The following is a 72,089-nucleotide window of genomic DNA, read 5'->3' as shown; positions in this document are numbered from 1 at the left end:
TTTCTTTTTTTTTTTTTGTTTGCATTTTTATAAAAAAAATCGTTTATATAGAAATTCCATAAAAACGAAGGAAACACATGCAAAAACTTTTATTTTTACAATTTTGCAAACCTTTTCAGAAGAAAAAAAAATGTTTGAACAAAAAAATCTCTTAGCTACCAACAACATCTTGACGTGAAGTGAACGAGATCCAAACACAAAAAAAAACTGTCAACTGTGCGGGGCAAGATAAAAAAGTAATTTACGTGTCAGTTGTTCAATTAAGATCGTTAGAAAAAGAAAATTTTCTCTTGCATTTTTTACTTTTCTTTGAAAAAAAAACGTCTTGCTTGCGTGGTAAAATGATAGAGATTTTTTTTAAAACGATCTGTTTGTATAAAATAAAGACGGAATAAAATTGAGTCATTATCACACAATTTACTGCAATTTTCTCTCTCTTTTGTGATGCGACGTTGATGGTTGCCCGACAGCCATCTCTCAAAAAAGAAAAATCTTGAATGTGGATTTAACGATGACACAGATTTGCCGTGACCAGCGCTGTAAATACTCATATTTTCATCCAATCCATTCTAATTGTAATTCATATGATGACGTTGTACATTTATAAAATGGACCGAAGAACAACGCAACATCAACATTTAGGCCAGCAAAAGCACCACATTTCATGCTTTGGTTAATATGGTTTTAGATGCTGACTGTGATTTTCTTACACATTTGTCTATTTATGGTCTTGATGGCGGTTTATATCTCATCTCCGTCGCATCGCCAAGTAGTTTCGGGTCGCAAACCGTGAAAAATACCAAAAATAAATTTTCATACAACAAAAATTTCGCCTGCGAGCCACTCTGTTGCAGACGGTCCGAGACCATGAGGGAATGAATGGATGACCATCATGCTAAGAATTCATAATGATGATAAACTGCTCGTTCATTTATTTATTGTTCATATGCGAACACATATCGCGTCATTGTCTCTGTCGACGCAGAAAAGCAGTGCAAAAACGGACCTTAAGTGACGCTAATACTAAACTATAACAACCGACATGAAATATGTAAACAATAATAACTCCATGGAAGAGTCGACATAAAGTTTTGCAAAGGGATTTAAGAATGAAGCTCGAGAGATTGAGTTATGAAATTTAAAATTAAAAATTTATTTAAATTTTTTTCTAAAATTTTTATTTTCATGAAAAAATTTCAATTTAATTTTTCATAAAATTACAAAAATTTCTTAAAAATTACGTTTTCAAAATTTTTAAAATTTAAAAAAAAAAAAAAATTTTTTTATTTTCTTTTAATATTTTAAGGTTTTTATTTAAATAATTTTTAAATTTTAAAATAATTTTTTTTTTTTCAAAGAAAAAATATCATTTTAATTATTTGAAGAAAAAATTAAATAATTTTTTTAAATATTTTTTAAAATTTTTAATAAAATAATTAAATAAAAATTTTTTTTTAATTCTGAAATTGTTAAATTTAATTAAAATATTTAAAAAAAATGTTTAATATTTAAATTTTAAACGATTAATATACAAAAATATGAAGAAAATAAAGAAAAATTTCAAAAGAAATTAAATATTTTTACTTAATTTTATTAATTATTTTATGTTTTTATTTATTTAATTATTATTTATTAAATTCTTTCTCTTCATTTTTTTAATGATAAAGAATTAAAAATTTTTGACAAGAAATAATCTGAAGGTTTGCAAGTTATTTTTTTATTAATAAAAATTAATAAAAAAATGACTTAGCAAATTTTAGAATATTAAAATAAATTAAATTATATTCCAATTATTTTTTTTTAAATAATTTTTTTGATCATCAATTTAATTTAAAAAAAAATTGTTTTAAAAAAATTATTTATTTTTTATTTCTTTTAAAATTTTTATTTTTTAAACAAATTTTTTATTTTTCGACTTAAAATTATTGAATAAAAAAAATTATCCAGAAATTAGAATCTCTCATAACTTTTGCTCATATGAGTGTCCAAAAAAGTGAACAAGAACGATAAGCCACAGAAAATTAACATGATGATAAAGTATTTTCAGAAAGGCTTTTGTTCTCGAAAAATTACCACAATTTTTTTTTCTACTCAAAAAAAAATTTTTTTCTGATAATTTTTTTTCGCAACACATGATAAGCATTGCGACGTAATTTTATTCATGATAATTACTAATTAAATCGCAATCTGACAAAACAAAGCTCGTCTGGACTGTCAACAAATCATAAAAGTTTTGATAAATCTAAATCCATTAGAAGAATAATTTATCACAATTATCTGCGCTTTTAGTACATTTTTCTCTTTTTTTTCGCTTTTCTTTTCGTTTTTTTTTTCTATTTGATGAGATCTTTTATCTCTTTGTTATTTATTCCATTTTTTTTTGCTCTCAAGTTTTTTTTTGTGCATTTAAGTTCTTCTTCTCATCCTTCCTTTTTATGAAATCATCATGACGGAGGAGCAGCAAATCCATTGTCAAACTATTAAACATGAGAGACGCATCAAAACAAAAGCAAAAAGATAATGTTCGTTTCATTCAAATTCATGAATAGTTTTTTTTCGTTCGTCTCTTTCGTGAGGAGCGATAACCCAAACGAACACACATCAAATATTTTTCTTTCTTTTCGCTCTTTTTGAAAAGAAGGATAAAAAGATTTATCGGATGATAAGATGCCATGCCACAAACAAACACACAACTCAACTCGAAACACGACGAAGAAAAAAAAACGAACGACATGGACTTTATTTATTTATCGGTACATATAAAAAATGTGGCTTATCCACAGGCCCGAACAATAAATTTCTTTTCAGCAATTATTTAACATTATTTTACAAAAATCCCTGATCTTGACAATAGAGGCACAGCAGTTGCACGAATGCTTTGTCGATTAGTCGATATTATCGAAAATCATTCTTCTTTTACAACGATTTGCTTGCTGGAAGGGAGAAAAGTTGATCTCCAACTGAGAGAGCAATAAATATTTCTTCTCTTTTGAGGGTTGATTTTTGTCAAATTCATCGATTTGTCTCTGTTTAAAATTTTACAATGCATGATTTGTTTGTATTTTTTTTAAAGGAAAATGGGTCATTTTGAAATAAAATTAATTTTCTTGTGAAATCGAAAAATTAAAAAAAAAATATTTAATAAAAAATTTTTAAAATAAAATTTAAAAAAAAAAATTAAAAAAATAAAATAAAAAAAAAGATATTAAAGTTCAAAGAAAGTATAAATGTAAAAAAAAAATTTCAAATAATTTTTTTAAAAATTTTGATTATTTAGAAAAAAATTTAATTTCAAAATTAATTAAATTAAATAATTTTTTTATTTATCGTTAATTTATTATTTAATTTAATTTAATTTATTTTTTTTAATAAAATTATAATTAAAGAAATAAATAAAACAAATAAAAATAAATTAAATTAAATTTAAAAATGTTTCAAATAATTAAAATTAATTATTTCTAAAATTTTAAATAAAATATTATAAAAAAAATAAATAATTCATTTTATTATTAATTTTATTAAAAAAAATTGGAATTAAAAATTACAAAAATAAAATTTAATTTAAAAAAATTAAAATAAATAAAATTAAATTAAAAAAAAAAAAATTAAGTTTATAATTAAAAAATTATTTAAAAAAAATTAATTTTTTTAAATGATTAATAAAAATTATTTAAAATTTATTAAAATTATTTAAAATATTTTTAGGTAATATTTTTTTATTAATAATTAATTTTTCCTACCCCTATTTTATAACTAAAAATCTAAAATACCGGGCGTTTCCACTCGAATAACGTCAAAAAGCGTAAATGACATGAAAACTTTTATTTTTTGTCAGATCAAAGCGTTTGCGAGAAAGAAGATAAAAGCATGTGCTCTGCATAAATAAAAAATTAATGAGTGTATAAACCGAAAAATGAATGTGATTATCCAAGCTTTGCATATTTCATGCACTTGATTAAAGTAAAAGCTATTCCGTTTCTAAATCCTTCGCACGGCATGAAATATTTAAACTAGTCGTACAAATATTATCATAGATGCGGGTTAATTAAAGAATATTCAAGAGAGAAAAGTCGAGTGTTGATGATGATGATGATGAGAGCGACATGCCTTAACACGAGACGATAACGACGAAAAAAAATTATATAAAAATGTCTCAAATTGCCAATAAAAAGCTGTATTCGGGGACACGAATAATTTTACTCAGGTTAATAATTTTCATTATTATTATTAGAATCTGAAGGCGAAGAAGATTTGAATAAAAGCAAAGAAGAGAGGAAATCCAATAAAAAAAAGTAGAGAAAAAAAAACGTGACACAAATATTCGTCTTAATTTTATTACGGATGCGATTATTATTATTATTTTATGTACAAAATAATTGAATTAAGACGAACAGCGGGTAACAAGAGGCGACATGACATAACGGCACGTCTCAATTTATGTCAATCAATCCTCTATTTTATGACACCTGAGCGAATTATTGTCGTTTACCTATAACGTTGCGTGAGAAAACCGATACTTTCTCTTAGAGTTCTATTCAGTTCGTGATTTGAGGTGAATTTTAAGAGGATTAAATCTGCAATTATTGGATTATGTTGATAAGGCTGATGTTGAATATGTGATGTTTTTTGATCAACTAACACATAAAATTATCATTAATTTTATGAAATATAGGTCAATTTGAAAAAAATAAATAAAACTTTTTCAAAATTTATTATTTTCAATTTAAAATTATTTTCAAAATTTAATTGTAAAAAATTTTATAAAATTTTTAATTTAATTTTGGAATTTAATTTTTTAATTTAATTTTTTATTTTAATTTATTTTTTTTAATAGTTTTTATTTTGTTTTTTTAATTTAATTTATTTTTAAATTTGTTATAATTATTTTAAGGTTAATTAATTTTTATATTTGAATTTTATTTTATTATTATTTTTTTTATTATTTTTCAACAATTTTAATTTTTGTTTTTTTTTTAATTTAATATATTTTCTAATTTTGTTTAATTTTTTTATTTTATTTTTTTTTTTTTTTTAATTTTTTTTTTACAAAAATTAAAGCCTTAACTCATATAAAAATAAAATAAATAAATAAATTAAATTTAAAAAAAAATTGGTTAAATTTGAAACCTAATTAAAATAAAAAATATTTTTAATATAAAAAAAATTATTTAAAAAAATATTAATTTAATTCGTTTGAAAATTACAATTAAAAAATTATTTATTAAATTATAAAAAATATAAAAAAAAAATAATTAGGTAAATAAAATAAAATTTTGATTTATTTTGTCATTTTTTTTTTAATTTATAAAATGTCAAAGAAATACTTAAAATATTTTTTTTTAATCCAAGAATAAATTTCTGTAAAAAAAAAATTTCTATTTTGGTCATCAAATCATGTAAAATTACAAACTTATTAACTCATCATTGAAAATTTTCGACTTCCGAGAGCAAATTCATGTAAAACACGACTAAACCCCTTCTCTCAAAACAACTTTCATCAGCATCAACCGAAAAATGATCACCCCATGACATACCATGATGAGGAACTGACTTCATTTACCTCTAAATTCTAAACTAAATTATAATTCACACACAAACTCGCATGATTGAATTATCCTTTCCTCTGTCCTATCCTCTGTGCCAACGAGCGCTTGTGCACATATTTGTCTACAATATCTCGGAAAAACAACATTGAATCATTAATAATAATAATGATGAGCGCAATTCCATTAAATTATACATCATGAGAACTCCCGGCGGACCAAGTCGAGTTATACGGGCGCACGAAAATCATAATAATAATAACGCCGTAACGTAGACACAAAATCTGCCTGCAAAGCGTATCCTTCTCGGCATCCTTTTTGCCAGAGTGTTCAAAAGTGCATGAAATAAATGCGGATGCACAATATGATTCAAATGTAGGTTTTTGTTGCTTCCTTTTAGCAATATAATAATAATATAATGGAGAGTGCAGTGTGTGTTGCTGCTCAGTTTTTGTTTTTTGTTTTTTTTTTGAGTAAAATCCACAACAGACACGAAATAATAGGAGGAATTTTATTTCCCAATAAACATTGAACGAATTGTGGCGGCGTCATTGCATCATTTCATCATCAAGTCGAGGAATGTTCAACTAGTTCGCCGCATTTTTCATCAAATGAACATCAAAAAGGCCTCCTCTGAATAATCTTTGATTGGATTTTTGCTGTTATGGCGCTTCTAATTAAATGACTTTTATAAGTTAGTTCGCTGCATATTTTATAGATTAAGTTTGATGAACCTAAAAAATTGAAAATGAGTGAGTTTAGTCCTTTAAAAAATTAATTTAAAATTAAAAAAAAATTAAATTAAAATTTTCTTACATTTTTTTAGTTTAAAATTTTAACAAAAAAAAAATTATAACTTTTTTATAATTTTTGAAACGTACGAATTTTCAATTAAAGTAAAAATTTTATTATTTAATTTTAATTTAATTTAATTTAAAAAAAATTGACTCAAAATTTAAAAAAATCAAAAACATTGAGGTTTTGATTTTTTGTGGTTAATTTTTGTTTAAGTCAAGATAAGAATAATTTTTTAAAATAAATTATGTTAAAAAAATTTTAAGGTCAAATTAAAGATTGATGAAATAGAATACAAAAATTAAATAAATACATGAAGTAAAATAAAAATAAAAATTAAAAAAAAAATCAAAACCAAAAGTTAATTTAAAATTCATTAAAATAAATAAAAAAAATTTAAATATTAAGATATTAATTAAATTAAAAATTAAAATATTAATTAAGTTTAATTAATAAATAAATATTTAATTTTTTTATGTCATAATTTTTATAATTTATATTAAATTTTTTTTATTAAAATAATTTTTTAGTATTTTTTTTAAATAATTAATTTTGATATTTTATTAATTAAAAATTTTTTAAGTAATTTGCATTCAATTTCTTTAAGTCAACTCAAAAGAAATAAATTGCATTAAAAATCAAAATAATTTTTTTAACGCAAGTTAATATTTTTTCTTTTTAAAAATATATTCGAAAGATCAAAAATATTTTAAATAATTTTTTAAAAAATATTTTTAATTTTTAAGTTTAATAAATTAAGTTAATTCATTTTTTACAAAACCTACATTATTATTTTTATTGAAAGTGGCAAAAATTATTTTATTAGATCAAAATTAGTCAAAATAAACAAATTTCTATCAAATTTTATTAAAAAAATAATTTTGAAAAAAAATTCAACTTAAAATCTTATCTTCATACCCAAAAAAATTACCAAATTAATTTGAAACCTAATCTCAAAATCTCCCATTTTCAGTTCATCGCGCAATGAACACCGTGCGTCTTGTTTGCTTGTTGTTTTATGCAAAACAATACCGCTCGCTACTCCCGTGTACAGCGAATTTAATTGAAATTTTATTCAGTTGCTTGTTTTTTGCTCCGTTGTTGTTTTTTCCTCTCTCATATAAAAGCAGGAAATATCCGTTCAGTCAGTTCTTCTGATTACAATTGAAAGGATTGAGGGAACGGAAAGGCTAAGGGTCAACTAAACCAACTAAAATTCTTGACTGCGAATCACATTAAAATTAATGAAAAAAGTTTCAAACGAATTTTTGTTGTGTGCATTTTTGTGAATTCCTTAAAAAAAGAAAAAAAGAGAAGAAGAAATTTTTTTTTCTTTATCAAAACTTTTAAGCAAGTTTTTTTTATTTACAAGATGCAACAAAAATTTCCGTCTTTTTAAAGCCATAAACAAGTTTCAAAATTAAAATTGAATTTTATGCCTCTTGCAATAAAGTTTGAGTCCCACAAACCGAGCAGCAATATTTACATACGGAACTTACCTTCCTACACACGAAAACCGCCCTTTTTGCAACATCATCATCAATAACAACAACAACGAAGCAACAAAACTAACCAATTCAATCTATAATTTAATGAAATTTGTGAGATCTTTTATGCTTTATAGTGGCATGGGAAACTTTTTTCATTCTCTCTCTCCGGCAACATTGTGTGGTTGCATATGAATTTTGTGGCACAAAAGATAAATGAAATGAACATAAATGCATTCAAAGCACGATTTTTGTATAACTTATCGATGCATAACGTAACTTTTTCTCCATAGCAGCAGCAGCGGCAGTTTGTTGGTAGGCGCACATCCCATTTATACACAAAGTTCATCATCATCATCATCAGACACGTGCTTTTTATTTTTCTGATCTCCGTGGCATGTTTCGATGTGACGATGGTGTGATAGTAAAATAGATAATTTCATAACTAGAATATATCCTTGTCGTCGTCTGCGTCTCTCGCAACGTCATCGGATGCAAAAAAAAAAGCCGAGCTTCGTAGATAATGTTACGTGACTATTGCAATTTCATCACATTTTGCATGTTTATTCCATTTAGAGACACTTGAAGCTCTGTTACTCGGGTATTCGGGCACCAATTTGTGCATTTATTATTTTTTTTTTTCGTTTTTCGTGTCGAATCCGTGAGAAGAAATGATGAAATAAACACTTTTGGAAAAGATAATAGGAAAATAAAGTTGCTTATTCATGACGAAATTGATCGAAATAAACTGAGTTTGATGCCTTTTAATTTTTAAATATTTATTTTTCATGATGGATTTTATTTTCTTTAAAATATTTTTTTTTAAAATATTTTTTTTTGGGGTCGACAAACAACTCAAAAAAAAATAAAACGAATGAAACGCAAATAACTGAAATTAATACATTTGTCCATCTCGAAAGATAAAATTATTTTTTTTTTAATAAAATATAGTTTTTCCATAAAGTAAATATTTGCTTTTTCTTTGGTATCTCTCGTTTTGCGGTGCCTACTTCGTTTTTATTGAAGTGAATATGTTCAAAAGCCAAAAATAAACATTTTAAAAAAGATTTTTGGTGCAACTGAGTTCAAGTACGAGAAGAAGTTACGGGAAGATATGAAGGAAATGAGCAAATATATCATTTTTTGAGACGTTGAGTGAATGACTGATGATGAGTCAAAGTAAATATTTTTAAGTTTTTATTTAAAAAAAAAAATAGGTACTTGAAAATTTTTGCTTTTATTTATTTGATTTTTTACAATTTACCAAGGCGCCATTAAAAAAAGTCGCCATCTTGGAAATTATAATTTCAAAAAAATAATTAAATTAATTAAAATTTTATTAGCTTTACTTTGAAATTGATTTGTAAATCATATTTAAACATTTTTTTTTAAAAATAATGAAGATTTTTTTATAAAATGCATGATAATCGATCTTTTGTAAAGAAGATCTAAAGCGCCATCTTGTTTGACTGATCTGAACTGATCATCAGATCTTTGTTTACAGAATAATTTATTTATTTTGAATTAATGTTTTTCTTGATTTTTTGCAAAATTAAAATTAGACAAATGATTATTTTTTTAAAATTTTAATATTAAATTTTAAGAAATAAACTTAAATTAAAAAATTTTCATTATATATATAAAAATAAAGATGGCGATCATATGTATAATAAGCGCCATATTTATTTTTAAAACTGATTTTTTTTAGTTTAGAAAATTACTTTAATTTGAATTTAAAATTTATTATTATATTAATTATTTAAATTAAATAATTATTAAATTAAAATTTTAAATTTATTATTATTTAAAAATTTTTCAATTATAAAAAAATAAAAAAAAATTAAAAATTTTTTTTAAAAAAAAAAAAAAAAATTAAAAAAAAAATTAAAATTAAAAAAATAAAAATTTTAAAAATTTATAATTATTTAAGCAAATAATTAAATATGAAAAATGATAATTAAATAATTAATTATTTTAAATAAATTTAATTTTTTTAAATAATTAATAATTTTTGTTCCGAAAAAAAATCTCAAATAAATTTAAAATTAAAATTCCATTGGAATGAAATTTACCAATCCCATAACAAAAATATTAAACAAAATCCAGCTTATCTCGAAACCATCGAGTTTTATTGTTAATTATTAGTGCATTTCATAATAATTTAACATTATAATCAATAAACATATAAATGTATAAAATAAATTCCGTTGATTAAATTTATTTTTGTGTACTTTGCAATTCAATTTCTACCTCGATACATCCACGCAACTTTAATTCAATATTTATTTTTAATACATATTCAGAGTGCATTTCAATTTTTTTTTTTTTTTTTTTTTTTTTTGTATAGTTTTCGTATAATAATAATAAAAGTGCAATCAATATTTATTTTTTTATGATACAATAGAAATTATTATTATACAGCATATCCTCGAATAACGAAAAAATATGCTTCAGGGATAGCAATGACTTTTTGTGAAACCTAATTTTTTAACTGAAATAAAAAAAACTGCAATGTGACACATTTTATCGACAGATTTTTTTTTGTTTCAAATGTGTCTAACTAATGCATTTTTTTATATCATTTTTTTTTTTTTATTTTAAATAAAATAAAATTTTATCAAACATTTTAATATTTAAAAAAAAAATTAATGACTCAAAAAAAAATCTCTCCCTAAAATTTTTCATTAGTTTCGTCAAAATTCACTCCAATTTATTTTTAATCAATCAACGTTTTTCGCATGCAAAGTAATAAATATCCATTTTCATGTTGCTTGTCTCACGTCTCATGTTGTTGCGGTTGTTGATCCACAGCGCTTCACAGGAAGTAAATTCATGCCAGTAAAGACATGAATTATTGACATTAACACGTGTTAAATTAATTGAAAATGTTCGTTTTTGTGACATTTACGAAAATTTTCTAAAATTAAATTTTGTAAATTATTGTGAATTAATGAAAAGAAGGATTTTCAATAAAAAAAATGAATTTCAAGGAAAAAATGGGATAAAAAATTTTCCTGAGCATTCAGAAAATTATTTAAAGCCGGATAAGCAATCAAATTTTTTTTCTTTCTAAATCTATACTCTTTGACATACAGATCGATTTAAAAAAGGATCGGACTGGATTACAATTTATTTTTTTTTTACCTTTTTTTCGTTTTTAGGAATAAATAAAAAAAAGTACTTTTCTGCTTATTTATACAATTCTAAAAAAAAAATTTTTTTTTTCATTTATTTACAGAATAAACTCGACGTGAAATTGTGCAAACGTAACCTTTTTCCATTCAAAAAGATAAATTGATGTATGTCATCGATGATGTGCCAACGAAGAAGGAGTACCTGCTGACGACGTGAAGTATAGTGGATGAAAAAGAAAAAAAATTTGCAATTTGTAGCTAGCTACGTTTGAGTGTCATGTCACATACAATAAAAATAATAACACACTCTTATTTGAATGCAAACATGAAATTGAATTAAATTTAATGGAAATAAATATAAATGTGTGTGGCTTTCATCCACGGAGATACGTGAAAAAATAAAAAAAATATGTTCGAATAGAAAATAATATAAAATATCCATTTATTTGTGTTCAAATGTGATGTAAAGAAAATTTGTATATTTAATAAATAATGAAAAAAACGGGATTCCGAAAGTGACACAGGTGCAATTTTCATGAATTGAACACAAAAAAACGAGAAATATTGACATGAATAAACATTTTATTATTAAAAAACTTACTTAAACCAGTGAATAAAATGCTGATAAAAAAATACGACATGACTGCGACAGACAAGCCTCTCACAGTTTTATCATATTTTTCATAAAATTTGTATTCATAAAACAAAATATCGCAAAACAAAAAATAAAATCATTTTTTTCTGCAATATTTGTTACATTTTGCTCTATGATGCGATTGTCATTGCCTCGTTTTGTGTAAATATTACAATACTTAGTAATAATAAATGAATGACACAAAAAAATTGTGCGTGCTAAAATTGTCATAAAAATTCATCATTTACGAAAAAAAAAAAATCGAATAAATTTTTGTCACATGTCTAAGGATTATAAATACGCGCCAATAAATAACGAATAAAAAATGGCTGAAAAGGACAGCGCTAAATATCACTATGAGCCATACACGCAAATCTCGAAATCGTCGTCGGCAAACACAGCGAACACAATGAGCATGCCGGGTCCCAGTGTGAAACGGATGTCCATCGAGCAGGATGAACTGGATGCCGTTTCGAGTCCCTGTTGTGCCTGCACATCGACCACATCCTCGCAAAATAGTCCCTTTTGGGTTGGGCTACTCACGAATTTGGGCATTTGTGCGTTGCTTTTTGCATACACGCTATTAGGTGAGTAAAAATATAAAAAACCAGACGTCTCCATTTTTTCCTACCGTATTTCGTAGAAAAAATGCGGTATTAAACTCGACTTGTTTTAAATAAAATTTATTTGGTTTCATTTTTTGAATGGAGTGCCTCCCACGGAAAATTATTGTTAATTAACATAATTCAAAAAAATAATTCAATTGAAATTTATTGAATGAAATTGAATAACAAGCAGCTATGATGATTCTCGTTCATTCATTGTGAAGCGCTTTTTATGTCTCGATTTTTATTTTAATTAACTTTGAATTATCAGACACGTGGAAATTCCCTGAAAAGCAGCGTGAAAAGAACCTGTGTCAATCAAATTTGTGTTGTTACATGTTGCTAAGGGACATTGTATTTACATGTCAATGTTGATGTAGTCACGAAAAAATTGAATATTTTTGCTAATTAAGGAAATTTGATCATTGTTGCACGCGCCAAAAATAAATTTAAAATTTTTAATAAGCTTTAAATTTTAATTTTTACAAGTTTTTGTGGTAAAAAGTTGATAGAATTAACAAAATATTAAAAATTAAAAAATATTTAAAAAATTATTTGAAAAATTATTAAAAATTTAAATAAATATTAATTAAATTTTAAATTATTTTATTAAAAAAATGAACGTTAATTTTAAATTTTTTGTGAAAATTTGTTTTTTTAATCTTTCTCAACAATTAATTTTTGGTAACTTAATTTTTTATGCAATTTTTAATTAAATAAATTTTTATTAAATATTTTATATAATTTTATCAAAATCTTTCAAATTATAAATTTTTTATTAAAAATTAATTTAATATTTAAATTTAAATATTTTTTTTAATTTTAATTTGAATAATTTTTAATTTTTTTTAATTATTTTATTAAAAGTTTTATAAAATAAATCTAGATTTAAAATTATAAATTATTTTAAAACATTAAAAAATATTTTAAAAGATTAAATTATTTAAATCTTTTACTTTTTTATTTTATATTTTTTTTTAAATTTTTAATGACACAAAAATTCTCAAGCAATTTAACAAAGTAACAAAAAGGGACTTAAAATAACAAAAATATAAATTTCATGAAAATTAAATAATTTTTAATTTAATTTGATTTAATTTTACAAATTTTATTATTAGTTTATTTATTATTTATTTTTTTATTTTTTATTTTTTTTTTTTTTTGATAAATAAAATTAATATTCTAGGTTGAATAAACTTTGAATTCAAAAATAATAAAAAAAAAATCCGCATTAATCATTGAAAGCTTTTAAAAATTTAATGAAATTTTCTTCTCGGAAATTTCTTTTCATGATAAATTCAAACAAAAGATGTTCAAAAATTAATCAACATTCTTTTATTTCAAACTAATTCCCATATTTTGTGCAATAATAAAAATAGAGTAATGGCTAATAATCCTCCCAAACGAAACTCGCAAACGTAAAAAAGGCTTAAAAGAAAAAAAAAATCCTGATTAAAATTTTTTTTTCTCTGTTTATACTCTCGTTTTTTTACACTCCGCACACTTCCAACTGTCTATCTCTCGACAGAAATACATTCAGGAAAATGTAATTTAATATTTATGAATTAATTATATGGTTGAAATGATGATTAAAATTCCCTGACCTACACTTTAAAACGAAAACAAAAAAAAAACTTTGCAACATTAAATTTTCATGAAATTTTTCGTAATTTTTTTCAGGTTCATTCATATTTCTCGCCATCGAGGGCGGCGCATCCCAAATGCATCAACGTACCCTGGCATCCACAAATCGACAAATAAAGCTACATAACACACGAACGGCAGCAACGACGCACGACAACAACAATTTAACGGCAATATCGCGCAACTTGCTGCAAGAGACGCACGAAGCGCGACAACGAACTGTAGAGAATATCTGGGACATTACCGTCTCACTAAATATTTTATATCGAGAAAATTGGACAAGGTAAGTGATTTTTATTTTCACTCATCATTGCTTCGTCGCGTTGAACCTACGAACAAAAAAAAATTGAGATAAAAATGTCAACCTTTCCTTTTGAATTTTTCGTTGCTCGTGACATGAAAGGCGAACGAGACGTAAAGGAAGAGAATTTTTCTATTTCATGCCATAAGTAAGGATTACTGAAGTATGTGTGAGACTTTCTTCGTCTTCGTCTTCTTCTCTCGTGAAAAGAAAGGCGACTCATTCCTTAAATTTTTATCAAATAAAAAAATGTATAATAATGTCATGGCATGCCAGAGCAAAGCAATATCAAACGAAAAGAGATACAAACTATAAGTCACTATATAATGGAATTCCCGAGTAAATGTTTCAAAATCCTTTTTGGCTTAGTCGACATCAAAAGCATTAAACTTGTGTACTTTTTTTCCTTTACGGCGCACAGTGGTCTAAAAATTAAAAAAAAATTATCAAAATTTATTTTAATTTAATTAAATTTTTAATTAATTTATTATTTTAGAATTATTATTATTTAAGCAAAAAATTAAAATTTAAAAAACATAAAAAAAAAATTTATTTTAATTTAAATTAAATTTTTATTTAAAAAATAAAAAAAATAATTTTTTTTTTTTTTTTTATTTAAAAATTTATTAAAAAAAAATATTTTTAAAATTATTTCAATCAAAACAAACAATTTTTTAAAGATTTTTAAAAAAAATATAAAAATAAAATAAAATTAATTTAATTAAATAAATATTTTATTTATTTTCGTTTAAATTAAAATTCAAAAAAAAATAAAATAAAATATTATTTTTTTACTATTTTATTTTTTTATTTTTTAAATAAAAAAATTATTTGCAGACTCAAAAAATAAATTTCATCCCACTGTGCATCGTTGTCTTCTTCTGCGATGATGACGACAAGTCTAAATACAAGTGCAGGTAGTAAAAAAAAGGAGTAAAATAAAAAAGAAATCGAACTTTCTTCCGTGCTTCACATTTTTATACTGAATGCTATCAGATTCCGCATCAACATCTAAGCTAACTAGTGAACCACGTCGCACTCTGTCTCCGTTGTTCGCAAAATGTAAGAAAAAGGGAAAAAGAAGAAGAGCTATAATAGATTTATATAAAAGAATACAAGATTTAATAATGAAGTTCCTTTTTCACCCGTTTATATTTTTTTTTATTTTTTTTTTTCGTATATTGGAAAAGTTTTTCATTCTTCGGTTTCTCGAAAAAAAAAACATTGACATGGATTGAAAAATTGGAAAAAGAGAAGAACAAAAAGGATAACAGAGAGACATTTTTTGCGTCAAACTGCGATATGAGATGGATGTTGGTTGGAAAAAAGTGCATTTTCAAACGAGAAAAAGGGAGAAAAGTTAATTAAAAAATGTGCTTTTGGATCATGTGGGCACTCCAATCAATGGCTTTATGGATGATTTGATTCGAATTTCATAAGAGAAAAGTCGAATGGTTTGTTTTTGGTTTTGTACTGCGTTAGAAATGTAAAACGATGCGGTATTTAGGTCGTTTGACGAATAAAGATTTGAACGTTTTTTGTGAAAAATTTGTCATTTGTAAAATTTTCAACGAAAAAAAATTTCATGGATCGCCTTAAAATTAATAAAAATATGAAAATACATGATAATAAAAAATTATAGAATTGAAGTACAAAAAATTTTTTTTATTAATTTTAAATTAATTTTAATTTAAAAAATTTTTTTTTTCGATTTTAATTTTTTATATTTCATTTTTTTTAATTTTTGAAATTTTTTTTTCAATTTTAATTTTTTTATTATGAATTTCTTAACAAATTTAATTTAAAAAAAATATTTTAAGTTAAAAAAATTAGTCGATATCAATTTTGCATTGATTTTTTTTTAAATTTTTTAAAATAAAAAAATAATTAAAAAAAATAAATTTAAAAAAACTAAATTTAAAAAAAATAAATAAAAAAAAAATATATTAAGTTAAAATAAAAACATGATAAAATAAAATTAAAATTTAAAAAAAAAATTGAATTAAAATAAAAATAAATTTTAAAAAATTATTTTTTTTTAAATTTAAAAAAATGAAAATTGAAAAAAAAAATTTAAACTAAAAAAATGAAATATAAAAAAAATTAAAATGGAAAAAAAATTTAAAAAATTAGAATTAATAAAAAAATTTTTAATACTTCAATTCAATAATTTTGAAAAAAATTAAAGCATACTAAATTCGTCTCGAAGCCTCTCGAAACACAAAATATTTCACAATTTCTACTTTTTCAAGCGTTTTCAAGCGAAAATTGCAATTCTATCACTTTTTAAGCTCCTTTGCACGAAATAAACGTAAATTTGCATCGGATTTGTGACTTAAAATCACTTCGCTATTGTTCCCGTTCGAGCGTGCTGCAACAAAATCTTTTCTCCTCTTTCACTTTTGATAATCTTGTCGATCGGAAAAACAAGCCTTACGGAGGTAGGCATGAGAAAAGTCAAATAAAAAAGTAAACTTTTTTGTTGTCATTGTTATTACACTACAACAATACACAAATAAAAAAGTTTTACGGCAAATCCAATCAAATAGTACAAATAACTGAAGCGGTACATTTTCTGTTGCAGAGGAACGCTGTGTGTGTCAAAATTGGATTGTTAAACTTTGTTGTCTTCATTTTTTTTTTTTTTTTTTTTTTTTTTTTGAATTCAGAAGCTTAAAAGAACGTAAAAATGAAAAGAAATTGGATAAAAAGTTAAACTTTTTTTTCGTTGGGCTTGATTTGTGTCTCAAAATGTGTCATAAAATCCACAAAAATCAATTTCTAACGAAAAAAAAATTTTTTTTATTTCTTCCACAGACTGGCAGCAATTGAATTAGCGAAATTCCAAGATCAAATTATGAAACAAATCATCAGTGAGTTGCCGCCCAATGCGATACAACAATCGCCGCCAGCTACAGGTGCCATCACAATACCACAATCAATACAAGACTACGAATGGACATTTGCGCGAGCATTTCTCTATTCGTTGACGGTGCTAACGACAATAGGTAAGTCGAGTTTTCTTTAAAAATTTAAACAACAAAAAAAAATATTAAAATAGTTCTTAACAAAACAAGCAACAAAACAAAAACTTTTCTATCGTCTTCCATCATTATGAGAAACTTTAAACACTTTTTTTTTTTTTTGCTCAAAAGCAATTACTTGAGAAAGTAATTAAAAACTTTGAGGAAAATTTCAATTTGACTTGAGTGGCTTTTCTTTCGTCAACTTTTCAATCTCGTCTATTCTATCGCTCGCCGAAAAAAAGTCACACCTTTTCACGAGACACAAAAAAACACTCGTCGTACTACATAATTAATGAGCAAGTTCTTTAAAGCTGCTCTCTCTCTCTCTCGTGAAGTTGAAATTTGTGAAACAACAACATCTTATTTTAAAATTGTAGCAAAGGATAATAATAACATGAAATAACTACCATTATTACTCGTGTTGCTGCTTGGCTTGCTGCCTACTTCATGTTTGTTCAGTTACCTGAATCTTTTTTTTCGTTATATTTTAAATTTTCTTTTTTTGTCCATTAACATAACTTTAATAACCTGGCTACAAACTCTCATTAGCCGGGTCCCGCATGCAAGGTATAAAAATAAAAACGGAAGTTTTTTCACGAAATAGCTAATATTTGTTCCGACAGTTGTTGCATAAACAATTCAGGGGTGTTAGCTGAAGTAAAAGTTCATTTTTGAGCCTTTTTTGAAGTCCATACGAACTTTGAAATGCAATAACTTTAATTTTGCTTTACGAATTTCTTTAGATTTTTTTGTAATTAGTTAAAAGTAGCTTTGAGAAGGTTTCTGTGAAGTAAAATAAAGAAAAAAATATCATATAAATTTTAAAAAAATTAATAAAAATGAAAATTAAGGCTTAAAATTAATATTTTTGAATGTTGAATTAATTGCATACCTCCAGGAGTTGATTTTTTTTTCAAGAAAAAATTTTCTTTGGTAAAACAAAGTTTACGGGTCCTCTAATTTACTTAAAAAATAAAAAAATTATTACACAAATTTGAAAAAAAATTAAAAAAAATGAAAATCAAGGTTTAAAATTGATATTTTTGAAAGTTACAAACTTTGAAATGCTATAACTCAAATTCTGCTTTACGAATTTCTTTAGATTTTTTTGTAATGTGTTAAAAGTAGCTTTGAGAAGGTTTCTGTGAAGTAAAATTAAGAAAAATTCATATAAATTTGAAAAAAATTCATAAAAATGAAAATTAAGGTTTAAAATTAATATTTCTGAAAGTTAAATCAATTGCATACCTTCAGGAGTTGATTTTTTATTTTAGAAAATTTTTCTTTGGTAGAACGAAGTTTACGGGTCTTCTAATTTTCATTGAAAATTCAAACTTATTACACAAATTTGAAAAAAAAAATCATAAAAATGAAAAATAAGACTTAAAAATGATATTTTTGAAAGTTGAATTGATTGCATACCTTCAGGATTTGATTTTTTTTATTAAGAAAAAACTTTCTTTGGTAGAACGAAGTTTACGGGTCTTCTAATTTTCCTTTAAAAATTGAAATTTTTGTGCCCTTATGATGCGACATCCCTGAAAAAACCCAGACTCACAGGTTGCTACATTATTAAAAGTCTAAAAATAAAAAAGCATTGTTTATTAATAGAGCAAGATTGCACACAGACACCTCCTTTAAAATGCCTTCATGCAAGGAAAATTGCATTGTTATTACTGCCTATTTAAATAAATCATCCCAAAGTAAAAAAAAAAGTACCCGTTGCAACCACTTTTTATGATGTTATTAGGCACCGTTCATTATTATGCTGCTCACTGTTCATTTCGCCCGCAAAACAAAAGAAAAAAAAGTTTTAAAGTAGACAAAATCTGGGTCACGAAGGTTTTAAAAATATGTCTCTCATGTAACTTTTGGTCCCTTTGGCATTATTGCTGCGCGCCGTCACCAAAAACAATTAATCTCCTCTTTTTCTTATACCATTGCTCTATGAATACATGAGCTGTTCAGGCACACAAAAAGGTCCTTACACCCGAAACAGACACAACAGATAAATCAAAATATGGTTATCATTTAGACAACATTTATCACATTCGTTGGAGAAAAAAGAGCTTCTTACCGTGTCACGTGAACCGATGTTCTGTGAAACTCGTAATGAACCGGAATTGTTGGAGAAAAATCCAGAGCAGGCGATTTTTTTGCTCTCTCTTCTTATAATATTCTAATGTACAGTTGAATACTTGTTTGATTGTGAGATAGTGTGTTGACAATGATAAATGTACCAAAATTCAAAGTTTATTGTTATTAAGTATATATTGCTCGATCTCCCTTCTCTCTCTTTCGCTCTTTATGTTTATCTCGTTATGAAAATGGTTTAAAGAGATGAGAGAAGGAGATGCAAAATGTTGGGAAAGCTCGCCGCCGCCTTTGTGGTTGTTGTGTACAATAATATTTAATTTATCATGAGAGATGTTCAACAATGACATCTGGTTGATCCTTTTTCGTCTTCCATTTTCTACTTTTTCTTAAATTTTATGTAATGACTTCCTTTCTTGTGTCCTTGAAAATTTTCTTAAAAATTATTTTTAAAAGTTTTGATCGAAGTCAATTAAGATTTTTTTGTTCATTAAAGATTTTATTTTTGACAGCTTCAAAATTTTAAAATAAAAAATAAATAAAGTATATAAAAAATAAATTTTAAGAAAAAATTAAATCTGAAAAAAAATTTAATTTTTTCAATTAAATTGAACTCAAAACTGCTAAAAAATTGAAAAATAGTTTTGTTTTAAAAACTAAATCAAGAGCAAAAAAACTGTGTCAAAAACTGTGTCAAAGCTATTTTTGTCAAATCTTGCTCCAAATGGATAGAAATTTGTTTTAAAAACTAAATCAAGAGCAAAAAAACTGTGTCAAAGCCATTTTTGTCAAATCTTGCTCCAAATGGATAAAAATTTGTCAGAGGGCTCTAATTTATCATTTTTAATCATTTTTTAACTCAAAACTGCCAAAAAATTGAAACTGAAAAAAAAATTTTTCTTTGACATAGTTTTGTTTTAAAAACTAAATCAAGAGCAAAAAAACTGTGTCAAAAACTGTGTCAAAGCTATTTTTGTCAAATCTTGCTCCAAATGGATAAAAAATTTGTCAGAGGGCTCTAATTTATCATTTTTAATCATTTTATAACTCAAAACTGCCAAAAAATTGAAACTGAAAAAAAAATTTTTTATTTGACATAGTTTTGTTTTAAAAACTAAATCAAGAGCAAAAAAACTGTGTCAAAAACTGTGTCAAAGCTATTTTTGTCAAATCTTGCTCCAAATGGATAGAAATTTGTCAGAGGGCTCTAATTTATCATTTTTAATCATTTTTTAACTCAAAACTGCCAAAAAATTGAAACTGAAAAAAAATTTTTTCTTTGACATAGTTTTGTTTTAAAAACTAAATCAAGAGCAAAAAAACTGTGTCAAAAACTGTGTCAAAGCAATTTTTGTCAAATTTTGTTCCAAATGGATTGAAATTTGTCAGAGGGCTCTAATTTATCATTTTTAATCATTTTTTAACTCAAAACTGCCAAAAAATTGAAACTGAAAAAAAATTTTTTCTTTGACATAGTTTTGTTTTAAAAACTAAATCAAGAGCAAAAAAACTGTGTCAAAAACTGTGTCAAAGCTATTTTTGTCAAATCTTGCTCCAAATGGATAGAAATTTGTCAGAGGGCTCTAATTTATCATTTTTAATCATTTTTTAACTCAAAACTGCCAAAAAATTGAAACTGAAAAAAAATTTTTTCTTTGACATAGTTTTGTTTTAAAAACTAAATCAAGAGCAAAAAAACTGTGTCAAAAACTGTGTCAAAGCTATTTTTGTCAAATCTTGCTCCAAATGGATAGAAATTTGTCAGAGGGCTCTAATTTATCATTTTTAATCATTTTTTAACTCAAAACTGCCAAAAAATTGAAACTGAAAAAAAATTTTTTCTTTGACATAGTTTTGTTTTAAAAACTAAATCAAGAGCAAAAAAACTGTGTCAAAAACTGTGTCAAAGCTATTTTTGTCAAATCTTGCTCCAAATGGATAGAAATTTGTCAGAGGGCTCTAATTTATCATTTTTAATCATTTTTTAACTCAAAACTGCCAAAAAATTGAAACTGAAAAAAAATTTTTTCTTTGACATAGTTTTGTTTTAAAAACTAAATCAAGAGCAAAAAAACTGTGTCAAAAACTGTGTCAAAGCTATTTTTGTCAAATCTTGCTCCAAATGGATAGAAATTTGTCAGAGGGCTCTAATTTATCATTTTTAATCATTTTTTAACTCAAAACTGCCAAAAAATTGAAACTGAAAAAAAAATTTTTTCTTTGACATAGTTTTGTTTTAAAAACTAAATCAAGAGCAAAAAAACTGTGTCAAAAACTGTGTCAAAGCTATTTTTGTCAAATCTTGCTCCAAATGGATAAAAAATTATCAATAAATTATAAAAATAATTAACATAGAATTTTCTCTATAATATTTAAAATTAATGAAATTAACTGAGACAAATTAAATTGAAAAAAAAAAGTTTTTTAAATTATTATTCCAATACAGGATATTCTTAAGTTACTAAAAATGTTATTTAAAATAAAAAAAAAATTATATAAAAAAAATTAAAATATAAAATTAAATATAATAAAATTAAATATATATAAAATAATAAAAAATTAAAATTAATTTTTAAAAAAATCGATTTTAAAAAATTTTAATTAGTAATTTTTAAGTTAATTTTAAGTAATTTTTAATTTTTCAAAATATTAAAAAATTAATTTAAAAAAAAATATTTTTCAAAATATAATTCAAATATAATAATAATTCAAACATACCAATAGATTTTTTAATCGAAATATTTTAAATTAAGCATAATATTAATTCTTAAATAAATTTTTTTCAGCTTTGTTTTATTAGCAAATTTTAAAAAATAAAAAAAAAACATAAAAATTCAGGATATTTAAATTAAATTTTTAACTTGAAATTGAATTTTTATAAAAAAAAATTTTTACAATTTAATTTCTATGAAAATAAGTATCTTTTAACGTTCATCAAAAAAAGAACTTAATAACTCCGAAAACATTAATCTAAAAAGATTATCTGCTGAAAGCTGACTATTTTTTTTTCAACAAATTTAATCCTTTAAGTACATTTCATCTCCTTACTCTCCTGTCTCCATTTACTTTATTTATTTAAATATTTGATGAGGTCTATTGATTGTTCCTTTATTATAACTCAATTGACGACAAACTGCTGGAAGAAAATAAAAAAAAGTGACAAAACAAAGCTTCTTTTTATATTTAATACATAATTAAGTTTGCACTTTGTCTCTCTCTCTATCTCTCGACGATATACATTTCGTCTCGTGCCACACAAAAAATTCATGGAGTGTGTTAATTAATCAATCAGAATAACATCAAAATGCTTTTACCCAAAAGTTTTCCTGGATAAACACAGAGACTTGTATCTTTCTTACTTTTGCACGAAGGATAAGGAATTTTCCGAAAAAGTTTTTTTTTTCGTACGTGCACAATGATGAATATTTGACGAAAACCAAAGTATTACTGAATGTGTCGCCCGAAAATGTGACCTCTCGTGTTGAAACTCGTGAGAGAGAGAGAAAATTCAGAAGCTTTACTTTTCGGATTATTTGTTTCATAACAAAACTTGTAAATTATTTAGGGCACTCTTTCTGCGTGATATTTATAGTGATGGCACGTCTCTTTCAATTGGTCGAACTTTCTTTTTGGGTTCGTTTTTCCATGTCAAATTATTGCGTCAATTGAGCTTTTGTGAGATTTATTCGTGTCCAATTGCGTGACACATGAGCTGCGTGCGTATTTGCCTCACTTAAGTCCATCCATAATACGAAAACATCAATTTTATGGCGATATTTGGATGGGAAGCTGCCGCTGGAAAGGGAAAAGGGTTTTCATTTTATGACTAAATGAAACAATTTATCTTCCAGAATCACTTTAGTGGTTATAAAAACAAAAGTTGACTCGACTGGTCTTCTTCTTCTTCTTCTTATGGTAATATCACATGTGTTAGCTAAAAGAGAAAAAAAAACAATATGAAGTTTTTTTATAAACCTATTTCATGACTTCTTGTTCAGTCGTTCACTTAAGAGTGGAAGATAAGATATTGACACACATTTGAGTGTGTTTGTGCAATTTGGCAGGGATGGATATCGATTTTTTGGGTTTTTTAAGGCTTTGGGCCCCTGGAGATGCGGGAATTGTTAAAAAAACGAAAAATATTTTAATTTTTCATTTTATTTTGATTTTTTTTAAAAACTGAAACATTTTAAAAAATTAAAAAAAATAAAACTAAATAAAAGAAAAATAAAATAAAAATAAAATAAAAAATTAAATTGAATAAAATTTAATTTTTGAAATGAAGAAAAATTATAAAAAATAATTGTAAAAAAAAATTTTTTAAATTTTTAACCATTTTAAATATTCTTTTCTCAATTTTTTATTTTTTTTATTTTAAATAAAAAACTATCAGTTTTTAAAAATATTAATCAAATTAATTTTTAAAAAATTAATTATTTCATTTAATTTAACATTTCCCGCACCTTCCCTTGAAAAAACCTAAAAATTAATAAAATTTTACTCAGATTTGAAAAAAAAATTTTTTTTTGTGTTAAAAGGTCCTCGAAACTTCAGTCTATTGAGCTTTTGGATGGTTCCGGGCACTGCATGTACCTAAAAAAAGATGAAAAAAAAATGTAGACAAAAGAAAAAGGAGGAGGATGAACGTGATATATACAAATGAAAACAGTCTGATGGGTATACAAACAATGGATAAGTATCAAAACAGAAGAGAAAACAAAAGAAAAAGAGTTCGAAGTGTGTTTGTCCTTGCCATCAAACAGATTATTTTATACGTTCAGCACGCAAACATGCCGAATCTATGTCATTGGCAATTGACAAAAATGAATGCCAAGGGAATTCCAACTCGTGACTCGAACTTAGAATATTCTTTCTAGAAGCACGAGCGCTGTAACACTTATTAGGTGTTTGATTCACGTCCTCCGGGTATCAATCAGAGACGCAATATTTTCACCAAAACAAAATTTTTCTTACCAACAACTCCGTCTCTTTAAATAGATTTCCGGTCAGGCGAACGACGACGACGACGACGTTGAAAAATGAGATTCAATTTGCCGTGAGGGCGAGTCACAGTCAAGTATCAATTTCTCCGTTCCTCCCGTTATTTGTCGCTCCGTGTCGTTTTGCGGCGAAAAGGCAAAATAATAAAGATGATGATTATTGTTGTTAACTTCCCACACTCGACAGCAACCACACTCCGATGCCGAGAGAGCAAATCTACCGCTGTGCCCCATTTGTACATTTTCATCACAGTATGAATCTTTTATTTTTATTTTCTTGGCAGCAAAAACGACGACGACGACGGTATCGACAATGACATTGCTCGCTGCTGAGATATTCATTGATGTCGGGATTTCTTTTGATGTGTTTTTGTCAGGCGCTCATTCCTTTAACTTTTATCCTTTATGGGATTGTTTTATGGATGTCTTGCACGCAGATATTCAAGGAAATTGTGAACAAAAAAAGATAAACGTAATTTTAAAGATTTTCCTGTAAATAAAAAAAATCAGAACAAAATTTAGTGAAAAAATTTAAAGATTTGAAAAGGAAAAATATTAAATAAAATTTTTAATAAATAATTAAATTAAATAAATATTAAAAAATATTAAAAAATTATAAAAAAATTATGAAAATTTTTGAAAAATATAAGTCAGTGTCAATAATTTTAAATCTACTTTTAAATTTTTAAAGTCAAAAATTTTTTAAATTAAATTTTTTTGGAAAAAATTAAAATTTTTTTTTATAATTTTAAATATTTCAATTTATCATTCAATATTTAAAAAAAAAATCAATAATTATGTTTTTTTTTTATTTTTTTTTACTTTTGAGCATATTTTTAAAATATTTTATTTCAATAAATATTAGATAAGAGATAAATAAAAAAAATATTTAAATATTTTAGAAAAAAATTAAAATTTATTTTAAACATATTTTTATCAGATTTTTAAAAAATTTGAATCAATTTCAAAAAAAAATTTTGAAAATTTTATTTATTTTTAAATTTTATTTAAATAAAATATTTTAAAATTGTGCTAAAAAGTAAAAAAATAAATGACAAACAATAAATAAAAAAATTAAATTTAAAATTAAATTAATTTTTTTTTTAAATTATTGAATGATAAATTTTAAATATTTAAAGTTATGCAAAAAATATTATAAAAATTTTTAAAGTTCAAAAATTGAAAAATTAAATTTGAGCTTTAAAATTATTTAAATTATTTTAAAATATTTTTCATGAAATTTTTAAACTTAAATTCAAAATTTTAAAAAATAATCAAAATTTGATGAAAATAATTTTTACATTTTTTTATTATATTTAAAAAATTTTAGAACTTATTTTTAAATTAAATATTTTTTTTTTCAAATTTTTAATTAAAAAAAAAAAAAAAAAAATTTTTTTTTAAAATTTAAATAAAATTAAAATAATTTCAAAACTAAAAAAATGGTAAAAAAAAAAATACTTACAAGCTATTTCTCGATAAAACCTGAACTACCCCAAACCACACATGTATCTCGTCAGTTGTAAATCTTTATTCTCCCACATAAATTGTTATCGATTGAGACAATCAAAATCTTATCTGGGAACCGATGTGGATTGTGCGGGAACAAAGATGGATTTATTTTCATGATGCGACACATGTGAGCATTACATGAAAATAAATAAAATTTATTACAAGTGACCTGGTTCTCTAATCAAAAAAAAAAAAAAAATGCTGCTCGAGACAAAAACGATCGAAAAGTGAATTTATATGCAAAGCCCGAGTAAATTATTATTCCATAGATTCCGAGTAGTAAATAAATATCTATCCGGTTAAATATTTACGTGACCCTATTCTTCTTCTTTCTCTCTCTTGCTTTCTCTCTGTGTCGATCGAATCTGCCGAATATTCATTAGGAACGATACTAAATTAAGCCTCGATTTTTCTTTCTTTCGTTTTCTTTGCTTCGCTTGCTGCCAGCGATACATTATTCAAGTTGCTTCGTTTTGCATTCCGTTCCATTTACAACATGAATCAAATTATTTTATGATTTAGTATTGTCTGGTGTACAATAAAGTACATTAGTATTGCATGAAAAAGCTGCCAATGAAATGATAGAGCCCGAGACTTTTGTACGAAAAAAATTTTTTTTTCCTGAATAAAAATACGGGATCACGTAAATTTTCAATATGATACAATAAAAAAATAATATCCTGCAGCATTTAAATTGGAATATAAGGCTTTGATTAATTATTAGTTGTATCAATGTTTATATTTTTTGCATTTTTCTCCAAATTGAATACAAAAAAAAAATTTTTTGAATGCAAATCACGACTTCAGATTTTTTTTTTTTGCGAAAAACGAAGAAAAGCAAATTTTGATGATTTTTACGAGATATGAAAAATTTAAGTTTCCATCAGACATTCAAGCGCCATTCCCCCAATTATTCCCTTCTGACACGACACTTTCGCTGAAAAAAAAAATAACAACGATGGAGAGAGCACAAAAAAAGATGAACAGCAAATAATTGAAGTGAAAAATTGCCAGTCACGCAATATAACGCCTTTTATTTGGCCCATGGTAGAATAAAATGAAAGAATAATGTGGCCATTCCAATTTTTAGCTTCATTTTCGTGCGTACATGATGAATAATTTTGCCCTTAAACCATTTTTATGCAAATTACAACGAGATATCTCGTTCCGCTCGTTCTCTCTTTTTTTTATTTGATCTTGAAAAACATTCAAATTAAAATGTTTTCTTTCATGCAAAATCGTAAAAAAAAATTCAATAGATGTCCTCTTGTTGCTCATGCTATTTTTACTTACTTACCTATCTTTAGGAGGAAAATATAAACCACAAAGTCGGTACTTTATGATGTTTCACAGGTCATTGCAGGTTGTTGTTGTTGTTGAAGAGATGAAAAAAGAAGGCTTTTTAAGATTTTCCAATTGAACGGTATTATTGGGAAAAATGCTTTCTCAAGCAAAATGTGGGTATTCGCATTAGGTTTATACAGCAAAAAATATTAAAAGTTGTTATCATAAAAAAAATCATTGACTTTGTCGTATTTAAATAATTTTAATTTGATTTAAAAAATTTTAACCACGTGGTTTATTTAGTCACGTGACTTGTTTAATAACTTGTTACATCTTAAATTTATCTAAAAGTTCGAAATTTTTTAAAAATGCCTTTGAACCATAGGGAAGGAAATTATTTTCTAAAAAAAAATAAAAATTTTAAAAATTAAATAATAAAAGAAAACCACGTGATCATCTTAACCACGTGACTTTTCTAACTATATGATAATTTTTATTTTTTTCAGCTAATTTAAAGACTTTTTAATATTTGCTGAAATTAAATTCAGTTTATATAAAAATAAATAAGAAAATTAGTAAAATTAATAAATTTAACTAAACCACGTGGTTAATTTAACCACGTGACTTATTAAAAAGTAATAAATTTATATATTTTGTTAATTTTTAATCAATTTTCGAGTCAATTTATTGACATTAAGGTTTTAATTAAAAAAAAAAAAACAAAATTAAATTGAAATAAAAGATCTAATCAAACCACGTGGTTAACTGAACCACGTGACTTATTTTAAAGTAATAAATTTATATATTTTGTTAATTTTTAATCAATTTTCGAGTAACTTCATGAGCATTTACTTTGAAAACAAAAATATAAATAAATGGAAAGAAAAAATTCAATCAAACCACGTGGTTAGCTAAACCACGTGACTTATTTTAAATTGAAATAAATTAATATTTTTTATTTGTTTTTTTAGAAAAATTTTAAATAATTTATTTTTTAATTAAAAAAAAAAATTTTTTTTGAATTAAAAAATCTAAATTAACCACGTGACTCAGACTGACTCTCATTATCGTATAAAACCAAATTTTTCGTCGAAACACGATTAAAATCATGAAAGAGGAAGACGAAGCGGATACCAAATGCAATGGATGGGGAACGATATCATTTGTTCTACATGAATAATGTTTTCAACAAAAATTTATACATCCTGGCTTTCCTTGCTCCATTGACTTTTTTACCATAACTAAGACAACTACTTCAGTAAATATCTCTCTTGCTGTTGTCTCTTCTCGGAAGAGATCGAGGGAATTGTATAACCAACAATTGGGTCACTTTTGCTAATGAAATGTTCTTTATAAGAGCTCTTGTGCCCCTTTTTAGCTTTTATAACATAAAATTTTATTTTACATAAATTCAGGTGAATCGACCTGTGAATGGAGCTCGTAAAGCTCTTTCGGTAATGGAATAGATAACGGCAAAAAGTTTCGCACAAAGCTCAAAATCCATCTCAATTTCGGCGTCTAATCAAAACAAAACAAGGAAACACACACAGAAGGCAATAACGATTTGTGTGACTTGTCTTTGATCAACCAAAAAGCAAATTTCTTTTATCATCATCTCGCAAGCACAACAACATCCTCGTTATTCGTTTTTTTATATTACTTTTGTTTTTTTGTTACTCTCTCTCTCTCTCGGTGCCATTCAAAGTTTATTCATCAACTCGACTCTAAAATGTCTTTTATAAACAGAATTTCTGTCAAAATGAATCTTACGTGTTTTGTTTTTCGGATGATGATACTCTAGACTTCTTTTGTTTGCGATGCGGATCTTTATGAGCAATCACATTACCATCATTTTCGTATTTTGTTTTAAGAGTTTACTAAGTATTTTACTGCCACATAAATTTTTCCTCTTGATGTCGATGGTAGATGGCGATGACTTTGTGTGCGTTCGTTCGTCTATACTTTTCTGTGAGTAAACAATTAATTTGCATATAAATCGGAAGATGTATAAAATTCATTGTAAAGTCGGAACGTAGAAGGATTTAGTCGGTTACGATCTTGTTATTATAGGAAGCTTAACAAACCATGATCTTTCGTGAAATATTTTTCCTGTATTTATGTCTTTAAAAGGTGTTTGGAATTTTAAATGATGAGTTTTTTTTCGGGGATGGGGAATTAACGGGAAATTGACTTTTGACGTAAAAGAGTTTTTTTTTTGAATCGCAATTAATATCAAATTATTTCCAAAATAAGACCTTATTCTTGTGAATATTTTATTTTTTTCATCAAGAAAAATTATTTAATTTTTTAAAAATTAAATTAAATTAAAAATTAATTTAAAAAAATAAACTTTTAAAAAAATATATATATAAATTAAGAAAAATGTATTTTTGTTATATTCAAAAGCTTTAATGATAAAAATTTAAAAAAAAAATAAATAGAAAATATTCCAATATTTTTTTTTAAATAAATAATTCAAAAGCTTTCAAATAAAATAATTAAATTTCAGGTAAAAAAATATTTTTTATTTTAAAATTTTTATTTTTTATTAGTTAACACTTTTTTATTTTCTTATTAAAAAAATTAAAAACTATATTTTTCAATGTTCAAAAGCCTAAATAGATGTAAAGTAAACTTTTTTTTCAATAAAAAACGTAAAAAAATAATTAAAATTTTTTTCCGAATAAAATAATTCAAATACAAAATTAAATTTCAGATTTTTTTTGAACTTTAAAATTTTATTTATTTATTTATTTTTTTTTATTTTTTTTTTAAAGATTTAGAATTTTTTATATTATATTAAAACTAAATTTAAATAAAAAAAAAATCAAAAAATTAGAACTAACTAAAAAATAACAATTTTAAAATAAAATCAGATTAATTTTGTTTATTACAAAATTTCAAATTTTTTGGAAGAAAATTTTTTAATTTTTTATACTAGAATAAAAATTTAAGAAAAATATAAAATTTTAAAGTAAAAAAATTATCCTGAAATTTTCCAAAAAAAAAATGAATTAAAATCAGAAAAAAAAAATTAATAAAAAAAAAATTTTAATTTAAAATTAATTTAATTATTTTCTTTAAATTCTAATTATTTTTTTTTTAATTTAAAAAAAAAAATTTTAATTAAATTAAAATAAATCGAAAATAAATTAAATATCAAAAAATTTAGAAAAAAATAATTTTTTATGAAAAACTTTTAAATTTAATTTTATATTCAACAATTTTCCTTCACTTGTTGATTTCAAACAATTTTCTCATTAAAATATTTTTTATAGGTATGTCTCAAATTTCATGAATTGGTCAAAAAATTTTCTATCAATCAACAAATTCTTCGAAAATCAAATAAATTTAAATATTTTCAATCGATTTTCCTCAAATATCATTTTCTTGCCGCCCGAAAAAACAAACATTGTGACTCTTTGTCATGTTTTCGAGCAACAAGATAGACAAGAATATATGTTATGTTGTTATTTTATGATTTCATTTCCTCCTATCTCGACTTGAACGAATAAATTTCTTGTTTTGCTGCAACAGTCAAAGAATTCTGAGAACATGACTGATTACAACTGCCAGAAAATGACATTTATCCATTTTTTGTGTAATTTTCCTCAGAATCACTTGATAGAACTTCCGTTGCCCTATTTTCGTGAAAAGTTAATTTATATTCAAGTTCATTTCAGTAATTTCCTCGTCTTTGATCAATTTCTTGCATTCAAAATGAAATTCAATTATTATTTATTATTCATGCGACTTCAATGTGTCTTCAAAAGCACACAAGAAAAAAAAATTGTATGATAAATCATGAGTTTTGATCTCGCGCGCAAAACATAAACAGTATCATAATTTTTACGGTTTGACAGATAGACACAATTTGTATTCCTGCCACATGTGAGGCATGCCAAAGAGAAAAAACGGAAGGAAACCTTCAAACATCAAACATGCCGCATAGCGTTTCTCAAGTTATGTGTGAAATGTAAAGAGGCACAACGCACATGTCATAAAAATATTTTAACTTTTTATCATTATACATATGCCGCCACATCATTTTCTACGTGCGTGCAAATGAAAAATCTTATTTCCATCTTTTTTTTTCATCGGGTGATTCCCTTAAAAAGCCTTCGTCTTACACGCATCACGTCAGATTCAAGATATTCCGTGAAAAGGAGACGTGAATGGTTTTTTTTTTGTTTGTGTTTCGAAACAAAATTTTATGGTTGAAGAATTTTATGTGCGCCAATTCACACACACGCCCGATTTTTTTTTTTTTTTTTTTTTTGACAGAAAATCCATAAAAATTATGAATTTTCTGTGTGGCGATGATGAATTTTCAATCAAAAAAATATATGTCATCCGTTGATTACTCTCTCAAGTCGCAAACGAGGAGAGCAAAACTCAATTTGCTGAAATTTTAATTTATTTCCTGTTGAGCCGCATTGAAAAGTAATCATCGACCCAATTCTGCAAGTAAATAAACAACAACAAGCTCATTTTTTTTTCTTCTTCGTTTCTGCATTCATTCATTCTAACCTGAGGAGGATGATGACGATGAGGTTCATTCGAAAGAGGAAAATTTTTAACATCATCGTTGCATATCAATATTTATTCCCTGCCGAGCAAGAGAGTTCGAGACCAATATTTGTTCAATCGTTTTATTTGCTTCACTTATTCTTAATTAACTCATGCTACCGTGACTAAAACAATCCTCCAGCAATAAATTTTCAGTCGATGCTCTCTTTTAAACGTAACCCGGATTTCTTTGAAAACCCGGAGAAACGAGCATTGGTTTGTTTGTTTATTTTGGAAAGTATAAAATTCCTACCCGTTGATTGGGAAAGGGATTAAAATGAACCATTTTTACTCAAATTTAACATCTTAAGGGTTTAAATTTACTTCTGAAGAGAAAAAATTAACTTTGAAGGTTATTAAAACCTTTTTGGGGGTTAATTTAGTCTCTTCAGGTGTTAATTTAGACCCTTGAGATGTTATTTTAATCCATGAAAATTTTTTTTTTTATTTCCTCTGAGAATTTTTTATTACTTTACATTTTAAATTTTAACACTTTGAGGGTTAATTTGTTCATATAGAAAGTTAAATTAGTCTCATTGGGTGCTAAATTAGCACCTAAAATTTTTTTTTTTTTGTAGTTCAAGAATGTTTTTAATGCTTTCGGAGATCGATTGAAGACATTCAAAAAAATTTTAAAAATTTTGAGGTTAAATATAGTTCCTTTTAGGAGTTAAATTATTCCCTTGAGGTGCTAATTTAATCCCTTTATATATTTTTTGTACTCCTCAAAAGTCAAATTAAAGTTAATTTTGCATCTTCAGAAATAATATAAAGTCAAATTTGTCTTGTTAGAAAAAAAAATCAAATTTGGGAGCTATTTTAGCATCTTCAGGTGTTAATTTAGCCCTTTAAGATATTTCTTTGAAATATTTTAATGCCTTAAGATTTTTTTAAATGCCTTTAAATATCAATTTTTTAAAATTTATTTTACATACGTTGAAGTATAATAAAATCTCTGCAGAAGGTAAATTAGTCTCTTAAGGTGTTAATTTAGTCTCTAAAAATATTAAATTCTCTCTTTCAAAATAAATTTTGCTTCATTAGATGTTGGTTTTGTATCTTCAAGAAATTAAATTTTAATCATTTTAAAAATGTTTAAGCAATGGAAGCTTTTTTAGTCATTTTGGATGTTAATTTAACACCTTTAGGTATTAATTTAATTTCCTTAAACTTAAATTCCATTTTCATAATAGGTACTAAATTTTTTATTACTTCAGAAATTTTTTTTGTCTTTTCAAAAAATTTTTTTCTTGCTTTGTCATTATTAAAGGGTTTTTAGACCCTTCAGGTGTTAATTTAGCACCTCTTAAGTAAAAATTATTCGAATTTTCAATTCACAGTGCAATAAATGAGGAATTTCACTTCTCGATCTTACCCAACACTCACGTATTTCGTCGAAATTTCCGTTATCTCGTTATCCGCATCATCATCCTTTCATCATCACGAGAAAGACGAACGAAAAAAAATCTGATATTCATATAAAAATATAATAATAATGAAATCTCCTTTCATAAACTGCTGCCACTCCTCTCGCAAACATAATTTTAATAAACATATCATATTCTAGTTATCCAAGCAATTTCAAGAAAATGCAAAATCCAGCAGTGACACGTACTTACTATATGATATTTTCACCTCTCTCTCTCCATCTCTACGGTCTCGTAACAAGAAACTTTGTGATCACGTTTATGCCAGCCAGAGCGGTATCATTTGCATCTTGCAACGAAAAATGCAAACAAAAAATTCGGGCACTCTATGTAAATTATATCTGGCATTCCGTTGCAAAAGCTGAGAGAGACAGAAGTCGTCGTTTTGAAATACGTTGCAGATATTAGCATTTCAGCAAAATTATTTACCTCATGTACATTCGTGCACAAGTTTATTTCTAAAAATTTAATTTTTACTCCTTTTTCGACGTCGTTTTAGTTGTGTGTCGTTCATGCATGTCTAACGAAGACGAAATGTTGAATGGAATTGCACGAAATGCACATACGACTTGCTCATATTTAAAAATATGAAAAAAGGAGGAATGAAACTCATCCGACGGAATTTTTTCCACATCAGTGCCACAAAATATAACTTTTTATGTAGTTGAATATCTAATTATATTTTAATTGAGTTGCCGTTTCTCTTTGCCTTTCTCCCTGTAAATAAATTGTACCTTTCTTTTTTTTAATTTTTTGCAGAATTAAAAGAGAAAATAGTAACTTTTGTACACTGTAAAAATAATTTTGTAATTTTTTAAAAATAATTTAAAAATTTAAGAAAAATATTTTTTTTATAAAATAAAATTATAATTTAATTAAATATAGTTAAATTAAAAAATCATTTAATTTTTTTAAATTGATTTAATTAAATTTATTAAAATTCCTTTAATTTAATTTTATTTTTCGAATTTAATATTTTTAGTTTATTTAAAAAAAATTCGTCGTTTAAAAATAAGAAAAAAATATTTTTCATTAAAATTATTCAAAAAATATAATTTAAAAATTAAATCAGAATTAATAGTTTTTATAAAATAAACATTTTTACATTTATTTTAAAATAAAATAATAATTTATTTGAATAAAATTAAGAAAATTTTTTTAATTATTATTTTATTTTTAATCTAAATATACCAATTTTAATAAAAAAAATAAAAAAAAAGTAAAATAAATATTTTTTCTTTATAAAATTTAATTATAATTAATAAAAATTATCTTTTAAATAAAATAAATTATTTATTTATGTTAATATTAAAATTTTTTAAATTTTTAATAAACTATTTTTTTTAATTTTCTTTTGGAAAAAAAATCATAAAATATTAAATTAGGTATTAAACAAAATTTAGAATAAAAAAAAAAATTAAGTAACCAAAATTATTTTTTTCTATTTTTGGAAATTAAATTTAATTTTTCTTCAATTTAATTAAAATTTTAAAAATAATACAAATTAAAATTATAAAAAATAAAAAAAAATTTTTTTTTAATTATTAAAAAAAAATTGTTAACAGTGTATTAAAAAGTATAAAAGTCATTCGTTCAAAATAAATCCATTCATAAAATAAAAATTCAACATAAATAAAAGATTTGTTACTCGAGGCAAAATTTTCCATAAATGTGCACTCAAGCAAGGTTGATTGGATCAAATCGAAAGTTTATTTAAATTTTCTGTGTCAAACTCCCAACCAACCAACCAATCAGCAAAAAGGCAAGAAAAATTAAGTGATACTTTTGTTTCGAAAGATTAAATATTTCCACACTGCTATTTATAATGAAAAGTTGAAGGTTGTTAAATTTCCGGAAATTATCCCTTCAAACAAAAAGGGACACGAAAAATGAAGATCGGTGTCCTTGATACTTGAAAAGAGAAAAAAAAGGAAATTTTCCCAACACTTTTGGTCCAATGCGTAATTTTTTTTTCGTCCCAATTTTTCATTCAAGCAGATTTATCGTACTTTGCAATCTTTTTTTTTCGGGGAAATGAAAATCAATTTCGCAAAATGCCACAAAATATTGATTTCAATTATCATCACACAACTTGCACGGGAGGAGCTTAGCTAAGGATAAAAACTTGTTTTTTAAATTAAAAGTACACAAAAGTTGTTCAGGTATTAAATTGCGAAAGCAGCAACCACGTGATCGCTTCTCGTTAAAAACTTTTCTGCTTACGAAAAACGAGAAGAAAGTTTAAATTCATCATTATAAATTAAAGTTTCAAGCGCTTCCCTGTCGACGTTGCTTCTGTGTGATGCGGTAAGAGACTTTCAAAATTAATTTAAACAATTTCCTTAATAAACAAACTCTCATAGACGCATCAATCAGTCACTTCACTCCTGATTACGAGAGGATGTGCAACGTCATAATTTATGCACGGGCGTCGTCGCAAATGACGACACATTTGTCAAAAAGTTTTACATCCTCAGCGACGTTTGTGAATATTTTTTTTTTCGTGCCGAGAAAATAGACAAAGTACTTGTAACTTTTGTTGTCGTGTTTCTCGTGACATCATACATAATTCACAATAAACTTTTAAAAACTACCAAGCTGTGTGTCAACAAAGAAAAACTGAAACTCACACTCTCTGTCGTCGCTCTACGAACAATATATTTCATAAAAATTGACGTGTGTGATGAAAATGCAGTCAACAGAGTTGTTCGCAAGTCAAGAGGAACGAATGACAAAAAAAAAACAAAAGAATAACAAAAAAAAAAGTTTCCAACAAAAGAGAGAAAAAAAAGTGAAAGAATTCAAAAGACGTTGTTTATTCCTTAAAAATACTTTCAAGTAATGTTTAGAAATACTTTTAGCTTAACCTTGTTTGTTGTTCGAGATTATAGGCAGAATTTCGTTACTTCTTCACAAACTTGACATTCTTTCATTTTTTTTTTTTTTTTTTTTTTTGAATGAGAATTTTTTTCCTTGATTATGCTACTTCCGCCTACGTTTCATGGTTATTTTTATATTATTTTGTGGGTGACATTGAGTCAAGGTTTTATCATAATTTTTGCATGAATAAGAAAAGAATGGGAAAAAATGATCTTATGATGGCATGTCATGTCGTGTGTGTTAAATAATTTTGATAAAAAAATATTTTTTTCATGAAAATTTAGTCTTGAAAAAAAAATACTTTATTAATTAATTTAATAATAAAAAATTTTCAATTAATTTATTTTTAAAAATTAAATATTATAGAAAACAATTAACATGAAAATAAATAAAAAATTTAATTAAATTTTAACATAAAGAAATAAAAATTAACATAAAAAAAATTAATTTAAAAAAATATTTTTTTTTACGAATATTGAATTTTAAAATTTAATTTTTGAATTAATTTAATTTAATTAATTTTGAATTAACATTCATTTAATTTTTTGAATTTTAAGATTTAAATATATTTTTTGCAAAAAAAAAATTATATTAATTCAATATAAAAAATAATTATTCATTATTTTTTGGAAATGAAAAAATTAAATTTAAAAATTTAAATTTTAAAAAAAAATTTGATTTAAAAAAAAAATTTTAATTAAAATTTAAAAATTTTTTAAAAAAATTGAAATTTAAATAAAATTTTTTTAAAAAAATTTATTTAAAAATAAATATAATAAAAATAAAAAATTAAAATTAAAAATTTTAAGATAAAATTAATTAATTTTGAGATATTTTAGAAGAAAAATTTCAAATTTTAAATTTTTATTAAAAAAAAAATATTTTTAAAGAAAAAATAAATTAATTTTTCGTCAAATATCAATAAAATTGATAAAATTATTATTAATTAAAAATTAATTTATAAATTTTTTTTTCTTTTTTTTTTTTTTTTTTTTTTAAATTTATATATTTTTTTTTTAAATGATGAAAAAATATTTATTTAGAAAAAAATTATAAAAATAATTTAATAATGTTAATTTAAAATAATGAATTAATTTACTTTTATTTTTTTAAATTAATTTAAGAATCTAAAATTTTTTAACTAATTTTTTTTTACTTAGAAATTCAGTTCATTAAAAAAATAATTTAAATTTTTGACAAATAATCTAACTTTCAAAATGAAAATTGCAAACTAATCTCTAATTCAACAAAAATCAACAAGAAACTGATTTCCTATAACATTTCTCTGCTGATGATAGTTTAATTAACTGCAAATAGTCAAAAAGTTGCTGTAACGACACTCGTCTCCTTTGGGGTTTTCCAATTAAGTAATAATCATAATTGAGCAATTTGAGAACTTTGCATCAACATTTTCCAATTTCGATTCATTGCAAAAACCGCACACACACAAAAACAAACAAACAAACAATTTCCTACCTGCTAGACCTCCTCTTCGGCACACACGAACACAATGAAAACCAAAAATCGCATGTCTCCAACATTTATTTTCAGTGCAATTTATTGATTCATTGTGATGTGAATTGCATTTTGGGAAAACATTTGGATCCAAAATTAATAATAGTTTTCTCCCGTCGTCGTCGTCGTTGTTGTTGGGCGAGTAAATAGGAGTGTTCGTGATTTGTGTAGAACTTTCAAAAGTAAATTAATGTTCCGAAATATTTATTAGTTTTGTAAAGTTTTGTAAAATCTCAGCGTGATTATTTGAGTTATTTGCATTATTTCGTCATATTTCTCTGGAATTTTCGTAAATATCTGATTTTGATGCGTGAAATGCTGCGCAACCAATAAGACTTGTTGATTTCGTGCATTTTGTGAATTCAACTGAAAAATATTTGTGCGGTCGAGTGGTATGGCGGGATAGATAATTAGAATGGATATCAGCGGAAATTCTTGACTAGACGCCATAATTATTCATTGAATTCGGGTTGGTTCCGCTTGTTGTTTTTTTTTTGTGGAAAGATGATTTTTCCGAGTAATTTAACGTTAATGGGATTTTTGTTTACTCGAAATGGAATGAGACAAGTTATTGTGTGAGAAATTTTTTATTTTTCAAGGACTTCTTTTTAAATTTTTATTCTTTTATTTTTTTTTCAATTTTTTTAATAATTTTTTTTTAACAAAAATAATTTAATTTAATTTTATTTGTAATTTAATTTTTTTTTAATTATTTTTGTTAAAAAAATTTATTGAAAAAAATTATAAAAGAATTAAAATTTAAGAAAAATTACATAAATAAATTAAATTTATAAGTAAATTTTAAAATAATTTTTTTTTAATTTTAATTTTTGAACAATTTATTTATTTTATATTTATTAATTTGTTTTATTTTAATTTTTTTTTATTTTGAACAAAATTATTATTACAATTTTTTGATTTAAAATAAAAAAAAATTATTAGACTTTTTTATTCGTTTTTATTTTAATATTCATAAATGAATTTGAAAAAAATGTAAATTAATGTTAAGCGAAAAGAACTAAAAAATATCAAAATATAAAAAAACTTATCAAAAAAAATAAATAATAATTAAAATTAAAAATTTTTTTAAATAATTAATATGAAAATGTGTATCAAAAAATAAATAAATTATTTTTTTTAAATTAAAAATTAATTAATTTTATAAATTTAAAATTTTTTTATTAATTTTTTCAATTTATTTTAATTTTTTAAATATTTTTTTTTAAATATTAATATTTTACTTAATTGTATAAATTTAATTTAATTTAATTTTTTTAATTAACAATAAATTAGAAAAAAATGTCAAAAAACCACAAACAAACAAAAATAATTCTCACACAATGACAAAATCGCAACTAATTTCTAAATTGAATCACGGAACATCAATCCCATTACGTAGATTACCATTTATCTCATTTAAGTCTAATATCAATTACCCATAAATATGTGTTGTAAACAACTAATCAGCAATCAATTTTAATTTTTAAGCAAGGCTATCCGTTCGTTGATGCGAGATAGTTCATTGAAATGTTATCTATTTATTGATTTTGAATTCAGTTTAAAATTTATAACCTTTTATTACAACCGACTATTTTTCCAATATCATGAAATTTCATCTCTCGTTGCGAAAATGGGGCAAAATATCTCGGAATAATAGACTATTTTCTCATTCTCTCGACATTACAAAATCTTCTTATAAATATCTCTCCGCTTTCGACTTGGACAACAACGTTGCGTATGGCTGTGCATTAGGAACAATAGCAAATATTTCATACATTATTATTATTATATTCCAAAGAAAAATACCACAAAAGCAATGTGATTTATATACTAAAATTCATACTCTCATGAATTTTATATCTTCTTTCATGCCTTTATGCTCCATCTCTCGTCCCCAACATTTCGATCAATATCCAACGTTTTCACTCAAGAAACCTTGAGATATTGTCAGATTTGGGTGTTTGTGTGTGTAATATTTATTTTGGGGTTAAAATACAACAATTTTCACATTTTAAAGCGGCATAAAGGAGCGAATGAGGCATGCCAAACGATATTCATGATGATTTCAAGCCACGACGCACGCCAAACAATAATCCATAACTAACGGTTTTTTTTCTTACCCTTCTGCGTCTAAATTTAACATCCATTATTTATGTGCATTATCTTTCATATTTTTTGATCTTCTTGCGGATGCCGTCATCACATTCACTTGATATGTTGATGTTTTTATTATACAACTTTTCTCTCGTGAGTGGCGTTCATTGAACGGAGGATTGGGAGAAAATTGAATCATTCATACGTTTTTTATATCGCATTTTGAATTATTTTTGATATAAACTTTTTTGAGGCATTGACAGTCTGTGATATTTTGGCTGAAAAAAAAAATAAAAAAATAATTAAAATTTTTAATTTTTTTTAAATAAATAAAAATTCAAAAAAATTAATTTTAAAAAATAAATTAAAAAGATTATAAAAATTTATTATAAATTTTTTTATTTAAATTTTAATGAATAAAATTTAATAGAAATTTTGAAAAATTTAATGAATAAAATTTAATTAAAATAGAAATTGAAAAAAAATTTAATTTAAATTTTAAAAAAAATTTAAAAATTTATTTTTAGAAAAATTAATTAAAAATAAAAATTTTTAAAAAAATAAATTTTTATAAGAATAATATTTAGAAAAAAAATTATTTAAATTTTTAAAATTTTTTAAAAAAAAATAAAAATATAAATTAAAAAATTTTAAAAGTTATAAAAATTCATATAAATTATTTTAATGATTCATATTGAAAAATTAAAAAAAAAATGTATAAAAAACTTTAATGAAAAATAATATAAAACAATTTGAAATTTTTTTGAAAAATATAAAATAACAAAATTGAAAAGTTAAAAAATTTAAAAATTAAAAATTTTTATAAATAATTATTTTGTTTAAATAAATAAAAAAAAATATGAAAATTTTTAAAAAAATAAAAATACATTTAATTAATAAATAAAAAAAAATAAAAAATCATAAAGTTTTGAGAAATAATGAGAAATAAAAAAATCTCAGAAGTTCTATAAAAAAAATTTAAAAATAAAAAATATAGAAATTTAACTAAAAAACATAAAAAAATTGAAATGCGGTTAACATTTTTAACACACTTACTTTTTAATTTTTTTTTTTATAAAAATTTCATTTTATTTTTTTTTAACTCTTGGCACGATTTCTTTTTTTTTTTTTTTAAAAAAAAAGATGAAAAACAAGAAACTTGACCTTCACAGCTTGTAGACTAAAAAATTAAGCCATTAAAGCAACCGTTGTCGCTCGTTTTTCATTATCTCGCAATATCGACGCCCTTTTTTTGTTCTTTCGTTTCCCGATAAATATTTATCTAGATAGATAACTTTTCAATTTTATGTGTCAATAAATCAATATCCGCCTTTGTATTTTTCGCCATGTCCCGAGAAAAAAGTTGGGAACGAGTGAAAAAGTTTTCGCCAAGTAATTGTTTTGAACATCCAAGACTGCAAAAGTAAAACTTGACAAATCTTTTGTCACTTTTCTTTCTTTTTTTTTTTGTCCAAGATTTTTTCTTTTTTTTTTAAATTAAGTTACGGAGAAATGGAAGAAGCACAAATGTGACACAAATGCTTGCACTATTATTAAAAGTTTTGTGAAGGAAGCTGGATTTTGGGTCATTTTGTACTGAGAACGACCTTTCCAAGTCGTTTTCTCATTCTTTTCATTCCGCATTCCATCTGCGTGCCAGTTTTTTGTCCATTTTTTTTTGCCTTTTTGCAACGATGGCTTGACAGTGTGACAACATTCCCCAAAAGAATGTTCAACCTTTTAAATTTCTGTGTCTTTTCTATTTCATTTACTCGCTGCTCGTTCGTTCGTTCGCTTGTCTGGTTCGCCATTGTAACTGTAGCAAAGTTTAATTTAACTTTTTCATTTTGACAGATGACATACTATTTATTATAAATATTAAATTTCTCGATTCAATGAATATTTTTCACTTTTTCACATGTTCCTTCTTTTTTCTCCCTCCGGTATTCGTTTCATTAGGTAACAAGTAATGTTCGGTCCGCAAAAGTAAATTGATGGCATCTGTCGTCACTTCTTGCCACGACATCGACCAGGTGTATCATTAAATTTTATTCTGAGAAAAATTTCTTTTTCCAAAAAAAAAAAAATATCGCTTGATGAAAAATGATTTGCGAGAAAAAAATTTACATATCAATCACGGAATAGATGGCGGCGGTAAATGTGAAAAAAGTGCGGGCGAGAGCTCAATAGCTTCATTTTTTTCACATATTATCACAATATTCAATCAAGTTGCTAAAATATTCAAAGCTCTGTCGATGACGACGAGAACGGAGAGTGATGGCATGGCGGTTATGATCACTACTGTTGATGATGATGATGGAGCCAAGCAAATGGATTCACAAACATAAATTTTCATCATTCATGCGACAAACACGCAACATATCAATTTTTGGTCACAAGTATACTTTTGTTGTGAAATTTTTTCGTTTCGTGATTCATGAAAAAAATAGAATTTTGGGCGAAGAAATAAAATTTTTCAGATTTTAAGAATTTTTTTGAAATATTTTTGATATTTTTAATTATTTTAAAATTTTATAAAAAAAAAAATAAAAATTAAATTTTATCGAAGAATATAAGAATATTTTTGAATAAAAAATTAAATTTCTTAATTTTCAACGCATAGTCGCTTAAAAATTATTTTTTTTAATGATTATAAATTTCGTTGAAAAAAAAAATAAAAATATTTTTTAAAAACTTTTAAAATTTACTCATTAAAAAAAACAATCTAAGATGGAAAAATTTAATAAAAAAATTATTTTTAATATTTTTTTATTATTTAAAAAAAGGAAAAAAATTAATTTGATTTTCTTAAAATAAAAAAAAAACAATTTCTTATTTAAAACAGAAAAAAAAATAATTTAAAGAATTTTTGAGAAAAATAAAAAAAAAATCTAAAAATATAATTTATTTTTCAAAATTTTTAATACTTTTTTTCAAAAAAAATATTTTTAAATAAAAAAACTAAAAAATAAAATAATTTTGATTTTCTATAAATAATAAAATTTTTAACAAAAAAAAAATAATTAGGTATTTTAAATAATACAAAATTAAATTTATTTAAAAAAAATAATAAATTTAATTAAAGAAAAATAAATTTTGAAATTTTTTCAATATTAAAAAATTGTAAAATTTAAAAAGAAAAAAAATATAATTAATAATAATTAAAATTATAAGAAAATTAAATCAGGTCAAAAATTATGAGAATTTATAGAAATATAAAGAAAATAAATTCGATTTTTAATTTTAATTAGTAATTTTACATATTTAAAAATTGCAAAACATATTTTTTAAAATTTTTATTGTGCATTTAATATTGAAAATTTATTAAAATTAAAAAAATAAATAAAATAAAAATTAATTAAGTTAAAAAAATCAAAATAAAATAAAATTTAATTAAATTAAAAAAATCAAATTAAATTAAAATAAAATAAATTAAATTAAAATAAAATAAATTAATTTAAATTATTTAATTTGAATCAAAATTTCAATAAAAATTTTTATTTTTAAATTCGTCAGAAATATCTTAAATTTACTTCTACTATATTCTATAAAATTTTCAAATCTAATTTTTGGTTTCTCTGGGCGAGACACTTGCAAACCACAAACCGAGAGCAAAAAATATCCGTTATGGATCAGTTCAATCTTGCATCACACATCACCATTGTACTGCCAGCATGTTTTAAAATTTTATAGCTTTGATGGTACTTTTCTGCATTCACTCGATATATCTGTCTTTTCCATGTTTTTTTTTTGCATTCGCATCATACACAAAGTAGGCACTCTCTCTCCACTCTCACATGACTAAACACATATCATTTGCATATAATGTGCCTCGTCGTCCTTCGTGCAGCGCGCAGAAAAGATTAACATAGCTATAAAATTGTCGGTATAAAATATCTGCAATATAATGGGATGTGTGGAGTTGTTCTGTACAACGCAAATAAACTTCAAAAATGCATTTGTGTTTGTACAAGTAAATAAATGGGATGCAAAACTAGTGCACAGGTATCGACGTACGACGAGGAGATCTGCAAAGCTATTATTTTCATTACAGTACTTTTTTGTTCTTGTTTCGGAATATTGCTTGTTTTTAAAATAAAATAAAATAAAGAGGCGATGGTGTATTGCGGCGTTATGTGGAAAATATAAACTTTTTTCTCTCGCTCGACATTATTATTATTTTTGCTCGAATGTCGGGCCGAGCAGCTGAGCGTCTCATTTCAAACTGAAAAATGTATAATTATGACACATTTCCGCCCTAAATTGCGATGAATTCATCGAAACGAGGCGAAAGAAGCGTCGTTTCCGACATCTGACACGTTCTTGCTTGAATATCCCCGTCGAACGACGGCACACGAAGCAAAAGCTAACAACAAATGTGCGTGAAATACTTGAAAAAAATTAATGGAATTTTTAAAAAAGTCCAGTTTTAGCTTTTTGTTCGTCGTTTTTCGTTGCAGGTATTTGATGTTTTCTGTGAATTCAGGTGTAAATTTTTTGGTTTTTCATTCCTCTTTTTATTCATTCAATTTTTTTGTTGTGTGTCGGTTCGGCATGCAAACGATAAAATGTATGAATATATGAATAAACATTGACCGAAAATTCGCTTGTATTTTTTATTTATTTTATTTTCTTTGTTTTTCGATACACACCAACCGACGGGCAACGCAACGCAAAATATTGAAATGGATTTTCCGTGTTTGTTTCTATTTTCGAGAGTCGAGCATTCGGAAATGAATTGATTTTTTCAAATCTAATGCATTTTTTTGTGTTCTAAAAGCAAAACAAACAATCGGACAATATGAATACAATTTATGATAAAATTGCTTTCGGGAGGAAGCAAATACATAATAAAACAATGGAGATGTACTTTTTACGGCTGTTTTTGTTGGATCAACGTAAAAATATAATTAAACGCTTGTAGCTTAACATTGGATTTTAGAGGGATCAAAAATGCCTTGTTATCTTTTTTTTTTGTTTTCATTTTTTTTTTTCAAATGAAACAAGAAAAAAATTTTTTTTGTGGCGGATTAATTTTATTTTAGATACAGCATGATGGTCAATGAGCTCGACGTTAAATGATAAGCTTTTGAGGTTATTTAATTTTTTGTAAAAAAAAAATTAAAATTAAAAAAATATACAAAAAAAAATTAAAATTAATTTTTTTTTTTTGAAACTGAAAAAAAATTTTTTTTGAATAGTTTTGTTTTTAAAATAAAAAAAATAAAAACGATGGTGTCAAAGCCAATTTTGCGGCTTTATGAATAAAAAAAAAAACATTTATTTATAGTAATTTTAATTAATAAAAAACAGTTAAAATATTTATATATTTTTTTTAATTATTTTAAGTTTTAATTCAAAGTCGAATTCAATCTAAATTATCAAAAATTTTCATGGAAATTTATTTAATATTTTGGAAATATTTTATATTTTTTTTTTCATTTCTAAATAAATTTAAAAAATACAAAAACTGCAAAAAAAAAAGAAAAGAAACTTTTTTCCTTTGACAAGTTTTGTTTTGAAAACTTCAAGAGCAAAAAAACTGTGTCAAAAACTGTGTCAAAGCCATTTTTGTCAAATCTTGCTCCAAATGGATAATAATTTGTCAGAGGGCTCATTTATCATTTAAAATTTTATAAATTTGAAAAAAAAAAAAAAAATTAAAATCATTTTTAATCATTTTATAACTCAAAACTGCCAAAAAATTGAAACTAAAAAAATTTTTTTTCTTTGACATAGTTTTGTTTTAAAAACTAAATCAAGAGCAAAAAAACTGTGTCAAAGCAATTTTTGTCAAATCTTGCTCCAAATGGATAAAAATTTGTCAGAGGGCTCTAATTTATCATTTTTAATCATTTTATAACTCAAAATTGCAAAAAAAAAATTTTGAAAAAAAAATTTTCTTTGACAGGCTCTAATTTATCATTTTTAATCATTTTCTAACTCAAAACTGCCAAAAAATTGAAACTGAAAAAAAATATTTTATTTTTTTTTGATAAATAGAAAATGAATTTTTTCAAATTTATAAAAATTTGTCAGAGGGCTCTAATTTATCATTTTTAATCATTTTCTAACTCAAAACTGCCAAAAAATTGAAACTGAAAAAAATTTTTTCCTTTGACATAGTTTTGTTTTAAAAACTAAATCAAGAGCAAAAACTGTGTCAAAAACTGTGTCAAAGCCATTTTTGTCAAATCTTGCTCCAAATGGATAGAAATTTGTCAGAGGGCTCTAATTTATCATTTTTATTCATTTTATAACTCAAAACTTAAAAAAAAAATTTTTTTCTTTTTTTGACATAGTTTTGTTTTGAAAACTAGGTCAAAACTGCCAAAAAATTGAAACTGAAAAAAAAAATTTTCTTTGAAAGTTTTGTTTTGCAAGAGCATTTTTTAATCAAATCTTGCTCCAAATGGATAAAAATCAAGGGCTCTAAAAAATCATTTTCTAACTCAAAACTGCCAAAAAATTGAAACTGAAAAAAAATTTTTTCTTTGACATAGTTTTGTTTTTGTGTCAAAAAAAAAGCCATTTTTGTCAAATCTTGCTCCAAAATAGAAATTTGTCAGAGGGCTCTAGTTTATCATTTTATATTTCAAAACTGCCAAAAAATTGAAACTGAAAAAAAAATTTTCTTTGACATAGTTTTGTTTTAAAAACTAAATCAAGACCAAAAAAAAACTGTGTCAAAAACTATGTCAAAAAATTTGAAACTGCCAAGAAAAAAAATTTTTTCTTTGACATAGTTTTGTTTTAAAAACTAAATCAAGAGCAAAAAAACTGTGTCAAAGCCATTTTTGTCAAATCTTGCTCCAAATGGATAGAAATTTGTCAGAGGGCTCTAATTTATCATTTTTAATAATTTTATAACTCAAAACTGCCAAAAAATTGAAACTGAAAAAAAATTTTTTTTTGACATAGTTTTGTTTTTTGACAAAAAATTTTGTTTTGTTTTAAAAACATTTTAAATCAAAAAGCCAAAAAATTGCTGAAAAAAAAAATAGTTTTGTGTCAAAGCCAAAAACTGTGTTTTTGTCAAATCTTGCTCCAAATGGATAAAAATTTGTCAGAGGGCTCTAATTTATCATTTTTAATCATTTTCTAACTCAAAACTGCCAAAAAATTTAAACTTAAATAATTTTTTCCTTTGACATAGTTTTGTTTTAAAAACTAAATCAAGAGCAAAAAAACTATGTCAAAAACTGTGTCAAAGCTATTATGTCAAATCTTGCTCCAAATGGATTGAAATTTGTCGGAGAGCTCTAATTTATTAAAAAATTATTAATTTAAAAAACTGCCAAAAAATTGAAACTGAAAAAAAAAATTTTTTCTTTGACATAGTTTTGTTTTAAAAACTAAATCAAGAGCAAAAAAAAAAAACTGTGTCAAAGCCAATTTTGTCAAATCTTGCTCCAAATGGATAAAAATTTGTCGGAGGGCTCTAATTTATCATTTTTAATCATTTTATAACTCAAAACTGCCAAAAAATTAAAAAAAAAATCTTTGACATAGTTTTGTTTTAAAAACTAAATCAAGAGCAAAAAAACTGTGTCACTGTGTCAAAGCCAAATCTTGCTCCAAATGGATAAAAATTTGTCAGAGGGCTCTAATTTATCATTTTTAATCATTTTCTAACTCAAAACTGCCAAAAAATTGAAACTGAAAAAACATTTTTTTTTCATAGTTTTATTTTTTGCAAAAAAACAAAGTTTTGTTTTCAGAGGGCTCTAATTTATCATTTTTAATCATTTTATAACTCAAAACTGCTAAAAAATTGAAAAAAGTTTTATTTTAAAAAAAATCAAGAGCAAAAAAACTGTGTCAAAAACTGTGTCAAAGCAATTTTTGTCAAATCTTGCTCCAAATGGATAAAAATTTATCGGAGGGCTCTAATTTATCATTTTTAATCATTTTATAACTCAAAACTGCCAAAAAATTGAAACTGAAAAAAAAAATTTTCTTTGACATAGTTTTGTTTTAAAAACTAAATCAAGAGCAAAAAAACTGTGTCAAAAACTAAGCTAATTTTTGTCAAATTTTGCTCCAAATGGATAAAAATTTGTCGGAGGGCTCTAATTTATCATTTTTAATCATTTTATAACTCAAAACTGCAAAAAAATATTAAAAAATGAAAATAATAATAAAATAAATGAAATATTATAAAAGATAATAATTATTTATAATTGAAAATATAAAATTGGAATTTAAATTTAAAAAAAAAATTAAAAAAAATCTTAATTTGAATTTTTTTAAAATTAAATAAAAACTTACAAAAAATAAATTTTTAGACTTTCAATAAAAAAAAACATTTTTATTTCTTTTTGATATGTAAAAATAAAAAAAAATTAAATAAATCCATTGAATTTCTAAAATAAACAAAAATTATTTGATTTAAAATTTAATTTATTTTATTTATTTATTTTACATTTTTAAATAAAGATGAATAAATAAACAACAAAATAAATCAAATTAAAAATAAAATTCTCCGAATTCCAATAAAAATAGGTACATGTTCGGACAATCCCTAATCGCCCACTTCCTAAACAAATATTAATGCCTCATCCTGTATCCTCCTCTGTATCTCTCTCTCTATGTGCTCCCTTGAAACTTTTTTCCCCCATAATTCTTATTAAATGTGCAAATTGCTTTCAAAAACTGATAAAATTGTGTTTACTTTGCTTCCGGTCAAACAAACAGGTGTTTCTTATGGTGAAATGAATGAAACACCTCGCTCCGTACCTCAGCAGGAACAAAAATAAACGACAACGTTTTTCCCTTTTTTTATTTGTCGGTCGAACTTTGTCGATAGAAATCCGATATCTTGTCATCGGTAGACTTGTCGTGTTTTGATATTTAAAGTTTTAATTTTTTTTCGGCTAAAATTAAAGTTTTTTTTTGGTTGCGTAACAACGAAAAAAGCCAAAAAAAAGCGAAAGGATTGAGAGTCATATTCATAAATCTCTCAAATTATTTTTTCTTTCGGTGCGTTGTCCGTGTCCTATCTGAGCAAATAATCTTTAGCTAAGCAGTTAAGCGTCGTCTCTTATCCCCTTTACAACAGGTAATAAGCAAAAAATTTATGGCAGGGCAAAATCTATTTTCGTCATGCATCTCGTCGTCTCGAATAGCTTGCGAACAGCGGAAAGGTGATTGTTTTTTTTTCTCCTTCGACACGAACAAAAAAAAAAGGAAAAAGGGAAAAATGTAATGATGTGTAAAAGGAAAAACGAGAGAGAAAAAAGGTTTCATTTATATGGGGATTGAAGTAATAAATTCGATTGTACGAAAAAAAACCTGTCCTTGTTCTCGTAGACGACGACAACGACAAGTTAAATCAAATAATAAAGGTTATCATTGTATTAAAAAAATATTAGATTATTAACTAAACCCGCATAAAGAAGGATCAATTTCACTTCGCTCACTCCAAAAACTCGGAAACACTTGAACAAAAATAACCGATAAATGATTGTTGTTTACACGAGACTCGAGCAGCAATAACTGTCGCATGCATAAAGAATTATTTCCAGAAGATTAATAATCACATAATATTACTAATACCGCACACACAATATTTCGTTACTTAGTATTCTCGTCAGTGCTTCGCCATAAACTATGTGTCATCATTCATTTACACTCCTTATGCCGGCGCTCTTTAAAGATTTGTTACGCAAGAACAACGAACGGCGGCGAGAGGAGATTGGAAGTTTGAGGTTTTTGTAAAATTCTATTTTAAAAAAAATTATTTTAATTTTTTATTTTATTTTTTATTATTTTATTTATTCATAATTTTAATAATTATTTTGTTATTTTATTTAAATTAATTTTTTTTTATTTTTTACAATTTTTTTTTTAATTTGTAAAAAAAATAATTTATCGATACTAAATATTTTTTAATTAATATAATTTAAATTTTTAATTCGTTGAAAATTATTATTATTTTTTTTTATTTTTCATATACCTAATATATTTTTCATTTATTGAAATTTTATTTAATATTTTAACTAAATTCAAATACTTAATAATTTTTTTTTATTTATTTTTAATATTTTTATTTGAATTTTATTTTATATCATAATTTAGTTCAATTTTTATTTTTAATTAATTTAATAAATTAAATTTTTTATTGATTTTTTTTTATTTTAATTATATTTAATTTTTTTTTATTTTTTTTTAAATTTAATTTTATTTAATTTTTTATTTTAATTTAATTAGGTAAATTAATTTTAATATCGAAATATTCTTATTTTTTAAAATTTATTTTTTTTTAATTTAACTTTTTTAAAATTTAATTTTGTTTAATTTTTTTATTTTCATTTAAATAAATTAAGTCAAACCTATATTAAAATAATTTTATTTAAAATTTAATTTTTTAAATTTTGTTTTAATTTTATTTATTTATTTTTTTTTTATTCAACCTAATTAAAGAATTTTGTTTAATTTTTTCATTTTATTTAAAAAAAAATTAATTTAAAAATTTATCTTTTATATTGGAATTTATTTAAAAAATTATTTTTATTTAATTATTTTTTTAATAATTGTTTTTTTTTTGTATTTTAGGAATTAAATTTTAAAAAAATCGACCTCGAGCTTTGTCAAACACGATTTTCTCCAATCACTGAATCGCCGTATTTTTCCCACGTAATCCTTCAAATTTATATTTCGTGTCGAGGCACAACAACAAAAAACAACAAAAAAAGAAAACCTTCGACGAAACGAGGAAACGAAGGAACGTTCGTTAGACAAACAAAAGAAATGTAACTAGAAAGGAAAAATTTGACGAGGAAAAATTCAATACCGAAATAACAATGACTCGCAAAAAATTGTACCTATAAGTATTAAAAAAAAAACGAGAAGTAAAAAGGAGGAAGTTGAGAAACGGAGAAGAAAAAAAAAGTAATTGGCATCAACACAATTACGTGACCATAAAAGTGAATAAAAAAAATAATAATGGGAAAAATCCCTCTCTCGTATACTTTAAGTCATGTACATACCTCGTCTCTCTCTCCTTTTTTCCTCTCAATATGTTGCCAGAATTGTTTTTAAAAATACTTTTCGTTGTTGTCGTGCTTTCTGCTTGGCAAGCGAGCAAGAATGACAACGACGACGAAGGTAATGGAAGTTGGTACAAAAATTAAATTGACACACGCTTTTATGTCATCATTAAATTAAAATTGGCAGAGTAAATTTTTTTTCCTGTGACAAAAGAACTTTTAATTGATTTTTACGTGTTTACAATATTTTTCTTTCCTCTTCGACATAATTGAATTATAAGCTGTGACAATCTTAACCAAACAGGCGTTTTTCTCGGATTTTCCGGTCAATGTCAAACCGAAAAAAAAAACAGCTCGAAGCACCAAATTCGACTTAAAACGACAACTTTCAGTCCTTGATGTAACAACAGCATTAAAGTGCCGCTCAATCAATCTCCTCCTAATACGTTCTTTGCATGGTTTCTTATTCATCATCTTCGAGGTACTTAACCGACAAGAAGAAAAAAAAACACACAAGACTTTCATCATCATTTATAAGTGCGCGCCGCCGGCAACTAAATACACGCACGTCATTTTTCCCTTTTGTTTAGGGCAAGGGACAAGGACAAGACGCACGAACAATGAAAGACGAGAGAAAAAAAAAATAAAATAAAAGTACAAGTGATCAGCAAACAATAGGCTCATGTTCGTCGTCGTCGTCTTTCTTGTTGATGATGATGATGAGGTGAATAAACATGGAAGACGGAACATTGATTACATATATGGGAAAAACGTGAGAGGTGTGGGAAATGAAGTAACGGGACATGAGGAAGTTAGTATTGTGAGAATTTTGTGTTTCGCTAATTATTTATATTTTTATATTATTTTTCAAAAAAATAAAAATTTAAAAAAAAATTAAAAATTCACACTCAAAAAGATTAAATAGGTATGTGAAATTTTTAGAATTACGAAATGATAATTAATTTATTAAAAAAAAATTGAATTAAAAAAATTATTTCTAAAAAAATTAAATTAAAAATAAATTAAAATTAAATTAAAAATTAATTCAAATTAAATTTAAAAAAAAAATCTTCAATTTTGCTTAAAAAAATTATTTGCATGAGTTTTTATTTTTTGTAAAATATATTTTTAATTTTTTAATATAAATTTTTGATATAACTTTAATTAAATTTTTGACATTTTAGATATTAAATTAATATTATTTTTAATTAAATTTTAATAAATAAAAAAAAATTGAAAATTATTTTTTGCAGTTAATTATATATTTTTTAAATTATTTTATTTCAATGTTTTTATTTATTTTTATTTTACAAATTTTCAAAATAACTTAAACATATTTAAACGTTTTTAATTAATATAAATTAAAATTTTAATATAATTTTTTAAATTTTTTATTTTCTTTTTCTTTAATTTATGCTTTCAATAATTGTTTTTTATAATTTTAAAATTTTTTTGAATTTTATTTTCAAATTTGTACGTTATTTAAATTTTTCAAACTTTATTTATTTATTTTTTTATTATTTTTTTTATTTTATTTTTTTTTTTTTTTTTTATTTTATTTATTTTATTTTTTTATTTTTTTATTTTTATTTATTTTTTTTTTTTGGATAAATATTTATTTTTAATTTTTAAAAAATTATCATGAAAAAAATAAAATTATTAATTTTTTCATTATTTCTATTTTTTTAATTTAATTTTTTTAATTATTTAAAATTTATTTCTTTATTAATTTTTTATTTCTTATTTTTTTTTTTAATTTTTTAAAAATTATTTTTTTAATTTTTTTAAAAATTATTTTATTTAATTTTTTTTCTCTTTTTTTTATTTAAAAAAAGCGAAACAAGCTATCTTCACACTCGCATAGTAAAAAAGATAAATCGTCAACACAACAAGGCGACATGACCCATCCAGGAAGCAAACCAAATCAATTAAGTTGTGTGTCTTGTATCACTTTTTATTTCTATCTGTTGTGGCATCGCATCCTCTCCTAATGACGTTACGGTCACACACAAAAAAGATCTTACGGTAATTGCTTTGGAGCGAGATACTCTTTTTTCTGTATGCCGAGCTGTGGTCTGATGTGAGTGTGAGAGACAATTCCTTCTATTTTATATTTACTCAACATTATAATATTAATATTGATTTCAGTCCCTTTAGGATAGAATCTTGCACGTTCTGCCGAAAATTTTACGGAGAGAGAAGAAGAAGAGAGATATTGAAAAGATTAAATTAGGGATAACTAAGGGTTTTATTGTCACCAATATTATTATTATAATATTATATGAAAATTCTGCGCGGTTTGCCGAAAAAAAAATTCTAATCTTCAACGACGAAGCGGAACATTAAATGGATTATTAATAAACTCGGCGTTTCTCGGCGAACGACGCTCAATAAATTTAACTTTAAGGCTTTATTTTGTCGCGCTCTATTAATAATGGAGACGCCTGGTTTCGAAAACTTTTCAAATATTCATGTAAAAGTTTATCATGCAAACCGCTTAAACATCCATGAAATTTCCTCCGTTACAAGAAAACAATTTTCCATGATTTCACGGACGATATCTTCATTCATGTTGCGACGCCAAAATTTTCTTTGTATTTAGAACGAGCGATGTAGTGCGAAATATGTCTATTCAATATAAATCTAGATTTTTTTATGGAATTTTTATTATTCAACGACTTTAAACAAAATGAATTAGTCCGTTGTTGTTGCTGCTTTTTTGCACATGCACACTCGAAATGGGCTTAAATAAAATTGATGATAAAGAGATATTAAAAGCGACGACGACGAACGAAAAATGTAAGCCGATTTGCATAATACTTGTCCAAACAACTATTTTCATTTATCTCCACGGGAAAAAGATTTAGATAAAAACTTGCGAATTAATAATTTTCCTTGAATAATGAGGTCTTTTTATTTATCCGCAAGTCCGGTAAAAATATTTTTTTTAATGAAGATAATGATGTTGATTTAAATTCACGCACGACGAATGAAATTACATCCGATTTTTGTACAAATATGAAAATTTTGATGGAAATTCGTAAAACCATATTATTTTGTGGAAACATGAGAATTTTATTTAATTTGAGAGTGCATTTGGGATAATTCTTTTGAATCACTGACGTTTTATTTAATTACACAAAAGAAAAATGTATTCACAAAAATTTGTAAAGCTCTTTTATGCTATAAGTGGTTATTTAGGCATAAAAGTTGTAATAAGCATTCAAATAATTTTTAGAAATCTTTTCATGAATTATTTTTTTATTTATTTATTTTTTTTTAAATTTCATTTAAAATGCAAATTTGCTTATTTTTTTTAAAAGCTATAAAAATCAATATAAAAAAAATATTTTTATTTAAATAAATAAAAATTTCAATATTCAATTTATCTGAATTTATGGGCCAATACTCAATATATTTTTTTTTTATTTTTATAAAAACTTTTATTTTAAAATTATTTTTTATTAACTATTAATTTTTTACTTTTTATTTATTATAATTATTTAATTATTAATTTTATTATTAACTATTTATTAAATAGTTTTTAATTTATTTTGAATAATTATTTTAAAATTATTTCAGAAATAAATAAAAAAATTAAAAAAAAATGAATAAATTAAAATAATAAAAAACTACTTAAACTAATAATTATTTTAATATTTTTTTATTTATTTTTTTTATTATTTTAATTATAACTTTTTAATATTTATTAATTTTAATATTTTAATTAAATTAGATAATTAATTATTTTTTTAAATTTTAATAAATCTTTTTAAATTTTTAATAATATAAACAATTTTTTTTTGAACATTTGATAAATTCATTTTCTTTAATTTTTTTAAATTTCCTTTTATAAACTTCTTTTGAAAAAAAAACTTTAAAAAATACTTTTAAAAAAACACATCTTAAGAATCTTAAAATTGATGAAAAGCAACTAATGAAATGGAAATTCAATCAAAAACTAACTTTTTGCTATTTTTGGTCAACTTTGCTACTTCTTTATAAAATCTTATTGGTTAAAGAAACTTTTAACCATTTAAAGTTTTCTTTGAAAAAATATTTTTATTTAATTCGATAATTAATTAATTTAATTAAATAAAAAACATTTTCTCTTAAAAAAATTTTAATTTATTTAAAAAAATATTTTCTCAGAAAAAAGTCTCAAAACAATTTTTTTTTTGTTATCAAAAATCATAAAATATTTTTCTTGCGTAACATTTCGTCGTAAAATTCCCTTTCTCTCCAAAAAATAAATAAGTAACAGATTATCAACGTTCGTTGTATCAAATCCTTTCGTCAACGTCAAACGATAGATGCCAAAAGAATTCTCAAAGAAAACCCGAAACATTTTAATCAAACAAAGTATGTGAGAAGAAATTTTCTTTTGATATATTTGTTTTTATTTACTTAGGAATTACAGCAAAATACAAACAAACGGCATCATTTTTGTATTATTATTAAATTGTATTGTGGTTTCTTACCCTTATACAACATTTTCTCTCGATTCTTGACAACTTTTTCCCGAAGCAAAGCGAATTAAAGAGAACAAAATTTAAATTCTCCAAGTTAATACGATTATTATCAAAATTTGATAAAAATTAAGCTGATAAAGGAATTGAAGACGAACAATAAAGGATTTTCACTCCTTCTGATATTATTATTTGAATTGTGAACTCTTTGATCTTTTGTCATCGCTGAAATTAATCGGATTATTTGTGACTTTGTTCTGTGTGTGATTGTTGTTGTTTTTGTGCGAAATGAAATGATCTGTGACGCAATATATCAATTTTATTCGACAATCAAATATTTTTTGCGTGTCTGATTTTTTGATGAATTCGATGAAAACTTTATTTTTTCATGGAAAACACATCAAATTGAGTCGTTTAAAATATTTATGGTTTTTGTGCATGATAAAAAAAATTATTTGGAAAAGAATTATTTGCAAAATGAGAAAAACAAATTTTAAACCACGTGACCTATTGAATATACTATATACTCTAAATACCCTCTCAAATGAAAATTTTCGATATTTGTCCAATAAAAAAAGTTAAATTAATGACCCTTTACCGATTTTTATCCCAATGCACATTTTAAATAATTAGCCCAATGCGTATATTAAAAAATTTTAACCACGTGACCAATGAAAAATTTGAAAAAGCCTTTTTTTAGAATTTTTTCCCTCAGTGTGTGAAAAAAGCTTCTCAAGATGCTAAAAATGACATTTTTTCCCTTCACAGCGAGAAGCTAAAAGTAAATTTATGACATTAATATCACTTTGGCAACCTCTTATGTCGCTAATTTACCCGAAAATAACTTCCAATGGACTCTTTTTATCACTTCAGCTCATTATTCGTCCCCTTTTCACGCAACGAAAAAAAAAAACAAAGAAAAAAGTAGGACACTCCTTTATTACGCAATTTAGCACAAAAGATGTTCTCGTCGCAATAATAATAAAACAACTTGCCTCCAATATGTTTTCCTACATGTTATTTTTAACATCTGCAATAAAAGGCAACGACGTAAGCTCCTTACCGAGCGACACATCGAGACAGGCGAAAGAAGGACCTACAAGACATTATTATTATTACTGCGAGTGCAAAAGGTACATAAATTTACGATATATTTTCTTCTTTTCTTCCTTTTGCACAACGACGACGACACATCGACTTGGCCTGGACCTCGTTCTAATTTGCATTTTCTAATAATATTCCCCATGTCATTTCCAAACGTGTATGTGGTCTTCTTTAAAATAACTGCCGCACCTATCGCCGCAAAAACACATTTTACATGCAATTCTTGCTTTGCTCTCCCGTTTTTGGGCCCGTTCTCGATGCACTGTTATTATTATTATTTTCATCTAATCATAAAATAACATATATGGGACTTTTGTGTGAATTTCTAATATAAATTGGGAAAATGTCATGTGTACTAAAAACTTTCCACAATGACGACGACGACGACGCATGAATATTATTATTGGTGTCTGGCTTGCAAAATATTAGCTTCTCAATGTATTTTTCAATTATTGGTCTATGCTACTGAATTTGAACGAAAAATTAAAGTTTCTCAAAAAAATTATTAAATTTTTCAAAAAAATTATTTTAAATTAGTTTTTATAAAATAAAAAAAAATTAAATGTAACAAAAATTTAATAAAAAATTTAAAAAAAATAAGAAAAATTAAAAAAAAAATAAATCAAGAGCAAAAAAAATTATTAATATTTTTACATTATAAAATATTATTTTTGCCAATTTTTATAAAATAATTTTTTTTAAATTTCAAATTAAGTTTTAAAATTTCAGTAATTTTTTTATATAATTTATTTTCAATTAATTAATTTTTAAATTTATTAATTAATTTTTTCAATTTTTAAATTTGTTTTAATATTTTTTTTAAATATTTTTTTAATATTTTTTTAATATTTTTTTTATATTAGGTATTTTTAAATTTAATTATTTTAATTTATTTTTTTATTATTAATATTATTAATTTTTTTTTATTCTTTTTTATAAAATTAAAAAAAAAATATTAAAAAAATAATAAAAAAAAAAATAAAATTAACCGCAATTTTTTAAAAATTTTATGAAAATAAGTTTATGTCAAAATATTTTTTTTTCATGTAGTTAATAATTTTAATCGAGTTTAACCTTCTTGAGAAAAATTTAGAAAAAAAAATATTGAACTTGAAAAATAAAAAAAAACTGAAGAATTTTGACCTAATTTTTAATTTTTGAATAAATTTTTAATTTTTTTTTTATTTTTAATAGTAAATTTTTTAATTTTAAAATTTTGTAAAAAATATTTTTCGTTAAAAAAATAAAAAAAAAATAATTTTTTAATATTTCGAATTTTTTTCAAACGAGCGAAACATTTAATTTTCCCTGTGAATGGGTTGGACTTCATTTTATTAGCAACCCATTATTATTGCTGTTTTGCTGTTGTGAGGCACCTTTTAAACTTTGTGAGTGTATTTCCAAAGCAATAAATTTCCGAAACCGTTGTTTGCGTGGGTAATATTGCCTCTGTCTCTTCATAAATTTTCAGAGAAAGAAAAAAAAAGAAATTTTTCGAAAGCATCTCAATTTAACGACGTTACATGACCAAATTTTCGAGGAAATTTCCCGACAAAAGAGAAGTGTTGTGCAATTTGTGTATCAAGTGAAAAGTGCTTCGTTAGCTTCGTTACATCACAACGAAATGCCTATAGCCACTCAAAACATCGCATTGTTCATGCATTTATTATTCTTTCATTTACACTCAACTGCATTTCGAAAATGTTCTCTGAGGTTCACATGTGTGTGTGTGTGTGTCAGGTAAAAATTACTACAATTTTTGCATTCATCGCAGAAAAAAAACGAGAAATTCTCGTGCAAGAGAGACGAAAATTGCAGTAAATAAAAGGAGCATGGAATGTGTCGGCGATATGCCATGAAAAAGAGGGTTTTGTGTGTCATGCGATATTTTTCTGCATGTGAAAATAACAGAAAAGCAGTAATAATGGAGAAAAAGAGTAAACGTTTGTTTTTCTGCAAAGCTCCTGGATTCCCTTGTTCGTATTTGTAGCTCTTTTGTTGCGAGTCGAGAGTGTTTTCGCAAGAGATTCTCCGAAAAAAAAATGAACAGTGCTTAGTTGGGAAAATATTAGTGATAAATATTTAAAAAGGGATTACAATTAAACAGCGTAGTGCCAGTAACTTTTGCAACTAACGACGATGCCGAACGGAGAACAAAAGAAGATTAACTCGGATGACGACGACGACGAAGATGTTCCAAATGATGGAAAACTATTAAGAGGATTCCTTTGTTTGACGGTTATCGACATGCACACCTGGGAAACGATGTTCAGGCAACAACTTTTTAAAGCGATTTGAGAATTTAAACTTTTGCAGCTTTTATCTTTGTTCAGTATTTACATGGGATTTCAGAGTTCATATGTGTCTGATGAATATTTCAAGTTTTTTAAGCCTTTGAATTGTTTTAATGTGAGAAATGTAGTTGAAATTTGAACCTATTACACTTCCAAAGAAAAATCGATTAAAAGACCTTTACGGGTATTTTTAAATATTTAGAGGTTTAATTTTTTACTTTAAACAAAATTTAAATTATTTTAATTTACTCATCAACTCCCCAAAAAAATTTAAGTAAAAATTTGAAAAATTAATAATATTAAAAAAAATTTTTTTTTTCTTCTTAAATAATTTTTTCCTCTTTAATTTTATTTTTTAAAATAAAAATATTAAAAAATTAGCAAAAAAAAATTAAAATAATTACAAAACAATTTTTTTACTTAAAATTATTTATTTATTTCAGAAAAAAAAATTTTTTTTTTTTAAATAAAAATAAAAAATTCTTATGAATTTAAAAAAATAAATTAAAATAATTAATTAATTTTAAAAAACAAATCTAAAATAATTCTAATCTAAAATATTTAAAAAAAATTTTTAATTTAAATAAAATAAAAATTTTAATTATTATTTAAAAAAATAATTAAATATTTAAAAATAAAATAAAATTAATTGATTAAAAAAATAAATAATCCGTTTAAATTAATTTTAAAAAAATTTCATGATAAAAAAAATTAAAATTTCTAAAAAAAATTTTCGGAATTTTAAATTAAATTAATTTATTTATTAAATTAATATTAAAATTTATAAAACTATTAAAATATTTATTTAAATAAATAAATTAAAATCAATTTTTTTTTAAATTAAATTTAAATAAATTATTTTGGTAATTTTTATTTTTGTTAAAATAATATTATTTTTATTTTATTTATTATTATATTTAATATTTTTTTTTTTAATTTAAACATTTATTATTTATTTATTATAAAATATTAAATATAAAAAAAAAATTAATTAATAAAACTTAAATTGCTGTAAATTTAACAATAAATTAATTAAATATTATTTTAAACAAAAAATCTCATTGACCTGAAAAAAATTTAAATTATAAATTTCTTCAGAACGTCATTTCCATTCAAACAAAAAAAAAATAATTGAAAATAAATTTTAACAAAAGAACTTTTTTTTTTGTTAAAAAATAACTCCAAATAAAACAACAATAAATTCATTACAACTCTATTTACAACATTTTTTCCGCATGATTTGTTGTTCCATGTCAGAATCACTGACAACGCCAACGAATGGAGTTGCCTTGCTTTTTACTTGTTTCCGTTCGAGAAACTTTTTGAAATTTCTCTTCTTTATTTGACAAAATAATAGATTAGGCTTACATGTTATCCATTATTTAACGACGAAAAAAAAACGCCTAAACAGGAAAAACAGTGAGATGATGTGTAAAAATAAAATGTAATGAATGGAGTACAGGGAATGCAATGTAGTCAATAAAACACGATTCTTTATTGTTTTTAAAAGCGCACATACAACTTTGGTAATAAATATTAAAATACAGTACAAAACGCCGTCGTCAGTGACGCACATTTATTTTCATGCTTTCTTCTTTTTTCCGTTTTTTAACATTTTTTTTATAAATAAACAAGAGAAAAATTTTTGTTTTGTTCTCAATTCTTTGTTCACACTTTTTTTCTTGTGTCTCTGTGACATTTTTTTTTTATTTTGGATCTGACGTGCTTTTGTTGTTTTCAGTGTTAAGAAACTTTTATCTTGCTGCGAATTATGAGCGTTAAATTAATTGTTTTTTACACTTTGTTAGATGAATTCGAACGAAAAGAAATCGCACATTTGCATTGTCACGTTGCAAATGAACAATAATATCGAACGACGACTCGCCATATTGCACAAAAGACAATATTTTACCTATTTAGATTCGGTGCAATGAACAACATGTTTATGAGTTTGGTTTTAATTTTTTTTATTCGCTCGCTCCTTGTGATGTTGCTGCAATTTTGCTCGTCCAGTTGTATTTTTTTTTTTGCTGTTTATTCAAATATGCAGCCGCATTCTCGCACTCAACAACAACAAGGATATTAGATATTTATTTTTTTTTGTTCGTTGCAAGCGGAGTTTATTGAACCATTTATTTTATTTAGAGACAAGTGAAAACCCACTGTAATAATTTTTCGTATGTAACACATTTCCGAGCAGAATTCGAAACATTGGTGCTGGCGCTGCTGCGAGCAGATTATGTGTTAAATTGACATAAAACCCCTACAATTAATAAACTAATGCGACGTACAAATATTTTTCTAACTTTTTTTAGAGACACGAACGTTGCCTGCTGGCTAAGCACTGACAACAGTAATAAACTTTCGACGTTCCAAAAGTTTTATGTTGGGACAAATTTTAATTTTTTTACGCTTAAAAACATTTAATTTGAAAATAAAAAAAAGTGAAGCCCGCATTTGAAATAAAATTTTATTGAAAGTTTGTTTTTTCGGGAGTTTTTGGCAAATTTTAACGAATATTATTTTTTTTCGGTTGCTAAACAGAGAGATAGCCAAAAGGTTTCTTGATTATGATTAAAAATGTAATTGAAGTGCTTTAATTTATTTAAATAAATTTTTATTTCATGGAAAAAAAATGTTTTGATAATGGAAAAATAGTTTTTCATTTTTTTTATATGAAAAATATAATAAAATAAATTTTTAAAAAATTAAAAAAAAAAATAAAAAAAAACGAGTTTACATTAAAAAATTATAAATTTTTAATAATATTAAATTTTTACATTAAAATAATAAAATAAAATTATAATTTTATCATTTAAATAAAAATTAAATAAATAAACTGAAATTATTATCAATAAAAAAAATTATTTATTTTTAAAATTTATTTTTTTTTTTTTTAATTTTTTAATTTATTTTTTTTTAATTAAATTTCATTTTTTTAACAAAAAAAAAATACTTTAAAAAATAAAAAAAGCTTTTTCTATAAAAAAAAATCTATCAAAAGCTACAGAAGCTTATATTTATTATAAAAAAACAAAAAAAAATAAAATTATAAAATTATTTAAAAAAAAAATAAAATTATTTTTAATACAAAAAATAAATTTATTTATCCATTTATTAATTTAAAAAAATATTTATAAAAAATAATTGAAAAAATTATAATATAAAAAATTAAAAATATTAAAATTATTATTTTATTTTATTAAAATTATTATTTTAAAAATATTAAAATAATAAAAAAAAATAATTCAATGAAAAAATATTTTAAAAATTTATTTTTAATGGATTTTAAAATTAAAAAAAAATAAAATAAAAATAAAATAAATATTAAAAAAAATAAAAATGAATTATAAAATAAAAATAACAAAAAATATTTTTTGTAAAAAAAAAATCAGCAAATTTCACACTTGAATTCTTCATTCAACTATCAACTTAATTCAATTTTCAGGATTTTGATTAAAAAATTCGATAAAAAAAATACAAAAAAAATTGCATGTCATTCTAAGTTGATTTTCCGCTTGACTTGACATCTAAAAGTCCTTTTATGGTAATTTTTAAACCACCTTTAAAAGGTTTCATATCACACAAATTAAATTTTTTCATGTTTTAAATTAAAAAAATACGAAAAAGGAACACAAAACAGATCACAATCATTTTTCATTATATTTATTACTCACTCCAATTTTGTTTGCAATGTCCTCAACGACGACGCCAATGATTACAACAAAAGTCATAGGAAATCCATCACTTTGATACTTTTTCAATTTAATTAATTTACTGTTCAAATATCTCGATGAGGTTCATTCGAGTGAATTCGTCGCCGTAGAGAGAAAAACAAAAGGAAACCATAATTACAGAGAGAAAGTACGAGAAGTTAAACTCTTTATGGGATTATTGAGGCATTGAGGAATTAAAAACAAAAAGTATCGTATTTCACTTTCGTATTTAACTTTTCATTTTGTGACTTGCGATAACTGACAATGACTCGTTTGTGTCTCTCTGTGATGTGGTTTCGTTTGCGATACTTTTTCACATTTGATAAACCAGATTAAAGTTCTTTTTTTCTGTATTTGAAGAGGATTTGCGTTACACAGAGAATCTCTTAGACTGTGCCCTTAATTAAGTTAAGTTTGATTAAAAACTTTGGCAAATCTTCTTTGAGCAACGGATTACGTGCGTTTTTTGCCCGACTTTCGCTCGAAATATTGGAACAATTCAAACTTAGTCAATTAGATAGATGCACAAAAAAAAACTTTGTTTGCCGCTAAATGAAAAACCAATAAACCCATAAAGACTCGTCTCGTCTCGTTTGCACCGAAATCGTGGCAAAAACCGAAAAACCACAAACAACATGTCACAAATGTCACGTGTAAGTGTCCACTTTTGCCATGTTTCTCGAGCGTCGTCGTGTGTTTTTTCCTGCGAAAACTGCATTCATTTTGCAATTTCATGCATTTCACAGTGCACAGTCGCACATAATCACTCTTCGTCGTCTTTTTCCCGTCTCTTTTCGAAAAAGTCTGTGTGTGTGTCTAACATGATGTTTGTGTGAGTGCGACGAGTGTCAGACCCGGGTTTTAATTTAAATTAAATAGCAAAGTAAATTACTGTTACACAATCTTGATGATGGCAATGTTGGTTAGCCTCCAGCTGTGTTATATTTCCTTAAAATTGGTGTCTAATAAAATTAATTTCAAGTGTAATTAAAATTTCTTTAATCCAATATATCGCTTGTGCTTCGTGGTTGGGCAGAGATGGGATCGTTTTGGGGGCTGAAATGGATTTTTTGCTGAAAATTTAAAAGATGAAGGTCAAAGGAGTAGATTAAACAAACAAATAAGTTTGCTTTAACTGTAATTCTTCATTTTCTCTTAAAAAATAAAATAAAAAAAAATTAAGAAAAAATTAAAATCGTTCAAGCTGTTCAGAAATTAAAAATTGATCATCAGCGCCCTCTTTGAAGAATTTTTAAACAATAACGCCCTCTAACGAGTTTTTTATAAGTAATAATGCCATCTGGAGGACAATTTTTTATATTTAAGTCGGTCATAAAAGAAAAACTTATTAACAATAAAACGCCCTCTATTGAGTATTTTTTCATTCTGACCTTTTTTGATGTTCAATTTTCAATAGTAATGCCATCTAACGAGTATTTTTTCAATTAAAATCTCCTTTATTGTACAATTTTTGATCCTTCTAACGAAAATCTCATGAATTATATTGAATTTAAATCCATTTGTAGAAAAATTCTTGAAATCTTACGCCATCTTCAAAAGAACTATGGAATTTAATCGCCATCTACCGAGAGTTTCTTGAACTTTGAGGACATCAAGATTTTTGAATCTTGTGAATTTCTTGAAATATTTCGCCATCAAGAGGGAATTTTTTAATTTCAGCGCCATCTATTGAAAATTTCATAAACTATCAAAAGATTTTTTGAATTTTAATAAAGTTATTTTTAATAATTTACTGAAATATTTCGCTATCTGGAGGAAAATTTTCGGATTTTAGCGCCATCTATTAAAATTTTCTTTAAATATTTCGCTATCAAGCGAAAACTTTTTGAATTTCAACGCCATCTATTGAGTTTTTTTTAAATAACGCCATCTATTGAATTTTTCTTGAATTTTTTAAAAGAGAATTTTTAATCACAAACGCCCTCTATGATACAAAAATTCATCTTGAACGCCCTCTATTGAATTTTTTTTCTAATTTATTTTGAAACATGTGCCCGTTAAAAGCAATTTCAATATAAGTTACTGCTCCTGATGTTTCAAAAGTGACAAAAAAAAACAACAACAAGTTGTGCATGTGGCTTGAAATTATTATGAATAATTGTTCACACATTCGCCTGCTTCGACCAAGAGTGGCGAAGATAGATCTGAGTAAATAAATACTACCGAGAGAGAAAAAAAAAGTCCCACAAAAAAAGGGAGCTTTACACAAAAATACTTTTATTATTCATGTTTTCATTTCATTTCTCTTCTATTTTTTTCCATATTTTTTTCTCGCTGTACTTTATGCGCCTCACATTTTTTTTTGTTGCTCGCCACAACTCTTATTTATATTAATAAGAACCACAATAAAACACACAAAAAGAGGAAAAAACACTAACAATAACCACACACAGCAAAACCAACTAAACAATGGGAGAAAAAAATATAAATGCGAAAAAAAAGAGACCATCGTTATCATTATTATATTATTATTAAAACATTTTCACCACAAGTCCTTAGGCACTAAATTTAATACAACAATGAGCTTGTTATATTTATTTTTACTTCTTTTTTTCGCCCGTCGCACTGCACTGAACTGATGTTTTTGTTAATTTTTACATTATATACGATTTTAATTATTGTAATCAAAGGACAATAAATTAAATGGTTGCAGCAGCAGGAAATGACGAACATATTTTGCACGAAGAAATTGTCTCGGAATCCAACGTAATGTAAATAATTTGTTTACCTGGCATTCGCAAAAGGTACAATTTTTCGCAGCGAGCGTCTTTAATGATAATGACGAGGATAATTAGGTGGTTGCTATGCAACTTTATCTTTTTGTCGTAACCGTAGGCCGAGATTTCATGCGAAAAAGGCGGAAAATTACATGTTGTTGTTGTTGGGTTTTCGTCAAAAAAGGGAGTGTTGATAATCCACAAAGTTAAGGGAAGGAATCGCGAATTATGATGATTAAGAAGAGTTTTTGATGGATTCTTGCGAAATGTTTTGATTTTTGAGCATTTAATTTTGGATTTATCGGTTCATGAGGTACCTATGCCTAATTGGGGACTGTTTATTAAGGAAATTTGTTATTTTGGGTGATTTTTAATTTTTCACGTGTTTTGTCTTAATATAAATAAGCAATTTTTTAATTCGATTCTATATCGATAAAAATATTAAAATACCTTTATGGAAATTTTTGAAGAATTTTAATTTAAAAAAAAATATGCAAATACCTTAAAAGCTTAAAATTTGTTTTAAAATAATTTAAAAAATTATGAATCGACAATTTTTATTTTAAATCAAATAAATAAAATTTAAAAAAATAAAAATTATTTTAAAAAAATTATTTCATTTAATTTACTTTAATAAATAAAATTGACATGAAAAATTTTATTAATAATTAAATTGTTTTAAAAAAAATTAATAAATAATTTTAAGAAATTTTTTTCTTACAAAATAAAAAAAAAATAAAAATATAAAAAAAAATTAATTTAATTTAATAAATAAAATTAATTAAAAAGTTAAATTAATAAATAAAAAAATTAAAATAAAAAATAATTTTAATTTATAAAATTTATGAAAAATTATAAAACTTTATTTAGAAGCAAAATTTTTAATATTTTTCCTTTTTTTTAAATTTTAATTTATTTAAAAAAAAAATAAAAAAAATTTTATAAAAAATTAAATTTAAATTGAATTTCTTGAAATTCTTTTTTATTTAAAATAATCAAATAAATTAAAATTTACGTAAAATCTCATTAAAAAAGAAAAAAAACGAAAATACCTATTTATTTTTAATAAAATTGATTCACAAAATCGAAAATTCAAAGAAATTGAAGTTGAAATGACGTTAAATTGACACATTAAATCCTTTGCTTTTAGCCAAAACAGAAATTAAAATTTTAAAATCCATTTCTGGTTTAGACAAATTTTCATTCCTATCCAATTTTCACGTTTTTTGGAAATCGAATCATTCTTGACATGAAAATTTCTCCATGGAAAATTCATTTATCTATTTAAATGCATCTTCTGAGAATTTTTTGAATTTAAGCTTCAGGTCAAAATGTCGATAAACTCTTGTTTTGTAAAAATTTTTCATCTCTTGCGCAATGCACCAAAAGCCCTTCGGAAATCATCTAAAAGCAGTTTTCGAAAATATTTTAGCGAAAAAGTAATTAAACTAATTCCATGGCATCAGCCAAATATTTATTAAAAAGCTTTTCATTTAACTGTTTAAATATTTTCCTAAATATTATTTAATAAGCTGCCAACATTGTTATTTCGCAAAATTATTATGAAAACAATCCTTTTAGGCGCACAAAATAATATTTTCACGAGGAACTATTTTTCGGGCTTCGCTCGCTACATTATCTGATTTAAACATCATGAACTTTGTGTGCGAACGCAGGAGTAACCGTAAATTTTATGAGCACAACCGCTAAAGTCATAACACATTTACGGTTTAAACAGCCTATAAAATAATAAATTTATTGTTTCCAAACTATTACCGAAAAATGTTTGCAAAGTTTTATTTATTTTCGGTCCAAAAATGATTTGAAGCGGCAAAAAGGGAGATTTTTCGCCAAAGGTCATGAAAATCGACGACATCATCGACGAACAACGGGATGATATGCGAAAATGATGCAAAATATTACGTTCCCTTGAGTTATTTTGGGATGCCGTAAATTAATCTGTTAAGTACATTGTTGCACGCGAAATCGGCATGTTTTGTGTGGTGTGCAGCCGAGATTACGCGCTAAGCACATAGACGCTGAACTAATTACGTCGATGTGCGTTTGATGTCCCTCGGGAAGTTTGTTTGGACAATTGTGTGTGAAATATTGCACCGATTCCGAGTCGCATCGTCATTAAAGTTGTACAACAACTTTATAAAAATAACAATAAAAAAGTGGCTTTAAAACTTTTTTTATGATAATTTTTTTTTATTAAACGATATATCTTGTTTCGCTGTAGGAAAGGCAAGACAACAGAGACATTATGACAATAATTTACCGATATTTATACGAGAACAAGCCCCTTTAAGTCGTCGTCGTCGTGCGCTTGACGACAAAATCTTAACGAGACAAAAACTCGAATAATAAACACACAACACAAGATAATCATTTTAATTTATGGTGAAAAATTATCAAATATTTCACATTTCAACAATGTGTCTGTTTTGTGCGAGTGCCTTTACGGAGGCAGAATGCGCTACTTGCCTAGATAGATGAGAAATTGTAAAAAATTAAAGTATCGCGATTTTTTGTAATTTTGTTTAATGAACGAGACTTAAAAAATTTTAAAAATTTTTAAGATAATATTATTTAAAAAATTAATTTTTTTACCAAAAATATTTATAAAAGTAAAATTTTAAATTAAAAAATATTTTTATTTAAATAATTTTTAAATTAAAATAAAATTAAGTAATATTTAATTAAATATAATTCCCGGGCGAAAAGGATTTTTTTTTTTGACAAAATTTAAGAATGAGAAAATATTAAGTATTTTTAATTATTTTCATTTTTGAATTTAAAATTTTATTTCAATAGAAAGAAAAGACGAAAAATTTAAAATTTAATTAAATATAAAAATCCAAATTTTTTTCATGTTTTTGTGTTTTTAATTTTATTACATAAAAATTTACTTGAACCAAAAAATTTGGAAAAAATTGAAATTGGAAAGTTGAAAAAATTTTTATATAAAATTTTTTAAAATTTTTTTTATTTTGCCAATTATTAACTTTTTAATTAAAAATGAAGAAAAGTTTTTTTTTTTTCAAAAACCGTTTTTATTTTTTTTTTTTATTATTTTATCCTTTTCGCCCGGGAATTAATTAAACATTTAATTCATATTTGCCGAAATTAAAATTTTTATTTTTTTTTCTTTCAATTTTGATTGATTTGCGTTACAAATAATTTTATAAATAATAAAAATCGTAACGTTTATTTATTTTTTAATAAATTTTATTTTTTTATAAATTTTTGTTTTTTTTTTATTTTTATTTATTATTTTTTTATTTACTGAATTTTAATTTTCTTTTATTACTAATTTAATTTTATTATTCAATTTTTTTTAAATAATATTAATATTTTTATTTTTTTTTTAATTTTTATTTTTTAAAATTAAATTATCAATAAAATAATAAATTGACAATTGCAAAAATTAAAATTTTTAAATATTATTTTTTTTTTAATTTTTAAGACATAAATTATAATCTTCGAAAGTAAAAAATGATAGTAATTTTTCATTCAGAGTCAAATTCAAAATCGAAAAATTAATATAATTTAATTAATAAATTAAAAATTTAAATTAATAATTAATTAAATATTAAAAATAAATTTTTGAGTCAAAAAAAAACCAAAATAATTTATTAATTAAAAATAATTTTAAAATTTTATTTGAAATTATTTTATTTTTTATTTATTTTTGGAAAATGAAGAAAAAATTGCTCTTCGTGAATTTTCCACACTTGCATATAAATTCTACTTAGCACGCAAGCAAGAGATGAGTAAACCAGTTTTACTTCCTCCTTTCATTCTTTTGTTTTATATCATCAACAGCTTTCGTATACAAAATCGCGCGGCATCCCTACAAATAATAATAAAAGCCTGCTGATACTGTTCCCAAGTCACTCAAGTTATAAATTTTACTATAATTCTTGAAAATATATTTACTTCGCGTTATTTATGTATTTTTGTGTTATTAATATAGAAAAAAAAAACAAAGAAAGTATAAATTATACGTGGGTGCTCTTGCTCACTCTGACGTTTTTTCAGTTCACATGTGTCTTCTTCCCGCGTTGCTCTGTTTTGTTATTATATTATTCTTATTAGCGCACAACAGCTCCGAAAAAAAAAGATAAATTTACTTACTTCCTGGTTTCTTCTTCTCTCTCGTTGCAGGTTACGGCAATATAGCGCCGCGAACAACATTAGGACGCATCGTGACATTAGGATATGCTGTTTTAGGTATACCACTAACGTTAGTCTATCTATCGAGTACAGGCGGTGTCTTAGCCAGAGTTGCTCGTGGAGTGTTTTCAAGGTAAGATAAACTTGTTTTTCTGCTTTTTTCGCGAATAACAAGATCCGATCTGAGAAAAATAACAGATTTTTCTGATTGAAAGATGATATTTCATCTGAAAATGGTTTGGAAAATAAGAAATTTAATGAAAATATTTATTTTTTTTAACAAATTTGGTCTGAATTTTAACTCTTAGTGTAAAAAATTTACTAAAAAAATATTTTTTAAATTTTTTTAATATTTTTCAAAAATTTTTATAAAAATTTTAATAAATTAAAAAAATTTTAATTTAAAATAAAATTAGTTTTTGAGTCATTTTTTGAAATTTCATAAAAATTTTATGAATTTTTCGAATTTTAATTCAAAATCTGAAAAAATAAATTTATTTAAAAAAAATAATTTAATGAAAATCAGCTCAGTCAGTCTTTTAAATAAAAATTTTAATTAATTAAAAAAATAAATTTAAAAATATTAAAGTTTTTTTATTTTTATTTAAAAAAAATTAATTTAAATTAATAAATTATTTAAAAATATTAAAAAAAAATTTTTTAAAAATTTATCATTTTGATTCATTTTTTAAATTTTAAAACAAATATGAAAATTATTATATTTTTATCAAAATTACCCTGAACTTTAATTGAGTCTGAAAAATTAATTAAAATTAAATTGTTATTTTTTATTTTCAGTCAAATTTTAACAAATTTTAAATAATTTTCTTCTGAAATTAAATATTCGTAATTTTAATAACATTTTATAAAATAATATAAAATTTCTTAAAATATATTTAAGAAATTCTGTCTAATATTAAAGTTAAAATTTAATTTTAAATAATTTTTGAAGTTTTATAAAATTTTTTTCAAATTTTTATCTGAATTATAATAAAAAAAACTTATTTCAATAAAATTTCATTAAACTTTTTTCAATTTTTCATCTAAATTTAAAATAAAAACATCATAAAAATGATAAAATCTTACCTCTAAAGCCCCAATTCAGAATTTTTCATCAATTTTTTGTTAACTTACGACCTTGAACGACACAATCCTCAATAATTAAGTCCGTTAATTAACTGAAATATTTGCCAAAATGTCATAAAATAACAGAAAACGTTCCTCATTTGGCACAAACAAGCACAAAAAAGCAGTTATTTATCTTCACATTTCTCTTTTTTATCTCATTTCATGTCAACCCATTTTTTGCCGCACATTATGCTGGTTGGTTGCTGGCCCTTTTTTTGCCTCGCGTCACACATTCGGAACATGACAATGCCACAAATTACAAAAAAAAAAAAAAACAATTGGTGAAAAATTGACAGAGCTTTATGTTGTTGCTTGTGCTCTAATTGCGGGTATTGTTGCTACGACGAGAAACGGATGGCGGAGAAGGAGCGTCGCATGAAGCGCAAACGGCAACAGATGGAGATGAAGGCGCAACAAATAGCCCTTCAGGAGCCATATTACGTGCGAAGTGGGTCTCTGCACTCGCCCGACAACAACAAACAAATACCTGAAATCGACTCGTTGAGCAGTTGCGACGTCGAATCGGGTACCTCGATGCACGGCTTGAGCATTTTGGCGCCAATTTGCCTCTGCATCTGCATGATGGTTGTTTATATCGTCATCGGCGCCGTTTCGCTGTACAAATTGGAGGGATGGCCCCTGCTGGATGGCATTTATTTTTGCTTCATGAGCCTGTCGACAATCGGTTTTGGTGACTTGGTGCCTGGATTGCGGAAAGAATCGACCTCGACGACGTGGTTTTGCTCGATTTACATCATGTCGGGCATGGCGCTGACGGCAATGTGCTTCAATGTGTTGCACGAGGAGATAATTCATCGGCTCAAGCATGTCGTTGACGCGAAAAAAGACGGCAGGGGCATGATGATGATGAAAAATGGCACGAGCGGCAATACCGCAGTCGATGACGATTGCATAATGTCTTGACGCTTCGAGAAAAACACCAATTTGTATCAGCGAAATCCCACCGAGGAAAGTCTTATTACAGGTATTTATTGTTATTTCTTTGTTTTTCTCCCAATTTGTCCAATTTATTTTTACTGCATCTCTGTCCTCGTCATGCAATTCCAATCCGATTACAATTCAATAAAATACTTTTTTATTTTTCTCGACTAATTTTCATCCATTTTCCTTTCTTTTCTCGTTTCGCTTCATTTTTAACGAATTTTTATCTTTTCAGCAACGCCTACATCGATGATCTTCGGTCAGGAGCCCGATATCAGTCAAATGCACGTGCTCAAAGATTGCAACAATCATCACATGGTCGAGCACGAACTCGTTCCCATCATGACGATGAATAGCCAGGCGCTGCCCGAAGTGCTCGATAATATTCCGCAGAACATCCAAATGCAGGAACAGCTGATTTTGCCGCCGCCCAATATGATGCAACATCAAGTTGTGATGCCGAATGTCCTGACGGGCGTTTATACGTTGCAGGAAGAGCCCGAACTGGAAATGGAGGAGAATCTCACGACGATATAACATCTAAAAGAATGGATGCGGAAACATATGAACAAGTATAGGTAATAAATGAATTAGATTGATTTTTTATAAAAAAAATGCAATGAAATCAAAAAAATAATCTTCAAACTATAGGAAAAAGCAGTTTTTTGTAAATAAATTTATAGATGACCTTTGAAGTAACAAACAACTCTACAGATATTTTTTTTTAATTTAAAATTAAAAATATTATTAAATTTTATTTAATTAATTAATAAATTTTAATTTTTTCGTATTTAAAAATTTTTAGAAGTTGAAATTAATTTTTAAAAATTAATTAACAATTAATTTTTTTAATTTAAAAAAAATATAAAAATTAAATAAAATTATATTTTTTATTATTAAAAAATAATATAAAATTAATTAAATTAAATTTATTTTTTGCTATTTAAAAAATATTAAAAATTATTTTAAAATAATTAAAATTTT

The 72,089-nt window shown here is 24.3% G+C and overlaps 1 protein-coding gene across 1 annotated transcript; it reads left to right on the top strand.

Moving 5' to 3' along the window:
• Window positions 1-11,993: 11,993 nt before the first annotated feature.
• LOC134827178 (TWiK family of potassium channels protein 7) lies at window positions 11,994-71,445 on the top strand. Its single transcript, XM_063839747.1, has 6 exons — window positions 11,994-12,180; window positions 13,879-14,125; window positions 16,961-17,151; window positions 69,027-69,168; window positions 70,460-71,148; window positions 71,341-71,445. Exons 1-5 carry the CDS (start codon window positions 12,003-12,005, stop codon window positions 71,085-71,087), a joined length of 1,386 nt encoding a protein of 461 aa, XP_063695817.1. The 5' UTR covers window positions 11,994-12,002; the 3' UTR covers window positions 71,088-71,148; window positions 71,341-71,445.
• The last annotated feature ends 644 nt before the right edge of the window (window positions 71,446-72,089 follow it).

The sequence above is a fragment of the Culicoides brevitarsis genome, chromosome 1 (assembly GCF_036172545.1).
Source record: "Culicoides brevitarsis isolate CSIRO-B50_1 chromosome 1, AGI_CSIRO_Cbre_v1, whole genome shotgun sequence".
Lineage (NCBI taxonomy): Eukaryota > Metazoa > Arthropoda > Insecta > Diptera > Ceratopogonidae > Culicoides > Culicoides brevitarsis.
This window is presented reverse-complemented; position numbering and strand designations above follow the sequence as displayed.

Coding starts and splice junctions, on each gene's coding strand:
- LOC134827178 (XM_063839747.1), top strand. CDS start 12,003: ATGAGCATGCCGGGTCCCAGTGTGAAACGGATGTCCATCGAGCAGGAT. Junction 12,181..13,878: donor TTTTGCATACACGCTATTAG/GTGAGTAAAAAT, acceptor AATTTTTTTCAG/GTTCATTCATATTTCTCGCC. Junction 17,152..69,026: donor GACGGTGCTAACGACAATAG/GTAAGTCGAGTT, acceptor CTCTCGTTGCAG/GTTACGGCAATATAGCGCCG.